The sequence below is a fragment of the Pteropus medius genome, unplaced genomic scaffold (genome assembly GCF_902729225.1).
Source record: "Pteropus medius unplaced genomic scaffold, Ma_sr-lr_union100, whole genome shotgun sequence".
In the NCBI taxonomy this organism is placed as follows: domain Eukaryota; kingdom Metazoa; phylum Chordata; class Mammalia; order Chiroptera; family Pteropodidae; genus Pteropus; species Pteropus medius.
The window spans coordinates 223,085-295,173 of record NW_024352839.1 but is presented as its reverse complement, the minus strand read 5'-3'; the positions used below and the strand labels follow the sequence as shown (position 1 = coordinate 295,173).

Below are 72,089 nucleotides of genomic sequence, written 5' to 3'. Positions count from 1 at the left end.
ATATATTCCTATAATCACAGGAGTATTTGTGTTGTAATTATTCTAAACTCACTCAGCATTTTGGAATAGTTTCAGTCTGTTCCATTATCTAGATTGATGTTCTCCATTTTTTTAAAAACTAGATTATGTATCTATTCTCATTTTGGCTTTACTTTAGAACCAAAAGATTAGGGACATATATCCTTTAAATTTACCTTTAGTCACATTTTCTAAAATTGAGTCTAATTTTTAAATTAACATAACAAAATTTATATATCTTTTTTCCCCAGCTTTATTGAACTATATTAGACAGTTAGTTTGCTCATATTTACATTGTACAATTTAATGAGTTTTTTTTTCAATTATAGTTGGCATACAATAATGTGTTAGTTTCCATTGTACAGCATAGTGATTAGAGATCTATATAACTCATGAAGTGGTCATCTCAGTAAATCAAGTACCCCTCTCCCCACTTACACACTTTTTACAACATTTTTGACTAGTTTCTTTATGCTACACTTTTTATCTCCATGATTATTTTGTATCTATCCCTTTGCCCTTTTCACCATCCTCCCAATAACCCTTCCCATCTAGTAGCCCTCAAAATATTCTCTGTATCTATGAGTTTGTTTCTAGTTTAGTTGTTGTTGTTTATTTTGTTCTTTAGATTCCACATATATGTGAAGTCATGTGGTATTTTTCTTTCTCTACTTACTTCATTCAGCACAATACCCTCTAGGTCCATCAAGGCAATATCTTTTTCCATCCCCTTCCTTTTAGTCTTGTGTGTCTTTCAATCTGAAGTGAGTCTCTTATAGACAGCATATGAAGGGGTCTTGTTTTCTTATCCATTCAATTCACTTTGGTGGGAGCACTTAATTCTTTTCCATTTGAGGTACTTGTTGATAAACTTGTAATTATTACCATTCTTTATTCCTATTTTTGATACATATTTTTTCTCCTTAAAGAAGTCTCTCCAGCATTTCCTGTAATACTGGCTTGGTGACGATATATTCCTTTAGCTTATTTTTGTCTGGGAAGCTCTTTATCTGTCCTTTGAGTCTAAATGATAGCTTTGCTAGATAGCATATTCTTGGTTGTAGATCCTGGGATTTCAACACTTTGAATATTTTGTGCCAAGCCCTTCTGTCCTGCATGGTTTCTTTTGAGAAATCGGCTGCCAGTCTTATGGGAGCTCCCTTATAGGAAACTAATTGCTTTTCTCTTGTTGCTTTTAAGACCCTCTCTTTGTATTTAATCTTTGGCATTTTAATTATGATGTGCCTTGGTGTGGGCCTCTTTGAGTTCGTTTTTTTGGGGGACTCTGAGCTCCTGCAGTTGTATGTCTATTTCCTTCAACAGGTTAGGGAAGTTTTCCATCATTATTTCTTCAAATATATTTTCAACTTCTTGTGTTCCCTCTTTAGGTACTCCTATGACATGGATGTTGTTATCCTTAATTTTATCCCATAGGCTCCTTTAAATTATAATTATATTCTTGGTTACTTTTTTTCTTGCCATTCTGGTTGAGTGTCCTTGGCTTCCCCATCCTCTATATCGGTTTCGATACTCTTCTTCCCCCATTCTGTTGATTCCCTCTAATAATGTGTTCTTCATTTCTGACCAGTTCCCTTTTAGAATTTCCATTTCCATTTTTATGTTATTTTTGTCTCTTTGTTAAAGTTCTCACTGAGTTCATCTACACTTCCCTTAATTTTATTGAGCATCTTTGTAACCAGTATTTTGAACTCTGCATCTGTGAGATTGCTTGACTCCATTTTTCCTTGATCTCTGTTCTGTTCTTTTATATGGTTTCTACTTCTTTGTCTTCCCATTTTGGCTGCATTTCTGTGCCTGTTTCTATGTACTAAGCAAAGCTCCTAAGTCTCCTGGTCTTATTCACGTGGCTTTGTGTAATAGGTGACCAGTAGCACAGTCCTGAGAGGGGTTCACCTGCAGGCCAAATTTAGCCCCAACCTGTGCCCCTCCAGAGCTGCCTGTTAAAATTCATCAAGCAATCCACAGGTGCTATGCTTATAGTTGCCTTAAGAAGTCACTCCAGAAACTGAGGACAGCTGCCACCAGAGGGAGTCTTGGCTCTGCTCAGCAGTGAGCACCTGATTCTCTGAGGCTATACCTGGATGTGGCTTGGGTGGGGCCTGAGTTGTGGGGAGGCCGAGTTTCAGGGAATACTCTGGGCGAAGTGACCTCTGTTATATAGTTTGATGATGTCTCTGCTATGGCAGCTCTGCGTCCTCACACTGGGAGGTGGGAGGGCTCAGCAGAGGAACAATGGATACCACCACCACTTCTGCCTGGTAGATAGTCTCACCTCCAGCCCTTGCTCCAGCAACTCAGTGTCCTCTAATAGTCTCTGGTGCCCCCTGAGCATTCGACCTGGTGCTGATGCTCAGAGTGAGCAGGTCTGTCACTGTGAAAGTCTGCTCGTGGACCCGGCCCCTTTAAGAGGCATCTGCAACTGCGAGCTGCCGCCGCCATAGCCTTTGTCCCACTCAGCCGCTGGGGACCGGGCAGCCTCATGTCTTCGCCTCCTCCTACCTTCTACTGTTGCAGGGTGATTTCTTATTTCTCTCCCTAGTTGTAGAGCTTCTGTTTCTCTAGATCCCAGGTGACTCTGCTTGCTGTTTGCTCCATGTTTCCATCTCAACTTTGATGTGATCGCAAGAGGAATAAACGAAGCTTCTATCATCTATGCTGTTTTGCTGGGTTCCGCTGTTCTCCATTTTTTCCTTTAACTTACACTGTTTATTATAGAGTTCCTAGTGTTCCCATGTACCCAGACTGATTCTATCGAATAACTGGTGATCCTAGCCTCCCAATATTCTCAAGTTCCTTTGCCTAACTTTACATAGCTCTTTTATTATGCTTCAAACCTGTTTTAATGCCTGGAGAAAAAGATATAGTTTTCTTGGAAATACAAATATAAAAGACAGGAGTGGAAAGTAGGCCCTGAGAAAGAACCTAGAGGAACAAAATAGATCATGTATTAGAGGGAAGGTTGAGTAATACTACAAATTCAAGTGAAGATTAAAAGAAAATATACCTCAGTATAGTGGTTGAAATGGGAGAAAAAAGATGGTCATGACTATACGTAAATGGCAGTGAGCATTGATAGAAGCATATGTGTAAATGGAGAAACAATTAGGTAGGTAGGTGATTAGGTATATATAATATCATTTTTCCATTTGCATCATTTAATAATCTAGCCTCGTGATTTTGTTTCAATCTGAAGAAAGTGATGAAGTAAAAAGGATATATTTTCAGGGATTTGAGAGAGATTAAAATCAGAGACAGGTGTTCAGAACTATTCTGTAAGCACAATAGTTCTTAAGTAATTTCCATAATTCCATATCTGCATAATATTTCCCTTTATACCCTATGGAACACCTTTTATTAGTAAGATGTTCCTTATTCTCTAGTGAGTGAAATAACCATTGTTCCTGCCCCTTAAGGGTTTTAACAGTAAGAAAATAAAATATTATATATGAATAAATAAATGACTGTATAATTCTAAAATCCAGAAAATTGCAGTGAGAGAATGAAGAATGAATTTAAATAGGGTGGTCTAGCTCAAACTTTCTAAGGAAGTAACTTTTCAACTGAGGCTTAGAGTATGCTATGCAACCGTGGAAAGAGCCAAGTTTAGAGAATTTCTAATAAACTGAATAGTCTGTGGAAATTTTTGAAAAGGTAAAGAGCTTGACTTTTATCAGATGCTCAGAGATGATAAATATTTAGTACATAATGAACATTGGGAGAAGAGGATTGAGAAGATGTTTGATAGGATTTTGATTCACATATGTCAAAGATATGGAAGATTTCATAAGCTGTGGTAAAAAGTTTAAATGTTATTCTAAGTGCAGTTAGAAGCCACTGAAAAATTCTAGATAGAATTCTTAAATTTTGTGCAACATCAAAATTGGCTGGTTGATTGCATTAAAAATAGGAAACCTAAGACCTATTGGTGTAAATTCTTATTTACTTGATGTGAGGTAGTACATTGATATCCAGTTTTTTAAATAGACTATTCAGGTGATTCTGATCTATGCTTGAATTTAGAAACTACTGACTTTACCTTTTTTTCCTAACGATCTCCCTCACCTTCTTAAGTGTTTATGCTCTTGACCTCTTTTGAAAATTGAAGGCCATGTATGCCATCTTCACTTCATACAGACGTTATTTTCAATTTCCCCCCCATTTCTACCATAGAAATTTTATTTCTCTCCAAAGAGAAAACAAACAAACAAACAAAAAACACCATGTGTTTACTTTCTGGTTATCTTTCAGACTTGGAGTTCAGATGTAAGACCAAAGAATTGTGTCTTCGAAAAGAAATCAATGAAGTAACATCATCTCAGTGGATGATAACAGAAAAAAGTCATAGCCTTTTGGGCTCCAATATCAGAGATAACTGGGAGTGCAAAGGCCAATTTGAGAGGCAAGAGATAAATCAAGAGAGATATTTGGGGCAAGCATTAAAGACTTATGAAAAAATGCCAACTTGCAGTCTGCAGACATCTCTTATTCTACATCAGCAAATTTATCCTGGAGAGAAACTCTGTAAATTCAAAGAATGTGGGAAAGGCTTTATTTATGGCTCATTACTTATGCAACAGCAAGGAATTATTATTGGTAAGAAACGCTATAAATGTAAAGACTGTGGGAAGGTCTTTAGTCATTTTTCCTATCTTACTGAACATAAGAGAATTCATACTGGTGAGAAGCACTATGAATGTAAGGAATGTGGAAAAGCTTTCATTCGTGGTTCACATCTTATTCAACATCAGAGAATTCATACAAATGAGAAACCCTTTGAATGTCAGGAATGTGGGAAGGCCTTTAGACAATCTGCACACCTTACCCGACATCAGAGAATTCATACTGGTGACAAACCTTATAAATGTAAGGAATGTGGGAAATCTTTTATTTGTGGCTCAGAACTCACTCGACATCAGAGAATTCACACTGGTGAAAAACCCTATGGTTGTAAAGAATGTGGGAAGGCCTTTAGACTGCGTTCACAACTTGGTCAACATCAGCGACTTCATACCGACGAGAAATCTTATCAATGTAGGGAATGTGGAATGGCCTTTATTCGTAGTTCACAACTTACTGAACACCAGAGAATTCATCCTGGTATGAAACATTATGAATGTAAAGAATGCGGGAAGGCTTTTATTTGTGGTTCTCAACTTTTTCAGCATCACCAAACTCATACTGGTGAGAAATCTTATGAATGTGCACAATGTGGGAGGGCCTTTCTTTGTGCCTCACAACTAACTCAACATCAGCGAATTCATACTGCCAAGAAACCCTGTAAATGCAAAGAATGTGGGAAGGCCTTTATCCGTGACTCAGAACTTACTCAACATCATAGTGTTCATACTGGTGAGAGACCCTATGAATGTAAAGAATGTGGGAAGGCTTTTAGACAGTCTTCACATCTTAATCAACATCAGAGAATTCATAATCTAACATAACGAATATAGGAAATCATTTACTTGCCATTCATTTGTCATAGAGCATCAGATTTCATGCTAGGGTAAAATATAATGGATGTGGAAATTTCTTTGACCTGATTCTCACTTTTCTCAGAAACAAATTTTAATGTTGAAAAAAATGGATAATAAATGTGGAGTTTCTATCATGACTTTCTATCAAACCTTGTTGACATTCTACAAATTTATATTAGAAAATGTGGTAAATGAGAAAAGCTACTATTTACAATTATGTGACATTAGGCAAATTATTTAACTTCTCTGTGCTTAAATTTACTAATTGGTAAACTGTTGATAGTATCTACATGTAATAAAGAGTCTGACTCCAGTTTTGATGTTTGACCACTAACTTTCTAAGCATCACTTTCCCTATTCACTTTGGCCCTACATCTGGAAAGCCTGATAAGAAAGCCTATGTGCACCTCCTCCTTTGGAGCCAGTGGAAAAATTAAACTTTGCACATTCCAGCCCACATTCAGTTCCACCTGCTGTCTACTATAAAAGCCAACCTATTCTGTTTGCTCAAGCTACTTCAGATCTGCTTGTGCAGGCCATGTACTGCCCAGGAGTCCCTTTTGTGAGGAATAAATTTTCAAAATCTATTGATGCATGGAGTATCATCAGCCTCAACATTCAATGTAAAATTAGTAAAGAAGTCAATCCCAATTCCGTGGAATGACCACAAAATAATTTGTATAGATGGGTGGACATTCTCTAGGCTTTTATCACCACTGTTTAAGATCTTTCTTCTCTTGCTCCTAGCTTACTAAATGGGTAAAACTACTTTAAATAATGTGGGAGATGGCTCTGCTTTTTGCTAGCAAGGTTGTGCTTTGAGTTGTGCTGTTCTGTGCTGCATTTGCTGAGTCCTGCAGAGCCTTTGTTATAAATTTTATCACCTAAGTCAGAAGGTTTGATAATTGGTATTTAGGAATGGGTTTATGTGGCCCTGGGTTGTGTTTTGGCCTGGATATATCCATGTGTGTCTTAGAATTATGTAGCTCAGTTCCAACATAAGCTATGACTGATGCTAGGCTCAGGGGAATGACTCTTAGCCTGTGACTCCTGATTGTGTGTCTCAACAAGACATTGATCCCTGCTCTATAGAAATGCTCAAGGGAAAGACTGATACCTTGTACAATATACATACCCATCAGCTGGTTGCTTGTGAAAGAGCAGTCATTTGAGAGTGAAAAAGCAGTCATGTGGTTTGCTGAGGTCTATACTCTTAAGAACAGATAGCTGACTGAGACCTTTAAATATTTCTTATGCTGCTATAGCCCATGCCTCTATTACAACAAAGATCCTGATCCTCACGGATATTTGAAAGAACATCTATTGTGGCACAGACACTTAACAGATCCTACTACTGAAGGAAGAACCATTTCATAGTTTCCAAGGTTGCCCTCTAACACTGCAGAACCTTCACCAGAAGACCTGGTGATGATAACACAGCAATCTGGGCTTCTTTAGTTATTTCATCCCAATAATACCCCCAAGGAGCTCCAGGTTTTTCTTGGACAAACTTACAGAGCATCCAGTCTCCTCGCCCAAACCCAGGGCCCTAAGGTGTAGGACCCACTGCCTCATTTCCTAACCTGAGTCAATGGCAACCTCTCTAGCCTCATAGGGATTTAGAGGGCCCTGGGACCCCTGCCACCACCCACAGACAATCAATCGTATACAACCATGGTGATCCATTGTTCACACAATGTGTAACCTTTTATGGCCTTTATTGATACCAGTTTCCAAATCATAGCGATCCCCAGACACTAAATTTAAAGGAGGAACTCACTGTATTCTTTAGGGGCATTACTGACATAAGAGTAAAGGCAAACAAGTCCACCTTACCTTGACCATTGGTACAATAACTGCCTAATTTTCCAGTGGTCACATTTCATATATCCACTTTGAGATTTCCATTATTGGAATAAATGCTCTAACCAGTCGTGTGGTCCATTAGAATAAAATTAAAACTTTGGCCTCATGAAATGGGAGCTTGCGGGTCTGCCCCAACCCATTAAAATTGTTGATATGGCTCAATGTAAATTAAAACAAGGCCTTTATAGATTGAGATCCAGTATATAAGATCTATTAAGAGAAGAGGTAATTATCCCCAGTGTCTCCATTTTACAGCTCAATTTGGCCTGTCTTAAACTTGGAAAGAACGGTACATTACAGTGGATTACCACAACCTAATGCCATGGTCCCACCCATTAAAATGAGGCCTATCATAATTGAAATGACCAAAAGCGTACAAGTTTTCAGTTATGAGTATGTGGGATCTAATTTACAGCATGGTGACTATAGTTAATAATACTGTATTGTATACTTCAAATTTGCTAAGAGAATTAATCTTAAGTGTTCTCATCACAGATAAACACAAAAAGGTAACTGAGGTGGTAGATGTGTTAATAAACCTGATTGTGGGAATCATTTCACAATATGTGTGTGTGTGTGTGTGTGTGTGTGTGTGTAAAGTCATTACATGTATACTTTAAATATATACAATTTTATTTTTCAATTATACCTTAATAAATTAGGGTAGGAGGAAATGACCAACACCATTCAAACTGCCACTGCTAAACACTTTGCTGCTATCAATTTAGCTAGTATGTTCTATTCAGTACCTAGTTCAACAGTCTCAGTTCACATTCAGCTTTGAAGGGATGCAATATTTTTACTTGGTTGCCCAAAGAGTACCTAAGTAGCCTGGCTATTGTATACAATCTCTTTTGACAAGATCTCAGTCAGATCCAGGTGTCCCTGTGTTCCCAGGGTATGGCAATACATTGAAGACAGTCTCAGATTAAGATACTCACTAGACACTGACAAAGGACATTAAAACATTTACCACTGCACTTACTGAGAGGGGATGGGCTATTGCCCCACATGAAGTTCAGAGGCCTGTTGCCTCAGTCAAATTCTTAGGCCTCATCTGGTCTGCCCAAGGGCAGCTCTATTCTTGATGTAGTTAAAAGGCAACTTCTAACTTTATCAGCCCCAACCACTCTCAAGCAAGCCCGAAACCTATTAGGTCTCTTTGGCTTCTGGAGGAAACATATTTCTGTCTACAAATATTGCTAAAGCATATTTATGTCGTCATCTGCAAACCACTGTGAATGGGAGCCCTTTACAACAGAAAGCCATAGAGTCGATCCAGATGACCATATAGCATTGCTTCCTTTACTGACTCCTGGAGACTCCTTCGTGGTGGAAGCTCTGGCAACCACCAGTTATGTTTCTTGGGAGTCTGTGGGCCACTCATGGTGGCTATAAGTTGCCAGTGAGTTTCCATTGCAAAAAGCTGCCTACTTCAGCCCCACATTACATGCCATTAGAGCTACAGCTGCTGACTGCATACTGGGCCCTTCTGGAAATGGAGGCTATCACAGGACCTGACCCTGTGACTCTCAATACCCAGCTGCTCAGTATGCCTTGGGTCATAGAAACAGTGCCCTGCAAGATTGGCATGGCCACTGAAATCTTGCTGAAACTGAGTAGCACCTACAGGATAGCATCAAACATGGGCTTTCTGGCATATCCTATCTGCAGGAGGAAGTGACCTTTCCTTAGTCCCTTGCCAGATGCCTCCATGCTGGAAGAGCTCATCCCTGTTGCAGACTCCTTGGTTTTCTGGGGAACCCCTTGGGATCAACTGAGTGAACAGCAAATGGGGTTCATGCGTTTTATGGTTGGTAGTACCACCATCTCACATGTTGGAGCTTGCTGGAGGACTATTTTTTATTCCTTAACCAAAACGTCCCTGATAAAGGATGGGACCTACGGGTCAGCTCTATTGGATGTACTCCAGGCAGACATCTTGGCGTTGGAGGATATCCTGGCTGACAATCCTGGACCGATAATCTGGCTATTTAATCCAGCCAATGGCAACAACAATTTCTCATTCAAGACGTACCTCTTTTGTGTAATAAAGAACTTTAGGTGATTACTTGCCTCTTAGGCATCATCAAATATACAAACTAAGGTCACACCAAAGCTCAGATTGCTTAGGTGCAATTTTATGCTCAAGCTAATAAACATGTATTTAGGAGACTCTGGCCTAAACTTCCTCAGATGACATTCCAGATCCCATTTGACTGGTCCAGTGGACCCATGAAATGTCAGAGCATAGAGGAGCTTCTGCCTGTAATGCTTTGGATGAATGCCAAAGGCTTTCCCTATGTTCTGTCATGGCTAATGTGGTGACAAGCCAATGTACTCTATGTGGGAAGATCTTTCATTAGAAATATAACTGGTGGAATGCCATCCCATAGCAGTCCTGCCCCTGTGGTCTCTAGCAAATAGATTTTATCATACCACTGTTCTCCTCTGCTGGTGCCACTCATAATGTCTTGACCATGGTGAACACCTACACCAGCCTTTTACATGATCCGCCCCAACTTTGACATACAAGTGCAGAACTCCTATACATGGCCTCATAAAACATTCTTCATTCCCTTAAGACTTCCGGACACTGTCCACCAAGGCACTCAAAATACACAACCTTGGCTTCTTAAAGATATTCAGTGTAACTCCCCTCAGCTTGAAGCTGCTAATCTTCTAAAACACTACACTGGCTTACTAAAACAAGCCTTATTGAAATTACAAAATCAGTGGGGCTTTCTAAATGAGTCTTCCTCCTGCCAGTGGCCTTCATTAAACTAAATTCCTGGCCTCTAGTGCCTTCTATCAAAATGCATTGATAACACATCGGTTGCCTTTTCTTGCCCTCTGGATGACACTTCAGAAATCAAGGTTTATGAAGATCATATTGAACTAGAAATCTCTCCCCTTTTCTATCCCTTTTGAGTCTTTACCCCATCCCAGTTTTGATGGATTTTTAATTATAATTCATTCACTATCAAATGTGCCTCTGGCAATCTGCTAGGGCTATTCAGGCGCCCTTCCCAGGGTTAGATTCCTAGAGTTAGCAAGTAACTCTCTTTTGAGTACACCTTTCATATGCAAGCGAATTGGTGTAGATCCTTAACCCCCAACTGCCATATTTATCAGGCTCTTATACTCCCTTATATTTCAGGCCAATTTTCCCCTGTTCTAATCACTCCAGGGCCAGGTATCAGACCAGGAGGGATAATACCTACATCTGAAGCCCACTGAAATGATTCAAACTAGCCAATCCTAAAATCCTGTCTAACTTGCCTTGCCCATTCCTTCCTGTGAAAACCACGATAAAGGCTATTTCCCCTCTCTCTCTGTGACTGAACTTAGTATTCTTTCTGTGTGGCATGTGCCTTTCCTCCACTGGGAACTATGAGTAACATAAACTATCTTTTGTTTCCTGATCTGTTGGTTTCATGATACCAAAATAAAACTAAGATTTACATTTTAAAACATGGTCTCATTCCAGAGCGTCCCCAACTCAGGAATGTGGGCTTCCACCAAACACAATGACCTGAAATTGGAACAGAATGTCCATGTTATGCCTTTGCTGGTCAGCAGCCCCAGGTGCTTCAGGCTACAGCACCCATATAGCGCAAATGTTATTGCTTGGCTTTGTAACTTTTCATTTCTTGGATATGTCTACTTTGGTTAATAACCTGTGCCTAGGATACTGTAGGCCATTGGGTAAACCCAAGCTGCAAAAAGTGACAGCCACTGGGCTGTATTTTGGTTTCACTCTTGCCCATACTAACTTGAGTTCTTTAACGCTACTTCCATAGCCAACCACTAGATAGCAATATAATTCCATTTCCACATCATTGGCAAAATATAGTTTAAAGCAAAACCTATTGGCTATTTTATTTTTATTTATTTATTTTTGGATTAAGATGACTGAATTTTTGCTTTTCTTTTCTTTTTTATCCCCATCCCCTCACCTTCCTCACCTTTGGTAACCATCAGCTTTTTCTCTATATGTATCTATTTCTATTTTATTTGTTTATTCTTTTGTTATGTTTTGTTTTAGATTCCATATGTAAGTGAAATAATACAGTATTTGTCTTTCTCTACCTGACTTATTTCATGTAGCATAATATCCTCTAGGTTCATCCATGTTGTCTCAAATGGCAAGATTTCACACACACACATATATATACAACACATCTTTATCCACTCATCTTTTGATGGACATCTAGGTTGCTTCCATATCTTAGCCATTACTAATAATGCAATGAACATAGAGGTGCATATAGCTTTTCAAATTAGTCTTTTTTTTATCTTTGGATAAATATCCAGAGGTGGAATTGCTGAGTTGTTTGACAGCTCAAGTTTTAATTTTTTAGGAATCTCCATACTGTTTAGATAGTGGCTGCACGAATCTACAGTCCCACCAACAGCATACCACGGTTCCCTTTTCTCCATATCCTAACAAGCACTTTTTATTTGTCGAATTATTGGTTATAGCTATTTTGACAGGAGTGAGGTGATATCTCATTGTGGTTTTAATTTGTATTTCTTTCATGATTAGTGATGTTGAGCATCTTTTCATGTCTATTGGCCATCTATATGTCCTCTGGTGAAGTGTCTATTCAGGTCCTCTGCCAATTTTTAAATTGGATTCACTGGGTTTCTTTGGTGTTAAGTTGTATGAGTTCCTTATATATTTTTGGATATTAACATATTGAATGTATCATTTGCGAATATATCAGTTTGTTGATGGTTTTCTTTGCTGTGCAAAAAATTTTTATTTTGAAGTAAACCTACTTGTTTATTTTTCTTTTGTTTCCATTGCCCAAGGAGACACATCCATAAAGATATTGCTAAGACCAATGTCAAAGAGTTTACTACCTGTGTTTTCTTCTAGAAGTTTTGTGGTTTTAGGTCTTACATTTAAATCTAATCCATTTTGAATTTTGTGTGTGTCTGTGTATGGTGTAAGAAAGTGGTCTAGTTTCATTTTTTGCATGTGTCTGTCCAGTTATCCCAACACCACTTATTGAAGGGACGATCTTTACCCCATTGGACGTTCTGCCTCCTTTGTCAGAGATTACTTGTCCACATAGCTGTGAGTTTATTTCTGGGCTCCGTATTCTGTTCCATTGAGCTATATGTGTCTGTTTTTATGCCAGTACCAAGATGTTTTGTCTTATAGTATAGTTTGATATTAATAGCACTATACCTCTGACTTTGTCCTTTCTCAGGATTGCTGTGGCTATTCAGGGTCTTTTCTGGTTCCATGTAAATTTTAGAATTATTTTCTAGTTCAGTGAAAATTACCATTGGTATTTTGATAGGGATTTCATTGAATCTGTAGATTGCTTTGAGTAGTATGGACATTTTAATGATGTTAATTATTCTTATCCATGAGCACAGTATATCCTTTCATTTTATTTGTATCTTCAATTTCTTTCTTCAATGTCTTATTATTTTCTGAGTATAGGTCTTTAACCTCCTAGGTTAAATTTATTTCTAGGTATTTTATTCTTTTTGATGCAATTGTAAATAGGATTGTTTTTTAAATTTCTTTTTCTGATAATTTGTTATTGGTATATAAAAAGGTAACCGACTTCTGAATATTAATTTTGTATCCTGCTACTTATTGAATTCATTTATTTGTTCTAATAGTTTTTAAGGTTCTCTATAGTATCATGTCATCTGCAAGTAATGACAGTTTTATATCTTCTTTTATAATTTGAATGCCCTTTATTTCTCTTTCTTGTCTGATTGCTGTGGCTAAGACTTCCAAGGCTATGTTGAATAAATCTGGTAAAAGTGGATATCTTTGTCTCATTCCTGATCTCAAGGAAAATGCTTTAAGCTTTTCACCAGAGTGTGATGTTACCTGTGGGTTTTTTTTATATGGCCTTTATTATGTTGAAGTTTGTTCCCTCTATTCCTACTTTCCCAAGAATTTTTATCATAAATGGATGCTGGATTTTGTCAAACGCCTTTTTCTGCATCTATTCATATGATCAAAAGATTTTTATCCTTCATTTTATTCAGGTGGTATATCATGTTAAATGATTTGCAGATATTAAACTAAACTTTCAACCCAGGAATAAATCTCACTTGATTATGGTATGTAATCTTTTTAATGTCTTGTTGAATTTGGTTTGCTAATATATTGTTGAGGATTTTTGCATCTATGTTCATCAGGGATAATGTCCTATAATTTTATTATTATTATTATTATTATTTTTTGTGATGTCTTTGTCGAGCTTTGGAATCGGGGTAATGGTGGCCTCATAAAATGAAATTGGGAGCCTTCCAGCTTCTTGAATTTTTTGGAATAGTTTGAGAAGGATAGGTGTTCATTCTTTGAATGTTTGGTAAAATTTACCTGTGAAGCCATGTGGTCCAGGACTTCTATTCGTGGGGAGTTTTTAGATTACAGATTCAATTTTATTAATATTAATTGGTCAGTTCATATTTTCTGTTTCTTCTTGACTCAATCTTGGAAGATTGTATGTTTCTATAAATTTATCCATTTCTTCCAAACTGGTTGAATTTGTTGGCATATAATTGCTCATAATATTTTCTTATAATCTATTGTATTTCTGTGGTGTCAGTTGTACTTTTCTTTCATTCCTGATTTTATCTATTTGGGTCCTTTTTTTTTTTCTTGACGAATCTAGTTAAAGCTTTATCAATTTTATCTTTTGAAAGAACCAATCCTTGGTTTAAATGATTTTTTTGTATTGTTTCTAGACTCTATTATTTATTTATTTATTCATTCATTTATTCATTTTTTATGGTAATACTGGTTAACAAAAACCAATGTTTCAGCTGTATACTTCAACAGTAAGGCATACATATGTTTACACCACGTGTTCATCTCCCATAACTTCTCTCTGTGACCACATATTTGACCCCATCTACTTCCTCATTCCCTCCTCCCCGCTACCTTCTGGTAACCACTAGTCTATTGTCCATGACCGTGAATCTCTGTTTGTCCTGTTCATTTGTTGCTTTTAGGTTTATATCCCACATATAAGTGATATCATGTGATTTTCAACTTTTTCTCTTTATTTCACTTAGCATGATTATCTCGCAGTCCGTCTATGTTGTTGCAAATGGCAGTATTTGATCTCTTTTTATGGCTGAGTAATATTCCATTGTATATATGTACCACAGCTTCTTTTGAAATTTCCACTCTGATCTTTATTATTTCCTTCCTTCTACCCAATTTGGGCTTTGTTTGCCCCTCTTTTTCTAGTTCCTTTAGATGTAAAATTAGATTGTTTATATGAGAAACTTCTTGTTTCTTGAGATAGGCTTATATTGCTCTGAATTTCTCTCTTAGGACTGCTTTCTCTGTGTCCCATAGATTTGGGGTCATTGTGTTTTCCTTTTCGATTTGTTTCAAGGTACCTCTTAATGTCTTCCTTGATCTCATTGTTAACCCATTCATTGTTTAGAAGCATGTTATTTAGGCTTTATGTGTTTGTGTATTTTTCAGGGTTTTTTTTTCTATGTAATTTCTAGTTTCATACCATTGTGGTTGGAGATTACATGTGATATGATTTCTGTCTTCTTAAATTTATTGAGATTTGTTCTGTGGCCTAACATGTGGTCTAGCCTGTAAAATGTTCCATGTGCATTTGAAAAAGATGTATATTCTGCTACTTTGGGGTGAAATGTTCTAAAAATGTCAATTAAATCCATGTGAGCTAATGTGTCATTTAAGGCTACTCTTTCCTTATTGATATTATTTATGGAAAATCTATCCCTTGGTGTCAGTAGGGTGTTAAAGTCCCCAACTATTTCTGTATTGCTGTCAATCTCTCCCTTTATGTTGGATAATATTTGCTTTATGTATTCAGGTGCTCTTATGTTGGGTGCATAAATGTTTATAAGGTTATATCCTCTTTTTGGAGTGATCCCTTTGTCACTATGTAATATCCCTCTTTCTCTCTTATTATAGCCCTTGCTTAACATTTATTTTGTTTGATATAAGTATTGCTACCTCAGGTTTTTTTTTTCGATTTGCATTTGCTTGAAATATCTTTTTCCATCCCTTCTTGCAGTCTGTGTGTGTGTGTCTTTCAATCTAAAGTGGGTCTGTTGTACAGCATATGTATGGGTTTTGTTTTTTCACCCATTCATCTACCTTATGTCTCATGATTGGAGAATTTAATCCATTTACATTTGAAGCGATTATTGATAGGTACATAGTTATTGCCATATTATTTTTTCATGTTTATGTTCTTTCCCCCCCCTTCTTCTTCGTAAAAAAAATCTCTTTAATAGTTCCTGTATTACTGGTTTGGTGTTGATGAACTCCTTTTGCTTTTTCTTGTTTAGAAAGCTCTTTATCTCTCCATATTAATTGATAGCCTTTCTGGGTGGAGTAATCTTGGTTGTAGTTTATTGCTTTTCGTTGCTTTGAATATTTCCTGCCAATTCCTTCTAGCCTGCAAAGTTTCTGTTGAGAAATTAGTTGACGATCTTTTGGGTGCTCTCTTATATGTAACAAACTGCCTTTCTGTTACTGCTTTTGAGATTCTCTCTTTGTCTTTGACCTTTGACATTTTAATTTTGATATCTTTTTGTGAGCCTCTTTGGGTTCATCTTGTTTGAGATTCTGCACTTTCTGGGCTTATATGTCTATTTTCTTCGCCAGGTTAGAAAAGTTTTCTGTCATTACTTCTTCAAATAGGGTTTCAATCCCTTGTTCTCTCTCTTCTCCTTTTGATATTGCTAGGATGCAAATGTTGTTATGCTTGATACTGTCCCAGAGGCGCCTTAAACTATCCTCATTAAGTTTTTTTTTTTTTTTTGCTGTTTCTATTGGGTATTTTCTGCTACATTGTCTTCTAAATCACTGATTTGATCCTCTTCTTCATCTGTTCTACTGTTGATTCCTTCTAATGTAGTCTTCATTTCAGTTATTGCATTCTTCATTTCTGCTTATTTTATGATTACTATGTCCTTTTTTATGCTTGTTGTCCCTTTGTTGACATTCTCACTAAGTTCCTTAAGCATCTTTGTAACCATTGTTTTATATCTGGTAGTAGATTGCTTTCTCCATTTTGTTTAGTTCTTTTTCCAGAGTTTTCGCCTGTTATTTCATTTGGGACATTTTGTTTATTTGTTTGTTTTGTTTTGTTTCCTCATTTTGGCTGCCTCTATGTGTTTATTTCTATGTATCAGGTAGATCTGCTATATTTCCCAGTCTTCGGGTGATGTTTTGTTATGGTTTGAAGTTGGCCACTGGTTGTGTTGGTTCTGGGGTCTCTTAGAAGAGGCTCCTGTGAAAGCCTAGGTCACCAGTGCCTGTGATTGGTCTGGGGCTATTTGGAAGGAGCTACAAAATGATCCACAGTTTGTTGCTGCCTAAGCTGGACCTGGAGGTATGTAGGAGAGTACATACTGCAAAAAGAGACCAGCAGTTATCAGTACCAGGCTTCAAGCAGCTCAGCAAAAGTTGCAGGCAATCTTGAGGACTGCTACAGCCTGCCAGCTATTCATAAGGTTCAGATGCTGAAATGTTTTGGGTGGTATCAGATTTGGGTGGGGTGGGGTCTCAGGGAGTCACCAGTGTGGGGCAAGTAGTATTCAACGGGTTAATGCAGTATCAGATTTGGTGCCAGTGCTGAGCCTAGGGCCATTCCACAAAAGTCTCAGAGTCAGCTGAGGCCAGCTGCCATTCTCTTGGGGCCCATAGACCCCTGAGAGTTATCCAAGAAAAACTGCAGTGTATGCCAAAATTGCCTGCCTGCCAGCCATGAAAAAGCCTCTGATGGTACGCAGGTTGGGTGGGGTGGCATCCTAGGGAGTCACCAGGGTGGAGTGAGTGGGGCTTACCAGGCCAATGAAAATTGGCCATGTTGGGGGTGGTAGTGCTCAACATGGGAAAAATGTGCTCAGATGGCCATTATCAATAAATCAACAAATAGCAAGTGTTAGAGAGGATGTAGAAAAAAGGGAACCCTCGTACACCATTCATGAGATTGCAAATTGGTACAGTCTCTATGGAAAACAATATGCATTCTCAAAAAATTAAAAATAGAGCTACCATATGACCCAACAATTCTACTTCTGAGTATTTATCCGAAGAAATGAAAAACATTAATTCAAAAAGATAGGCACCCCTGTGTTCATTGCAGCATTAGCCAAGATATTGAAGCAACCCAAGTACGCATCAGTAAATGACTGGATAAAGAAGTGGTACATATATAAAATGGAATATTACTTAGCCATAAAAAAAGAATGAAATCTTACCATTTGTGACAACATGGATAAACCTGGAAGGTATGCTAAATGAAATAAGTCAGACAGAGAAAGACAAATACTATATGATCTCACTTATGTGTGGAATCTAAAGATCAATATAAACAAACAAAACAGAAACAGACTTGCAGATGCAGGGAACAAGCTGGTGGTTGACAGATGGAAGAGGGATTGGGGGTAGGGTGAAAAAGATGAAGGAATTGAGAAGTAGAAATTGATAGTTACAAAATAGTCATGAGGATGTAAAGCATAGGGAATATAGACAATAATATGGTAATAATTATAAATAATTATGCCAGGTGGTTGCTTAAACGAGTCATGGGGATCACTTTGTAAATTATATAAATATCTAACCAATAAGCTGTACACATAAAACTAAAATAATATTGAATGTCTAATTGAAAAACAAAGTACATGCATAATTGTGTTTAGGTGTGTAAATTTTTTTGAGGAAAGGGTCATAGTGAATATGGTCTTAACAGATACATGATTCACCACTCCAAAAATTGAAAAATCTCTTGAATGTCAAATTTTATTCCACAGGTTCTATGTCTATATTCCTTTCTGCTGCATTCTGTTGCTGTTTCACTGTTTTATTTTTGTTTTGTTTTGTTTTGTTTTTGTGTGTAAGTGTCCTGATTTACTTTTCTGCTATATGCTTATTGCTAATTCAGGTCAGCTACTTAACTTTTATTTCAATGAGTACAAATTAAAATTTTGTAAAATCTAAGCAATTCCATTTTCTAGATCTGTGAATTTCTTAGATCTATTGAGGATGCTATTTAAACTTATTCTAAAATTTTGGTCTTCTTATTCCTCTAGCCATTTTTTTTGGAGACAGTCTTCCATTTATTCAGCTTGATTTCTTTGTAGTCTGCTAGAGTGGAGAAGAGGATTTGAAGCTGACCTTTTTTGTGACTTACGGGGAGAAGTAGGGTTGTTATGAGGCATCAGGTTAAGTCTACTGGTCAGTTAGTCCTATGGATGTGAGTGTTCCCCTTTCCTTCTAGAGCATTACCAGCAACTGGCCTATGAATCATAACCATATTCTCACACCTATTGCTTTCTCCTGAAGGCAAATAGTTATAGTCACTCTGGTCTCCAGAAGATGATGGGCAGGTTTAGTCCATTTGTTACTTTTGGCTTAGTACCCTTCCTCCACCCAAATAAACACCAGTTGTTTATTATATCTTCTTTCTTACTCCTTATTCTGACAAACTTTGTGCTTGAAACACCATTGGTGAGTCTCTCTCGCTCTTTGGATCAGTGCTTTTTTGTTTCGGCTTGTGGTTTTCTTAGGTAATAATTCGTCTTAACTACGTATGGTGTCAGATGGGTACTAGACTTAATGGCGGGATCACATAGTAAGGTATATAAATGTCTAATCACGATTTTATACATCTGAAACAAATATAATATTGTATGTCAACTATAATTGGAAAATAAGTAAATTTTTAAAAATTTTAAAAATTGTTTTTTCCTTTGTTTATTTGTATATGTAGTTTCACTATCTCTTATTTAAAAATCTCTTGGGTGTGGCTCCATAGTGTAGTGGTTAGCACATCTGCTTTACATGCAGAAGGTCCTGGGTTTGTGCCCCAGGTGGAACCACAGACCATACCCTGAGTGCACTAGGCCTCGGGTGCGCCAGGCCCCTGAGTGTGCTAGGGGTGCCAGGACTCGTGGCACCAGACCCTGGGTGCACCAGACCCCTGGGTGCATGCCGCGAGTGCATGGGAGGAGACTCTCAGTCTTCAGAGATCCAGTTCTTAAGGGGAGATGGTAATATCTGTAGGTCAGGTGTGGAAGTGGGCAGGAGTGGGGGGAGGGGAATTAAAGAGGGGGAAAAATAAATGAATAAGAATCTCTTTGTCTTACTGAACTGAAGTTCCACTTTAACATACATTAAAAGTCCATAAAATATCTGCATCTTTTTTTAATAGTGTTTTTCCCAGCTTTATCAAAGTATAATAGACAATTAGTTGCTCATATTTACCTTGTACAATTCAATGAGTTTTTTTTCAGTTATAGTTGGCATACAATAATATATTAGTTTCAGTTGTGCAGCATAGTGATTAGTTTCAGTTGTGCAGCATAGAGATCTATGTAACTCACGAAGTGGTCACCCCCACTAAATCAAGTACCCCTCTCCCCACTTACATATTTTTTACATTTTTGACTAGTTTCTTTATGCTGTGCTTTTTATTTCCATGACTATTTTGTATCCATTTGTACTTCTTAATCTCTTTGCCCTTTTTCACCATCCTCTCAATCATCCCTCCCATCTAGTAGTCCTCAAAATATTCTCTGTATTTATGAGTTTGTTTCTATTTTAGTTGTTGTCATTGTTATTTTGTTTTTTAGATTCCACGTATATGTGAAATCATGTGGTATTTGTCTTTCTCTACCTGACTTACTTCATTCAGCACAATACCCTCTAGGTACATCAAGGCAATATCTTTTTCTATCCCCTTGCTTTTAGTCTGTGTGTGTCTTTCAATCTGAAGTGAGTCTCTTGTAGACAGAATATGTAGGGGTCTTGTTTTCTTATTCTTTTATTTTTTTTAATTAAGTTTATTGGGGAACACTGGTTAATACAGTTATATAATTTTCAGGTGTACATTATATTTTAACATCTGTATATTCTATTTTGTGTTTACCACCCAAAGTCCAGTTTCCTTCAGCTACCATATATTTAATCCCCTTTACCCACTTCACCTTCCCCCTAAACCCTATATGTGACCCCCTTTACACTGGTTCACCTCCCCACCTTTCCCCACCCCACTATAGTCCTCTGATAACCACTAGCCTATAGTCCATGTCCATGAGTCTGTTTGTTTGTCCTGCTCATTTGTTGCTTTAAGGTTTATATCCCACATATAAGTGATATCATGTGATTTTCAACTTTTTCTGTCTGGCTTATTTTGTTTAGCATGATTATCTTGAGGTCCATCCATGTTGTCGCAAATGGCTGTATTTCATCTCTTCTTATGGCTGAGTAGTATCCCATTGTATATGTACCACAGCTTCTTTAGCCAATCATCGATCGTAGGACATTTCGGTTGCTTCCATGTCCTGGCCACTGTGAATAATGCTGCTGTAAATATTGGTGTGCAATTATCTTTTGGATATGAGTTTTCAAGTCTTTGGGGTAAATACCCAGCAGTGGGATTGCTGGATCATATGGTAGATCAATTCTTAGCTTTTTGAGGAACCTCCATACTGTTTTCCATAGTGGCTGTACCAATTCGCAGTCCCACAAGCAGTGCATGAGGGTTCCTTTTTCTCTGCATCTTCTCCAGCATTTGTTATTACTTGTCTTGTTGATTATAGCCATTCTAACAGGTGTGAGATAGTATCTCATTGTGGTTTTGATTTGCATTTTCTCTAATAGCTAGCAATGTTGAGCATCTTTTCATGTGTTTGTTGGCCATTTGTATGTCCCCTGGGGAGAAGTGTCTGTTCAGATTTTCTGCCCATTTATTGATCGGATCGTTTGCCTTTTTGTTGTTATTGAGTTGAAGGAGTTCTTTGTATATTTTGGATGATAGGACCTTATCGGAGGCGTTACTTGCAAATATATTTTCCCATTTTGATGGTTGTCTCTTTACTTTGTTGATGATTTCTTTTGCTGAGCAGAAGCTTTTTAGTTTGATGTAGTCCCATTCATTTATTTTAGCCTTTACTTCCCTTGCCTGTGAGGTCAAATTCATAAAATCCTCTTTAAGTCCAAGGTCCTTGAGTTTTGTTCCTATGTTTTCTTCTATGCATTTTATTGTTTCAGGTCTTATATTCAGGTCCTTAATCCATTTTGAATTAATTTTGGTGTGTGGTGATAGACAACAGTCTAGTTTCATTCTTTTGCAAGTGGCTTTCCAGTTTTCCTAGCACCATTTATTGAAGAGGCTTTCCTTTCTCCACTGTATGTTTTTGGCTTTTTTGTCAAAGATTATTTGCCCATATAAATATGGGTTTACTTCTGGACTCTCGATTCTGTTCCACTGGACCTTGTGTCCATTTTGCTGCCAATACCATGCCATTTTGATTACTGCCGCTTTGTAGTATAATTTGAAGTTGGGCAGAGTGATGCCTCCAGCCTCATTCTTTTTTCTCAGGTTGGCTTTGGAAATTTGAGGTCTTTTGTGCTTCCATACAAATCTGATGATTTTTTGTTCTATTTCTTTAAAAAATCCCAATGGGATTTTGATGAGAATTTCATTAAATCTGTATAATGCTTTAGGCAATAAGGTCATTTTAACTATGTTGATTCCGCCAATCTAAGAATACAGAATATCTTTCCATTTGCTGACTTTAGGCTTCATTTGTTCTTCTTTTTCTAGTTATTTTAAGATGAAGCGTTAGGTTGTTTACTTGGGCTCGTTCTTGTTTTTGGAGGTAGACCTGTACTGATATGAACTTTCCTCTTATGACCGCTTTTGCCATGTCCCAAAAGTTTTGATATGTTGTACCATTGTGATCACTCATTTCTATGTATCTCTTGATCTCCCTTTTTATTTCTTCTCTGACTCAGTTATTCTTCAGTAGCATGTTGTTTAATCTCCATGTATTTGTGGTTCTTCCTGCTTTCTTTTTGCAGTTGATCTCTAGTTTCAAAGCATTATGATCAGAGAATATGGTTGGTATGATTTCAACCCTCTTATATTTGTTGAGGCTATCTCTGTGTCCCAGTATGTGGTCGATTCTTGAGAATGTTCCATGTACTCTAGAGAAGAATGTGTAAGAATGGGATGGAAGGCTCTGTAAATGTCAATTATGTCTATTTAGTCTAATGTGTCATTTAAAGATGTTATTTCCTTATTGATTTTTTGTTTGGATTATCTGTCCATATCTAACAGTGGGGTATTTAGATCCCCTACTATGTTAGTGTTTTGGTCTGTTTCTCCCTTTAGTTCTGTTAGTAATTGCTTTACATATTTCAGGGCTCCCTGATTGGGAGCATAGATATTAATAAGTGTTATGTCTTCTTGGTGCATGATTCCCTTTATCATTATGAAGTGTCCTTCAGTTTCTTTCTTTACCTTTTTTATTTCGAAGTCCATTTTGTCTGATATTAGTACTGCTATTCCCACTTTTCTCTGAATGCCATTTGCTTGAAATTTCATTTTCCACCTTTTCATTTTGATTCTATATTTATGTTTGGAGCTGAGATGTGTTTCCTGGAGGCAGCATATGATTGGGTTTTGTTTTTCGATCCATTCTGCAACTCTGTGCCTTTTTATTGGTTAATTCAGTCCATTTACACTTAGGGTGATTGTTGAAATACGAAGTCTTCTTATAGCTATTTTATGTTTTGTTTTTTGGTAGCTTGATGTTTCCATTTTTTTCCTCGTCCTTATGTTTCTGTTTTCTTTATTTTAGTTGGCTTTTGTGGGTTTTGCCTCTGGTTCTTCTTGTTTTATGTTATATACTTCAGCTCTGAATCTTTGGTGTGTGGTTACCATTATGAATATGAAAAAGATAGTTATAAATATACAGTCATGCATTTTCTTCTGTGCATGCCTTATCTTCATTCCTCTTTGCGAATTTGGATCTTTGAATCTTCCCCTTTTTAGTCATTGTTGTCTCAATTTGTCCCTATGTATGCTGAACATTCAATACTATCTTGTTATAACAATTCACTTCTTATTATTTAAGCTATAATGCCCTGTTCTTAGTAAGTGTTGCACTCCTCTGCTTCTATTTGCCTGATAGTCACTTTACTCCTAATTATGTATTTTTGTTTTTGTTGTTGTTATTTTATTTTAGGTGAGCTGACCCCTTTCAGTATTCCTGTATTGCAGGTCTTGTAGTGGAGAATTCCAATTTTTGTATGTATGGAAAGGTCTTAATTTCTCCCTCATATCTAAAGGAGAGCTTAGCTGGATACATTATTCTAGGCTGGTATTTCCTTTCACTTAATAGTTTAAATATTTGATTCCATTCCTTTCTGGCTTGTAAGGTTTGTGCTGAGAAGTCCGATGATAATCTAATGGGTTTACCTTTATATGTTACCATTTTCTTCTCCCTGGCCGCCTTGAAAATTCTATCTTTGTTGTTGATTTTTGATAACTTTAATACGATGTATCTTGGTGTAGGCCCTTTTGGGTTGAGATAATTGGATGTTCTGTTGACTTCTTTAATTCCAAGCTCCAGCTCATTCCTTAAATTTGGGAAATTCTCATCCACTATTTGTCTGAAAATGCTTTCTAGTCCCTGCCTCTTTTCCTTGACTTTGGTAATTCCTCTTATTCTTATGTTTCCTCTCCTGGTGGTATTACCTAGTTCTTGTACTTCTCTTTCATTATTTTTCATTCTTCAGCTTCTTTCTTCCTTCTTCCTTCTGAAGCATATCGAGGTTTCTGTCTTTGATATCACTGATCCTTTCCCCCATTTGGTTAACTCTATTTCCTAAGCTTGCTACTTCATTTTTCAGCTCTTGCAATGTGTTCTTCATCTCCAGAAGTTCTATTTGGTTCTTTGTGAGGGTTTCAATCTCCTTGCTCTGCTCATCTAGTTGGTTTTTCAATTCCTGAAATTGTTGATATGATTTGTTTTCGATCTCATTGAGTTTTTTCAGAAGCACCATCCTAAATTCTCTGTCATTTAAGTTGCATATTTCTATGTCTGTAAGCTTATTTTCTGGAGATTTTTCTCTTTCTTTCTGAGATGCCTTGTCACCTTGGTTGTTCATGGTGCTTAATGAAGTATTTCTCCACCTGGGCATTAATGGAAGTGTATTATGCTGTTTTCCAGAAAGGTTTATTATATAAAGGTCTGTCTGTAGTCTGTTGCAAAGAAGACACTTTTCTTTTGGTTTCCAGTAGGCGGCTTCTAAGCCTCTTGGATCTCTGCTTTATATAATGCCTTAAAGTACCTGTGGTAGCTCTTATGTACAGCTCCCACGCTCAGACGTGCTGGTGTTCAGTTTGGGTGTTTTTTGTTGAGTTTTAGATGTTCAGCTTATTATGAAGTTTACAATGTATATTCATGTCTTTTTAGGCTGTTGAGTGTTCCCATCAGCTTATTGTTTCAAGGGGAGAGATCTGGGGACGTCTCTACCCCTATGTTTTCCATTGAAATGTGGCTCACAGCACTGGTCACCCACTAGGAATGGAAATGTAGCTTACCAGGCTGGCCGCTTTTGCTGAGATTGGAAAGGCCACTCACAATGATGGCCGCCCAGCTGTGAACACTTGGTCCTGAACACTCGGAGCTGAGCTTGGCAGCAAGCCAATAACAGTGCCTTAGGCAGTCTGCAGGTTGGGTGAGGTGGGGTCTCAGAGAAAGTGGCAGTCAGATTAATACAGCCTCAGTCTTGCTACAAATTTGGTAACTGTTGTGAGTTCCCACATAAGACCCAGGTCACAGCAAGACCAGCTACTGTGTGAGACTGGCTCACAAGTTCCCGACATCTCCCCAAGTTCGTGTTGGCAGCGGCGATCTGCCTGACCTTATCTCTGAAATGGGGCTCACAGGCTGGCTGCTGTTGCTGGGATTAGAAACGCTACTCACAACAGTGGCTGCCCTGCTATGAATCACTTCACTCTGAATCAGTCAGCTCAGGGCTTGGTAGCCAACCCTAAACAACTGTTCCCGGCGGTCTGCAGGTTAGGCGGAATGGCTGATTCCCTCAGACCAGAGTCTCCTAATGACTCTGTAGGAGGGGTCTGCACAATCAAGCTGGCGTGGTCTGTAGGGAGGCCGGACTAAGGCACAATGGTGGCTACCTTTCCAGCCCTCTTTCTGACTCCAGTTAATGAAGACTTTTTCAGAATAAATCCATGTGAGCCTCAGACCCACCACTGATATCCCGGGTGAGTGTCCGCAGGTCAGAAAACCTTTGCGCGGGTCCTTCAAAGGGACGTCTAGGGCCTCAGCCACCTTCCATCTCACCCAGATGGCCGGAATCCCCTCTAGTTTCTACTGTCAGAGTTATTGGAATCTCCTCTTCCTTGGGCTGGGACCCTGGGCTGGGACCCTGGGCTGGGGACCCCCCAAATGTGACCAAGGCACCTCTCTCCTTCAGGAGAGCCTCTGCAGCCTCACTCTCTTTCCTGGTGATCCTCCACCACCCACAGGTGCGGGTCCAGCCGGATTCGGGACTTTGCCCCTCCTTCCGGCTTCGATGTGGCTTCTTTATATTATCAGATTGGTGTTATGATCAGCTGGACTTCAGACGATTCTTCACGTTAATTATTTTATAATTTGGTTGTAATTTCAATGTGGTCCTGGGAGGAGATCAACTCTGCTTTTAACTAGTCTGCTATCTTTCTCCTCTTTTGGGACGTCTCTTGTTTTCTTATCCATTGAATTCTCTATCTTTTGGTTGGAGCACTTAATTCTTTTCCATTTGAGGTACTTGTTGATAAACTTGTTATTACTATTCTTTATTCCTGTTTTTGATACATGTTCTTTCTTCTTATAAAAGTCCCTCCAACATTTCCTGTAATACTGGCTTGGTGTTGATGAATTCCCTTAGCTTGTTTTTGTCTGGGAAGCTCTTTATCTGTCCTTTGACTCTAAATGATAGATTTTCTGGATAAAGTATTCTTGATTGTAGATCCTGGGTTTTCATCATATCGAATATTTTGTGCAAGTCCTTCTGTCCTGCATAGTTTCTTTTGAGAAATCAGCTGCCATCTTATGGGTGCTCCCTTGTAGGTAACTAACTGCTTTTCTCTTGCTGCTTTTCAGATTCTCTCTTTATAGTTAACCTTTGGAATTTTAATTATGATGTGCCTTGGCGTGTACCTCTTTGGGTTCATTTTTTGAGGGACTCTCTGAGCTTCCTGGGGTTGTATGTCTATTTCCTTCGCGAGGTTAGGGAATTAGTCCATCATTATTTCTTCAAATAATTTCACTTTCTTGTTCTCCCTCTTCAGGTATCCCTATGATACAGATGTTATCCTTAATTTTGTCCCATAGGCTCTTTAAATTATTCTTGGTTACATTTTTCTTGCCATTCTGGTTGAGTATCCTTGGCTTTCCCATCCTACATATTGATGTTTTCATCCTGTTCTTCCTCCACTCTGTTGATTCCCTCTAATATATTCTTCATCTCAGATAATGAGTTCTTCATTTCTGAGTGGTTCTCTTTTATAATTCACATTTCCATTTTTATGTTTTTTTAATCTCTTTGTTAAAGTTCTCACTGAGTTCATTACTCTTCCATTAATTTCACTGAGCTTCTTTATAACCAGTGTTTTGAACTCTGCATCTGTGAGATTATTTGATTCCATTTTTCCTTGATCTCTGTTCTGTTCTTTCATATGTTTTCTGCTTCTTTGTCTTCCTATTTTGGCTACCTTTCTGCATCTGTTTCTATGTACTAAGCAAAGCTCTTAAGTCTCCCAGTCTTGGAGTGGCTTTGTGTAGTAGGTGACCAGTGGCACAGTCTTGAGAGGGGTTCAGCTGCAGGCCAAGTTTAGCCCCAGCCTGTGCCCCTCCAGGGCCACCTGTTAAGATTCAGCAAGCAATCCACAGATGCTGTGCTTATAGTTGCCTCAAGAAACCACGCGCAGAAACCAAGGTCAGCTGCCACCAGTGTGAGTCTTAGTGCTGCTCAGCAAGTGGCACAAGATTTGCAAAGAACAACTGAATGTAGCTTGGGTGGGGCCGTGAGTTACAGGGGAGGTGGAGTTTCAGGGAACACTCCGGGCGAAGTGACCTCTGTTTTCTAGTTAGATGAATCTCAACTACAGAGGTGCTCTGTCTGCACACTGGGAGTGGGGAAGGCTCAACAGAAGAACAATGGATACCACCAGCACTTCTGCCTGGTAGAAAGTCTCCCCTCAGCCCTTGCTCAAACAACTCAGTGTCCCCCTGTAGGTCCCTGGTGCCCCCAGAGCAGCTCACCTGGTGCTGGTGCTCAGAGAAAGCAGGACCATCACTGGGAAAGTCTGCCAGCAGACACAGCCCCTTTAGAGGCGTCTGCAGCTGCCATCTGCTGCTACCACAGCCTTTGTCCCATTTAGCTGTTTGGGACTAGGCAGCCTCACGTCTTCACTCGCTCCTACTTCCTACTGTTGCAGGGTGATTTCTTCTTTCTCTCCCTAATTGTAGAGCTTCTGTTTCTCCAGACCCGCAGGTGACTCTGCTTGCTGTTTGCTCTGTGTTTCCTCTCAACTTTGATGTGGTTGCAAGAGGGAATAAGCTAAACTTCTATCATCTGTGCCACATTGCTCAGTTCTCCTCCTCTGCATCTCTTTATGAACCTTCTATTCTGTTCCATTTATATTCACCAGTATTACAATGTTTGAGTCTTTATAACACAACGTTATGTAATACAACATAATATCTGGTATCATTATTCCTCCACTGTTGCTCTTTTTCAAACATGCCTATGCTATTCTTGCTTGTTTATTTTTCCATAGGAACTTTAAATTTAATATGTCTAGTTCTAGAGAAAGAAAACTGTTGGCTTGTTAAGTGAGGTTCAAATAAAGTTTATAATGTATATTCATGTCTTTTTAGGCTGTTGAGTGTTCCCATCAAGAACAAGAGATTTTCCCATTGTTTAACTGTATTTCTCTATCATTTAGGAGTGTTTTACTATGTCCTTCATAAATTTTGCTAACTTCACATTAAGTTTTTGCTTTAAAAATAGATTCTTAATTTCAATATGAAACTATTATTTTCATATACGAAGGCTAGAAATTTCTGTATGTAATTTTATATACCACTACTAGACTGAATTATTTTTTTATGTGTGTGGTAGATTTTTACTTGATTTTCTTGAGTTTTCCTGAGATACAATAACATCCATAAATTATGTTTTTTAAACACTTTTTTCAAAATTTTGTCAAATTTCCTTCTGCGTCAGCTAATAGTAGGGTTGATGGTGAGCACTCTTTTTTTCCTGGCTTTAGCAGGAATGCCGCCAGGCTTTATTCCTTAAGTCCCTGGCTTTTTGACTGCAATATATCTGCATATCAATTCCTATTTTATGAATTTTTAAAAAAACAAGATTGGGTTTTGAATTTGTCACTTGCTTTTTGAGAATAGAATTATGTGATTCTCCCTCCCCCCAATTAGATCTAATATTAAAGCTAATCATCTTAACAGATTATCTAGTATTGAGCATTCTTTATTTCAAATAATTCCTATTGGGACACACTACAAAATAAGGGTCCTCCAAAATATCCATGTCCTGGTCCCCAGAATCTGTGAATATGTCTTATATGGTAAAGGGAACTTTGCAGATGTGATTAAGTCAAGGATCTTGAGATGAGGAAATTATTCTAGATTACCCGGGTGAGCCCAGTTTAAGCAAAATGGTTCTTATAAGAGTAAGAGGGAGGGAAGAGTCAGAGAAGATGTGATGATGGAAGCAAAGTGGTAGAGAGGTTTGAAGATGCTATGCTGCTAGCTTTGAAGATGGAGGAAAGGGCCATAAGACATGGAATGAAGGTAGCCACTAAAAGATGGAAAAAGCAAAGATAGATTCTCCCCTAGAGCTTCCAGAAAGAACACAGCCTTGCCAACACCTTGACTTTAGTACAGTGAGGCCTATTTTGGATATATCTATTATATTACATATTACAATACCTGAATCATCATTGAGATACTTTATTGGGAAGTACATTACTGGTTAGACTATTAAGAAATACATTAGAGGACCTGACAAAAAGCTTCAATGAACAAAGAAGATTGATCATCTTTGGATAGATGTAGCAGCTTGAAAGGTGCCAGGGATATATGGGGAGGAACTAAATTGTCTAGCTTCAGGGTGAGGGTTAGAGAGGCAGCTTTCTCTTATACAGAAGTGCTGGCAGAATCCATTGTTTCTTTGTTGAGCCCTCAGCCCTCCCAGTTGGCATACACAGAGAATCGCCATATCTGAGTCTCTATCAACTTGGCTAACACTCATCACCCCGCCCTGGTGATTCTGAGATCCTGCCCCACCCATCTTGCCAGCCCACCAAAGCTGCTTCCAGTGGCTTTTCCATACAAATGGCCTGTCTTGGCTCATGCTGTGGACTTTTCTAAAATCTCTCAAAGGTTCACAAAACCCAAAGAAGCAGCATCTTGTCTCAACGTTCCCTGTACCTCTTGCTGAGCAGCCCCAAGCCTGGCACTAGCAGCAGATGGCCTTGGTTCATGGCTTGGTCTCTCAAGGTACCTCTAACCCCAGCATGGATGGCAGCCATCTGCAGATTGCTTTGTGGCTCATGCCAGGTAGCCAGGCCAGGGCATATGCAGTGGCTGAACTTGGCCTGGGGCAAGGCCTCTCTCAGGTGGCTCTGGGACTAGCATGCTAGTGGTCAGTTTCCAACTGACCCAGAGCACCACCCAGCTGCTTCCGCAGGTGACACATCCAAAGAGTAGACTGTACAGGCACCATAGCCCGGCTAAAGTGAATTCTACTCCATAGGGTCAGCCCCTGCACAACAATTCCTCCACTATAGTCCCTAACCCATCCTCACAATCAGTCCGAGGGTCAGTCCTTCACACTGATGTGCAAATAGGAACCAAGGCCTAACTACAACAGGAGGGTACATACAACCCACACAAGGGACACACTTGGAGAACCCAACTCAGGTGACCAGGGAGAGTGTGCTACTGGGCCCCACAGGACACCTACTAAATAAGACCCCTCTGCTAAGACTGGGAGACATAGTAGCCTTACCTAATACATAGAAACAAATATAGGGATGCAGCCAAAATGGGAAGATAAAGAAACACATCCCAAATGAAAGAACAGAACAATGCACTAGAAAAAGTGGAGACAAGCAATCTACCAGACACAGAGTTCAATATAAGGATGCTCAATGATCTCAATGAGAACTTCAACGGGAGATAGGAAACATTAAAATGGAGATAGAAAACATAAAAAGAATCAGTCAGAAAAGAAGAATACAATAACTGGAATGAAGAATACATTAGAGGAAATCAACAGTAGATTAGATGAAGCAGAGGATCGAATCAGCAATTTAGAAGATAAGGTAGTAGAAAACACCCAATCAGAACAGAATAAAAAAACAAAATAAAAGAATTAAAACAAATGAGGATAGTTTAAAAGACCTCTGAAACAATGAGTGTGCCAACATTTGCATCATAGGGGTAGCAGAAGGAGAAGAGAAGAGCAAGGAGTTGAAAACCTATTTGAAGAAATAATGATGGAAAACTGCCCTAACCTGGAGAAGGAAATAGATGTACAAGCCCAGAAAACGTAGAGTTCCAAACAAGATGAACCCAAAAAGGCACACATCAAGACACATCAAAATTAAAAAGACAAAAAAGAGAAAATCTTAAAAGCAGCAAGAGAAAAGCAGTTAGTGACTTACAAGGGAATGCCCTTAAGATTGTCAGCTGATTTCTTAACAGAAACATTGCACGCCAAAAGGGATTAGCACAAAACATTCAAAGTGATAAAAAACAAGGACCTACAACCAAGATTATACAGCGAGGCTATCATTTAGAATTGAAGAACAGATAGAGAACTTCCCAGACAAGTAAAAGCTAAGAGTTCATCAACACCAAACCAGTATTACAGGAAATGTTAGATGGACTTTTTTAAAAAGAAGAAAATAAAAAATATAAATAATAAAATGGCAATAACTACATATCTATCAACAACTACTTTAAATGTAAATGGATTAAATACTCCAATCAGAAGATAGGGCAGTTGGATAGATAAGAAAACAAGACCCTTACATAAGCTGCTTACAAGAGACTCACTTCAGATTGAAAGACACACATAGACTGAAAGTAAAAAGATAAAGATATTTCATGAAAATGAAAATGAAAACAAAACAAAACACTTGGGTTAGAAAAACTTATACCAGATAAAATAGACTTAAAACAAAGGCTACAACAAGAGACAAAAAGGACTCAGTAGTCCCATATGTGGGTATGATGTGGAGAGCAGTTTGTAGTTGTAGAGAGCAGTCTGTAAGCTGACAAGATCCTTGCAAACTGCAAAGGCAACCATGGGTTACTTCACCTCCACAAATCCAACCAAGGGTTACTTTGCCTCTACAGATCCTCCACAAATTCCTCCTGAGAAGAAGATAGTACAAACATAGCCACAGATAGATAAATGAGCTGAAGGCCTTGAGAAAATGAAGTCCTGGAGAAATAGAAGAAATGGTGTTACTACGCTTTAGAGAAACTGCTTATGATTGCAGCAATTGTATGCTCCTGTATAAAAGCAGCTTGCAAAAAATTAACTGGGCCATTGTCCATCATCAGTGGGTAGCGGACCTCCTGATCCTTGCTTTCTGTCTTTCTTTTCTCATCTCCCACCGTTCCCACTCAGGTTTATTTTCCAGGGCCACACTGGACATGGCAGGATTTACCACTTGCTGGATGTGGCAGGGATTTATTGAAGAACCACAAAACACTACTTCGAAGGCACATAGGCATCCACATGTTTATTACAGCATTATTTACAATAGCCAATATATGGAGGCACCTAGGTGTCCATCAGCGAATGAATGAATAAAGAAGTGATGGTACATGTATACATGGAATATTACTTAGCCATAAAAAAAGAATGTAATCTTATCATATGCAAGAACACAGAAGGATCTAGAGGATATTTTGCTGAGTGCAGTAAGTCAGACAGAGCAAGACAAATGCCATATGATTTCACTTATATGTAGAATCTAAAGAACAAGATAAACAAAACCAATAAACTCATAGACGCAGAGAATATTTTGATGGTTGCCAGATGGGAAGAGGATTGGAAGGGATGAGTGAAAAAGGGGAAAGGATTAAGAAGTACAAATTGGTAGTTAACAAAATAGTCATGCAGATGTAAATTATAGCATAAAGAATATAATCAATAATATTGCAATAACTGTGTGGTGTCAGATGGGTACTAGATTTATTGGGGTTATCACTTATAAGTTATATAAATGTCATCGCTATGTTGTACACCTGAAACTACTATAATATTGTATGTCAATTATAATTGAAAAATAAAAGTTATTTAAAAAATAAAAAATAAATACATTTTGATTGATTGGGAAAAAAAGAATAACAGAGACCAATATCATTACTCATTTTAGGGATGCAAATCAAAACCACGATGAGGTACCACTTTACATGCACTAGGATGGCTACAATTTAAAAAAAGAATAACAAATGATGGTGAGGATGTGGAGAAATTGGAACCTTCGTGATAAAGTTGCTTTAGGAAACCACAGGGCAGTTCCTAAAAAAATTAAATATGTAATTATCATATAATCCAACATTTCCACTTCTATGTATACACCCAAGTGAAAGCAGGGACTTGAACAGATATTTGTATACCAATATTCACAGCAGCATTATTCACAATAATGAAGGTAGAAGCAACCCAATGTCCATTAATAGATGAATAAATGAAAGTGGTATACAAATACAATAGAATGTTATTTAGCCTTAAAAGGAAATTAAATTCTGACATGCTACAACATGGATGGACTCTGAGACATTATGCTAAGTGAAAAAGCCAGACACAAAAGGACAAATATTGTATGATGCCAGTATATGAGATACCTGGAATAGTCAAATTCACAGACAGAAAGTATAGTTTAATATTTAATAGATACAGAGTTTTGGTTAGAAATGATAAAAAATAATTAGAGATAGATAGTGGTGATGGTTGCAAAACAATGTGAATATACTTAATGCCACTCAATTGTATACGTAAAAATTATTAAAATGGTAAACTTTACATTATGTATATTTTACCACAATTTAAAAACTTTAAAATATGCAGTCTCCAAGAAATTCATTTCAGATATATATGTAGGCAAGTTGAAAGTAATAGAATGAAAAATGATATAGCATGTAAACATTAATCACAGGAAATTAGAAGTGGCTATATTAATGTAAAATAAGTTAATCCTCAGACCAAAGAAAATCACCAGAGTGAGGGAAATTATATAATGTTATGAAGGTCAATCCACAAACAAGATATAACAGTTTCTAAATGTAAATGCACCAAACAGGAGAGCGGTAAAATATGTGTAGCAAACATTGATAGAAATAAAAGGAGAAATAAACAAATCCACAATTATAATTGGAGTCTTCACTATCTCTCTCAACAATTGGTAGAACAACTAGACAGAAAATAAGCAAGGATACCAAAGAACTCAACATTGTCAATGAATATAATCTGTCATTATAGACCATTCCACTCAAAAATGTTAGAAAAGACTTTCTTTTCAAGCACTGACAAAACATACATAAAAACTGGCCACATCCTGGGCTTTAAACCTCAACAAATGTAAAAGAATTAAAGTAATACAGAGTGGATTCTTTGAATGTAATATAGATGACCCTTAAACAATGAGGGGGTTAAGGAGCATTGGCTCCTGTGCAATCAAAAATCTGCACATAACTACTGGTTGTGTTATGGTGCGAACGATTCTGAGACCCACGGAGCCAGTTGAGATTAATTATGAGCCTTTATTAGCCGGCCGGCGACTGACTCTCTACCACGCAGGGCTAGAGGAGATCAGCCCTGAGCTTTCAGTGGAGGCCGCTGATAAAGCTTAAGACCATATCCTGGTGGTCTCCTGAACAAGCAAGCAGATTACAGAAGTGGAAGTTGGCTGTTAGCATATCTTTGCCCAGAACAACATCCTTAATTAACAAGTAAATGGATTACAGAAGTAGACATTGGCCATCTTCATATCTTATACAATACACTTCCTAAACCACACACAAGCAAGTAGGACAACTTTTGGTATCTAAAGATATTTCTTCCCTGTAGCTCACTTAGCTAGTTGGCTCACTTGAAAATTTTCCACCCTTAACAGTTGGTCCTCTGAATATATAGATTCCCAACCACAGATCAAAAATACAGTTCCATGTTGCTCAAGGGTCAACTGTATAATTCATATTAGAAGCAGTAACAGAAAGCTAACAGGAAAATCTCAAAACACTTAACTAAACAACATACTTCTAAATAATCCATGGGTCAATAATGAAGATTCGAGTTAAAGTAAAAATACATTGAACTAAATGGAAATAAAAAGCAAAGTATCGAAATTTGTAGGAAGTAGTTAAAGCAGGTATGAGAGGGAAATTTATGGCACTGAGTGCATATATTATAAAATATAAAAATTCTCAAATTAATAATCTCGGCTCCATTATGGAACCTAAAGAAGAGCAAAATAATGCAAACTAAACAGAGCAAAGAAAAAAGATAAGAACAGAAACCAATACAATTGAAAAAAAAATAGAAAAATCAATGAAATAAAGAGCTGATTCTTTGAAAGGTCAACAAAATGGACAGCTTATAGAAAGACTGACAAAGAAAAACAGAAGATACAATTACCATTGTCCATATGAAACAGGGGTTATCACCATACAGACATCGAAAGGACAATAAAGGAACACTACAAATAACTATACACATAAATTTGATAACTTAGATGAAACGGACTACTTACTTGAATCACAAAACTACCACAAAAACAAAATATGAAAGATAATGTGCGTAGCCATATAACTATATAGGGAAATTAAAATCTTCCCAAAAGAGAAATCTGTAGGGTCAGATAATTTCACTAGAGAATTCTACCAAATGCTTAACAAAGAATACAATCTCTTCCAGAAAATAGAATGCTAGTATTACCTTGATACCAAAGACAAAAACTGTATAAAAGAAATATATAGCCCAATATACTTCATGAAGATAGACACAAAAATCCTTAAGAAAACACTAGTAAATAGAATTTAGCAATACATAAAAAGAATTTTACATGACTACGTGGTGTTTACTCCAGGGATTCAACACTGGTTCAATATTTGAAATTAACATAACATACCATTTCAACAAACTGAAAAAAACTCACAAAAATCACATCAACTGATGCAAAATTAACATTTCACAAAATTCATGATAAAAACTCAGAAAAATAGGAATAGAAACTTCAATTGATAAAAAGTATCTAAAAAAATTTACAGCAAATATTACACTTAATTGTGCAGTAGTGAATCCTTTCCCTGAGGATTAGGAAGCAAGGATTTCTTTTCTCACCACTCTTATTTAACCCAGTGCTTGAAGTTCCTGTGTTTGAAGGAAAGGCTCTAAAAGGCATTCAGATAGGAAATAAAACTGTCCTTATTTATAGATGATGTGATTGTCTATGCAGAAAATCTCAGCAAGGCATTAAAAAAATTCTAGAACCAGTGAGTTCAGAAAAGTCACAAGATAGAAGATAAACGTGCAAAAATCAGTTGTATTTCTATATACTAGCAATCGATATGTGAACACTGAAATTAAAAATACATGCTATTTAAAATCACTCAAAAATACATAGGTGTAAAACTCAAAACACATATAGGACTTGTATGTTGAAAACTATACAATACTGATGAAAGAAATAGATCTAAATATATAGACATACTATATTCATAGTAGACATAGTAAAGAGATAAGTTTTTTCCATATTGATACACAGGTTTAATGTAATTCCTATAAAAATCCCAGCAAGAATTTTTGTAGACATATTATTGTTGCTGTAACAAATGCCTTAAAACAACACAAATTTAATATCTTATAGTTCTATATGTTAGAAATCCAAAATGAGTCTTAGTGGGCTAAAAGCAAGTGTGAGCAGGGTTGCATTCCCTTCTGGAGGCTCAAGGGGGCTGGCCTTCTTATTCTTCCTTATCCTTCTCCTCATTCTCCTCCTCCTTATTATTATTACTGCTATTATTGCCATTTTCAGCTTCTAGAGGCTGCCTGCCTGCATTCTTTGGCTCATGGCCCTCTGTATCCATTTTCGAAGCAGGCAACAATGGGTAGAATCCTCACAATGAACACATCATTTTGATTTCTTCTACCTCCCTCTTCTATTTTAAAGGCCTTAGTTATTATATCATGCCTACTTGAATACTCTAATCCAGAATAGTTATATTTAAGGACAGATGGTTAGCAATCTTGATTTCATTTGCAAACTTAATTCCTCTTGCCATGTAACAGAGATTCATAGGTTCCAGGGATTAGGATGTTAGATATTTTTGTAGGGCCTCTACTTTGTCTACCATAGTAAATATAAATCAGATTATTCTAAAATTTAAATGGAAAGACATAGAAACTGGAATAGGTAAAGTAATTTTGAAAAAGAATAAAGTGGGAGGAATTGCTCTTCCCAATTTCAAGACTTATACAGATACATAACAAAGACTGTGGTATCGACAGAAACTGACCAATGGAACGTAAGAAAGAACTCAGGACAAGATTCAAATACGCATGCCCAAAGGTGCCAAAAAAAAAAAATTCAATAGAGAAAAGAAAGCCTTTTCAACAAACAATGCTGGGGCAATTGGGCATTCATAGGCAAAACAAAACAAAACAAAAATCTACCTAAGTCATGTGCTTTATAATTCAAACAACATATCAATCACAACATAAGATCATGATCATGTAACACAAATGTACTAAAAATAGATTACAGACTTAAATGTTAAAGCATAAAACTATAAAAACATTTAGAAAAAAAAGAAAAAAAAATGTGGGGAGTTAAAGCCAGGCAAAAAGATCTTAGAGTTGACACCAAAAACATGATTCATAAAAGGGAAATTTGATAAATTGGACCTTATTGAAATGAAAATCTTTTACTACTCTGTGAAAGACCTTACAAGGATGAAAATACAAGTTACGTGAGGGAAAATCTTTGCAATTCACATATCTAAGTACTAATATCTAAAATATATAAAGAACTCTCAAAATTCTACAGTAACTGCCCCCACATAATCCAATTAGAAAATAGACAAAATATATAAACAAAAATCACAAAAGTGGCTGTATGATGGCCAATAAGCACACAAAAAGTTACTTGCCCCAAGCAAGTTCAAAATCCAACAGAGCAAATTCCATTCTTTTTCATGGCAGGAAAGTAATCCCTGCAGCTTGAGACTCTGACTAGGTTGCATCTCAGCTCTCAAGGTCCACAGCTCCTCAGGTCTCTGCCTCTGTGACCTGAGTCATTCTTATTTTTTCTTGAAGGGCAGCACATGTTTGCAATCAAGTATCTCTATTAGCCCATTTTCTCTGTCCTTTTCAGGCCACACTAGCAGCATTTCTGCTCATCTAACATTCAAAGACTTTGTGGGTCTCCCGTGTTTGTCACAGGAATCCACAATTAGACAAGAGGGCCCTTTAGAAATCATTCTTGGATAAGCCCATCTCTAGTGTTTCTCCTGAAATGGTTACACACCTAATGCTTCAGAAAAAGGTTGTAGCCACACCCTCTGACTAGAACAGGCTATCCCCACAGTGAATCTCCTAATTTTAGCATTCTCTACAGTTGGATAGTCTGAGAATATCCCAAATGATCAAGGTTTGGTTCCTTTTTAAGTTTCTTCCTCAATATTTCTCCTTTCTCTCATATTTTACTATAAGCAGCAAGAAGATACCAGGCCCCACCTTCAACATTTTCTTTGGAGACTCCTCAGTCAACTATCCAAGTTCCTCACTTACAAGTTTGCTTTTCTGTGTAGATGTGGCTGTGAACAAAAATCAACTCCATTTTTGTGTCTGGATTTCATGCTGTGACTGTTAATCAATCTTACTGTCCTTAGTGAGCATACCAAAGCCTTCTAATTGGTGACTGTGTTCTCTAAATGTACACAATGTAGCCATAAATATTTTTGTTAGTAACAGCTGGACTAGCATGGCAACCAAGGTAAATATCAAATTGGTGATAGTATCAATTATAAACAATTATCTATCACAAGACCACCAGGAGGTATGGCCTCTGGAACGTACTGCATTCTTTCCCCTTCTTTTGTCAATTACTTGTACCTGATTTATACTATTAAAAAAATATAACAGGAGTCTGTTAGCAGAGAGTGCTGGGTTGTCTGTCTGCTTTAACCCTACCTCCCTGTAATTATTTACCATATAATAAATTCCGTTATATTCTATAGAGTTGCTTGCATTGTCCTTTGATCTTACCTTCTCGTTATAGTGGCTATTACACCTTTGCCCCCCATCAGACAATTTTCACATAATTGTAGGACCAGATTCAGCCAAATTTTCTGCCACTGTGTAACAAGCATCGTCCTTCTTCCAGTTTCCGATCAGTTTCCTAATTTCCTTCTGAGTTCTCACCAGAAGTGCCCTTAATTAATATTTCTACCAACATTCTGCTTATGATGATATATATGTTCTTTAAGAAAATAGAAGCTTTCTTTATCTTACTTCTCTCATCTTGAGACTGCATCAAAGGCACCTTTACCATTTATAAATCTAACAGTCTGTTTAAGGCAATCTAGGCAATTACTATCATGTGGGTTAAACTCCAGACTCTACCCATTATTCAAAACCAAAGGCACTTCTACATCTATAGGTATTTGTTTCAGCAAACCCCATTACCTGGTATCAAAATATGAACTAACTTTCTGTGGCTGTCATAATAGATAACTACAAATTTAGTGGTTAAATTGATAAACTGTGGTATATTTATATTAAAAACCAGCGGTATATATTTTAAAAAGTTGTATATATTTATAAAATTAATTTTGATATACTCAATTTTAAATGAAACGTTAAAAATTAAAAAACAAAAATCAAAGAAAACTTCATATCTGTCACTTTGAATTTTTACAGGAACACTTCAAGTAGGTACCTTTTTATGGCCAAACTTTTGCAGAATGTCTTTTCATTAGCTCCTTTCCTCCTCAGCCAACTGAGATAAAATTTTACATATATATATTTATTATTACATATTTATATATTTTTATATAAAATTATATATTATATAATATATAATTATATTATATATAATATAAAATTTATATATGATATAATTTTATATTATAATATATATATATTTTTATTTCCAGGGGTTTGTATGAAGAGAGCTTAGTATAGGATTTGAGAAATAATGGAAATATAAAATGTAAAAATAGGTTTAGGATATTTCTTGTCTGCCTTAGGATGACAAAAGTCTGGGACTGGCATACTTGAGTTTTTAAAATTTTTGTCACAATGAAGATAGTAGCAATGTGTCTCTTCTAATAACACCCCATCCTCTCAACTCCTGTAAATGACATATTTTGGTGGGTATAGCATCTATGATAGGAGAGTAGAAATTAAGGAGATCTTAGGAAATAGCTAAGAGCATAAATCTGTAGAGATGTCCAATGACTAGTACAAATATTTTTATGACTTGTATATAGGACTTCCTATATTGGCAATTCTCTTAGGTAAGAAAACAGCCTAGTCTGTGAGTCCATAATAGTACTTTTAAGTTTAGTCATTTACATACTGTCCAATAGTACACCATACCATCTAGTACCTCATACACAAGACTTACAAAACAGAAATATTATGTCCTACATACAAGAATGAAGTGGCATATGCATACAATGTTCTACTGCAAACAAAACATGGCTATCTCATGATATAATCAGTAAATCAGGTAGAAAAACAGTATATGTAGGGATGCCAGATAATTTATATTTTGTGACAGATATGGAAATGCCTAGGAGAGCAGAAACGAGCAAGAGTAGAATATCGAAGAGAATGTGACTCACACATTCCCAATATATTTGGTAGGCTGGGGCTAGAACAAACAGATGTAGTTAGACCATGCTTTCCCCGCCCCCGCCCGCTGTACTATATACCCAGGAAAAAAGGCAGGCTCGTATTCTTGGTCATGAGTATAATTCTTTTGTTAGTCACCACTGTTAACATATAGTAGTATTTACTCCTCTATAAATAGATTTATTCAAATGAAATCATTCTAGGTTCTCATAGTTCTGAATATAGAATCTGTAACCTAATCTACTTGTTATTTTACTGATATATATATTCTACCTAAACTCATTAAAAACCTCTAAGCATAGTGTGGAGAGCCGGTTGTAAACTGACAAGGTCCTTGCAACCTGCGAGGCCAACCAAAGGTTGCCTCACCTCCACAAATCCTCCTAAGAATGGGGAAGTAGGAATTGATTGGAGAACAATGCAGGTGTTGAAATGCAAATGATATAGCAGGCTATGAAGGGTGGGGGTAATCTACGGAAATGCAAATGATTATAGTAGGATGTGGAGGTTGGGTGGGGATAATCTCATTTTAGCCAGCAAATGTATGATCTTGTATAAAAGCAACTTGCAAAAATAAAATCGCTCTCTAGTGGATAGTGGGCCTCCCAATCCCAGCTTTCTGTCTTCTTTCTTTTCTCAATCTCCCACTGTTCCCACTCAGGTTTATTTTCCAGAGCCGCGCTGGATGTGGCAGGATTTACCACTTGCTGGACGCGGCAAATAGTAATTACTAGTTAAGGCTAAATTTCACAAAGTTTTGTCAAATCATAAAAGATATTATCTTTTATGTTACGTCCCTTTCAAGTCTAAATTTTTATCATGTCTGATTTTCTTCATCACCCATTGTTCTTTTTTGCTCTGAAATGATCTGCAAGACCAGGACAAGCATGTTTGCATTTACTGCCCACTGGTAATTGCTGCCCCTTTCTATAGGCCAGAGGGCTTGTTAAAAAAAATTTTTTTTGGCTTAAAAGAACATAGATTTATTCTGCAATCAAGTCATTGGCAGGGTGACACTCTCTGAAGGCTCTGAGGCAGAAACCATCCCACGTCCTAGCTTCTGGTTCAAGGTGCTCCTTGGCTTGTGGCTTCTTCTCTGCCTCCCTTACAAGGACACCTGTCATTGGATTTAGGGCCCACCAAGATAATTCATGATGATCTCAAGATCCTGACCTACATCTTCAAACACATTTTTCCCAAATAGGCCACATTCATAGGTTCTGGGGATTAGGGTGTGGATGTAATTTTTTGAGGTGGGGGCACCACTCAATCTACTACAGCAGAGCTGGTAGTATCCCTGGATTGATCTGCTTAGTAGAGAGGCCTAGGTGCTTCCCCAGCAGCTCTACAATTGGCCTCTTTCAAAGAAACCTGCCCAGTCATGGGCCTCATATCCAGGACACCCATCATCTGGTCTGTCCACTGAGTCCATGGTGATAAGCCATCCTAGGTTTGCCAGGCTGCCCTGAATATCTTCTCTCACCCTGGTGGGTCCTTGGCCCCCAGATCGCCAAGGGTCCATGTCATGCTGGATGTTGGCCCAGGGCCTTGTTAAACATTTTTTAATGTCAGAAACTTGAACTACCAACCATTTTCCTGCTTACTTAGATCTGGTTTACAGTTCTGTTCATTTGGGGGGAAAAAACACCCCAGCTTATTTTAATTTCTACTAAATTTTATCACACACAATAAGTGTATGTAGGAAAAATGGGTTAAAATTAACCTCCTCCAAAAGGGCATTTAGTAACACTGTTTAAGTTGCTGCTGTGCTTACTTTCAAAGAAAACATGATACAGATGTTATTGTCTCAGCAGATTTCCAATTCCCAAACATCAAAACCTCTCCAATGATTTTTCATTTGGGATTTCCAGAGACTCACATTTTCTGTGAAATAAATCAAGCTATAAAAGACTTACTTTACATAGGTTCATTACACTATATATATATGCTTACTTGTATATATTTTTATAATTGTGTCTATTGTGACTACTATGCTTCCAAATTTTACTCAACAATGTCCCCTCTTACTGATGCTGAAAGTGTATGCTATGGCTAAAAGTACCCTACCCCATAACCATGACAATTGTAAAATTCCCTCCAATATGACTTCTGTTTTTTTGTAAAGTTTAAGCCACAGCTAAAGGTCTTTCTACATTTGACATTCATATATTCATGACTAACAACATTCTCACAATTATAATATCATAAGGATTTCTTTTTAGTAGGAATTCTCCACTTGAATGATTGCTAAAGACCTTTCTCCTTGGATTACAATCAGAGCTGTTACTCTCCAAAGCAATCATGTTAAGAAATGTCTAAGAGAAGTTTGGCAGTTTTTATCATAGTTGAAAAAGCTTACATACACCCTTAGGGTGGAGTAAAAATCAACAAAAATACACATACAAAGAAATATACAAGAATATTTATAGCAGTATCTTTATTACATCAAAAAACCATAAAAAATACAAATATCCATTAAGAGGATAAATAGTGGTATATTTTTTAAATGGAATTGTATACAACCTGAATATGAAAACACTACTGTCACATGCAATAATGTATAGATCTTAAGAATGCTGAGTGAAATAAGACACAAAAGAATTCATGATGTATGATGAGAACATATAAATTTAAAGACATGCAAAAAATACTTCACAATGTTATAAGCCAAAGAAGCGTTAATCTTTAGGGAAGTAACAGCTACTTTTTATTCCACTGAGTACAATGAGAAATATAGTTCATATTTTCTTTCTCTTATGGAGAACTGCTTATAACTATTTTTCATCTTGCCTATACATATATAAGTTTTTAAAAAATAAAATGAGTCAGCAGAACTTGAAAAGTTTAAAAATTAGATTCATTGCTGATAGAGTTCAGTAACAATGACCATGCCCTTTTTATACTAATAAAAAGTAGACAAACAGTTATGATGTATGGTACTTTAAATTAATAACAATTACATTTTTGATTAAAATTACATTAGCATGCTCTAAAAAAAAAAAACTACAGTTTTATAATATGCTGGAAAGACTTCACAGAGTTATTACACTTCCATGTTTTCTCCCTTGTGAGTTCTCTGATGGACAATTAGGTTTCTTTTATAACTGAAGGACTTACCACACTCATTACAAATGTAGGGTTTCTCCCCTGTGTGAGTTCTCTGATGTACAATGAGATTTGTCTTCTGACGGAAGCACTTGCCACATTCATTACATTTGTATGGTTTCTCTCCTGTATGAGTTCTTTGATGATGAATGAGATATGACTTCCTGCTAAAGGCTTTTCCACACTGAGGACATTCATAGGATTTTTGGCCTGTATGTATTTTCTGATGCACAGTGAGGGTTGCTTTCTGGCGAAAGGACTTCCCACATTCATTACAAATGTAGGGTTTTTCCCCTGTATGAATTCTCTGATGTAGGTTGAGATTTGTCTTCTGACTGAAGGATTTTCCACATTCATTACATTCATATGGTTTCTCTCCGGTGTGAGTTCTGTGATGATCAATGAGGTATGACTTCATTCTAAAGGCTTTTCCACAGTGAGGACATTCATAAGATTTTTCCCCTGTATGTGTTCTCTGATGTGCTACGAGGGTTGTCTTCTGGCGGAAGGATTTTCCACATTCATTACAAATATAGGGTTTCTCCTCATTATGAGTTTTCTCATGAAGAGCAAGGGTTGTCTTCTGGGAAAAGGATTTCCCACATTCATTACAAATATAGGGCTTTTCCCCTGTATGAGTTCTTTGATGTACAGTAAGGTTTGCCTTCTGGTGAAAGGACTTCCCACATTCTATACAAATATAAGGTTTCTCTCCTGTATGAATTCTCTGATGTAGAGAAAGTGTTGTCTTCTGGCGGAAAGACTTCCCACAGTCGTTACACTCATATGGTTTCTCTCCTGTATGAGTTCTCTGATGACGAATGAGGTGTGATTTCAATCTGAAGGCATTCCTACATTGTGGACATTCGTATGATTTCTCCCCTGTATGTGTTCTCTGATGATCAGTGAGGGCTGTCTTTAAGCGAAAGGATTTACCACATTCATTACAAACAAAGGGTTTCTCTCCTGTGTGAGTTCTCTGATGATCAATGAGATATGACTTCCTTCTAAATGAATTTCCACACTGATGACATTGGTAAGGTTTTTCCTCTGTGTGGATTCCCTGATGCAGAATCAGTACTGACTTCCTGCAAAAGGACTTCCCACATTCAGTGCATGTATGTTTTTTTTCAATATTGTTTGCTCTTCTTTTATTATATTCGGATGGATTTTCCTTTCTGTAAGCTCTATGACGTGTAATTAAGCCTCCTTTTTTAAGAAATGATTTCTCGCAGTCATTATAACCAAGTGACTGTGCTGGAGTTTCCATCTTATGATACTGCACAAGTACTTCATTATGAATGGCAGCGCTGCCATACTGATTTTGGGATTTGACTCCATGGTGAGCTGTCTCTGGTTTAGTATTGAGAAGTGATTTCTCATATCTATTATACTCACTAAGTCTCTTTCTTGTAGAACTTAGATTACTAATTAGTTCTGAAACATTTTTAAAAATCTTTCCATGAGTAGCATACTCAGGAATAAAATTTTTTGAATTTATAGGGCTTCTGCTTAAAGTAAATGTCTTTTCATATGCATTTCTGTTCTCCTTAGTCAGTTTTCTGTGGTTAATGAATACAATTGATCTAGAATACTTATCTTGGTGTTCCTTGAATTTCACTAAAAAGTCTTCAGCTTTCCAGGTTTCTTCTAGAAAAGAATATAGTTAATAACAATTTGTGAATCTTTGCACATTTGCAACAACAAAAAAATTGTACTAGGGTCTATTATATGAAGCAAAAAAAACCCAAGAAAAATTACTCCATGCCTGAAAAAAAGACACAGAAGCTAAATAAAAACTCCTTCAGGGTAGAAAAGAATGAAAAAATAAACTGAACACTAATAACTTTTCCAGTTTGAATGAGAACTTCATAAAGAAAGCTGATTGGATATAAGAAGTAGTGGGAGAAGACAAAGAATGATGGAGGAGTGATTGATACTTGGATAGGTGGATTCGAGCGCAATGAAGTGAACCTCTCAAGGGCATTAACTTTTAAGGAGAATGGATTAGATTAGTATAAAAGCTTATTCAGGGAAAATATTAGAGGAAGGATAACTTTTGTAGGACACAGATCAGAGCCTATGCTTTTATACATCATCCCTAGATAGCAAGGTAAAACACTTCGAGTTTTCGCTACTCCTATCCTTGTAGCCATCAGTGACTAATCTTTAAAAGCATCAATTTCCTAGTGTTTAGAAAAACAATCCTACAGTCTATGTCTAATCCTTCATTTAGCTGGAAATCATTTTCCCTTGTGAAGAACTAAAAAAAAAAAAAAAACAATAGGAAATTTAAAACAGACAAAGGGTATATTCACCTGTGTATTCAGACTGCTGTTACTATCAATTCTTTCAGAATTGTTCATTTAAAAAAACTCATGACCATCAATTATAACTATTCCTCGTTTCAGTCACTGACTTTATTTTTTCAGGTTTAAACAAAGACTGTTCAAGTCTTTCCTAAATACAGTAACATTCCCTAACTTCAGTTCAGATCATTCATTCTAGTTCTAAATCACTCATTAACTTTATCCTTCATTTCTCTTTTAAGTTTAGAGGTATAATTTATTTTGTTACTGTAATCATCTACATCTAGTAGAATAATTTTAAATTTAGGCTCAAAAATCTTTTTCTGCCTTGAATACATTACCACCAATACCAATACACAAGGAATTTCTCCTGTAAACAAAATTTTATATCCCCTAGATTCACTTTTTACATTTAAACAAGTTTTCAAGGTTGTCCCCATATCTGACAAATCTCATCCATAAAAGTTTACATAACACTGTGCATGACAGGTAAGTACTGTTTGGTAGAGTCAAAACATTTTGATCAGAATTTACAGAGCCATGGTCTGAACAGGTGTATCTGAAAGAAATTTACAAGCACATGCTTTCTGAATGCGGGAAAAAGATATCTCCCCTGTACAGCTCCACAAACCATTCATGAAGCAACTACTGAATACCTAACATGTTATATACTACAGCAAAGAATATCGAAACAGAGGATCTTATCTTTGAGGGAAAGAATCCTTAAGCATAAACCATGTACAATCAGATATGAAATTATATAATCATATCCAAGCACTGTGTGTGTTATAGTTTGTAAGTAGCATGGGAATGCAGAAAAAAATGGTAGATATGATGTGGAGTAGTTAAGAAATAGTTCATGGAGAAGAAATCTCAACACTGTGGAAGGGAACGCAACACAAAGAAAAGTACAGACAAGATGACAAAACCTACATGTATGAAAAGAAGTTAGAACACTGAATCAAGTGGAAATTGGCAAGAGTTTTCTCCAAGAAAGAGAAATAAAGTTGAAAAGACCAGATTAAAGTTTATTATGTTAGTCCTTAAATGAAAAGTAATTTGTTTTGAAGAGTAATTTTAGTTTCATAAAACAAATAACAGATAACAAGTGATATATCTTGTCAGAAAAATAACAATATAAATTTAAAGTTAGAACCAAAATTATAGCAAAGCCAAATGGTAATTCAGTAGTCAAGACATGAAATAAGAGAGTTGTTATTTTGTATGATGTCAATGACAAATGAAAATATGGGAGGGAGTTAATATATTTCATAGGCTGATAACTTTACTATGAATTGTGAAGAGATTCTCATTAATGATGACAGACACAGAAAAATGAAGTGTATATCAGGTGAGAAAAATAATATAGAAATAGATAATGCAAAAGAATTAAAGAGCTGGAAAATTTAGTGATTTTCTTTTCTGACATACTGTCATATAATAGGTGAGACATCAGAGTACAGAACTCCTAAAGGCGTAGAACGAAGGTGGAAGAAATGTGCAGAGTATGTCCATTTAGAGGTATCAACATAAAACACGAAGCTTAAGTCCTGAGAATGGATGAGATTATTATAATTCAAAGGTTTATCCCTTGAGAAATCAAATAAGACTGAGAGTCTAGTAAGCAATATACGTTAAAAAAAATTTGTGTGACTATTATATGCTAGGTATTGTTCCAGGAAATATGGCCACAGTAGTGAAGAAAATAGACCAAGTTGGAAATAATCACTCAAAAAGTCAGGATAAGAATGAGTTAATGTTTTACCCAAATCAGGACTGATTTAAGAAATGATGGTCAGCCATATAAAATGAACCATCAAATTTAATGGAAGTAAATGCTAACTGTAAAATTATCAGTCTGGGCCAAAGCAAGAAAGTTTTAAAATAGCTAGATTTATAGTAAGAATGGCAACTTAGTACAAAAAACAAATATGAGGTAATAAAAGAAGGAAAATGGAAAGCAAATAAGAGACACATTAACCGAAATTTTTCTTTTCTAAAGATAGATTTAAGAAAGCACCCCCCCCCCAAATCTATATAATGGTAAGGAGATAATTCTGAGAAAGCTAGAAATAAACAAATTTTAAAAAATCTAAAAAAACCATAGGCCTATAGTACACTTTAATTATGTCAACAATGGTAACTATCTTTCATAACATTATGCAAATTAGGAAAGAATATTTACAGGGAAAGTGATATTTGAAAGTTTGCTTTAAGTCTGCAGGCACAATGGTTATTTCAAAGGTTAGGAGCCTTTGAAATAAGTAGTAAAAAGATACTCTCCAAATGTTTCAAAGGTGCCAGCCAGCACCTGACCACTATAAAATTTACTTTCCATTAGATTTCATCAGCCTGAGAGTCAGAAACTCACCTAAGCAGGTATGACCTGTAAATGATGTCCATGGCTCTTCTCCTCGTTCCAACTTGAGGATCACATCAGGCTTGGTCATGCGACACCCTGATTAAAGAAGATGTGGATTAAGTTGCTTAGGCTTAAATACATTTGAAAAATCAGTAAGGTGCATTTTCAGTACTACAAATTAATATACACCTTTGTATAACAATAAACTTAACACCCCGCACCAGGTAAGTGAAGACGCAATCATCCTTTCTACTAACCAAAAAGGATTCCTCACCTCTTATCCCCGAAATTCAAAATGACACATAGTTTAGGCATTTTGAAAGGAAATACATGCTACTGAAAGTTTCAGAGACGTTTTCTTACCCACAGAAACGAGGTGGCAATAGTTTTCCAACATCACATCCATGTACAGAGTCTTCTGAGCAGGATCCAGGTGCTGCCACTCCTCTCGAGTAAAGTCCACAGTCACATCTTTGAATGAAACTGATCCCTGCAATGGAAAGGAACTGTATTCAGAACGGGTTGACTAGATATTGGGACTAGTTTTGATCCCATTCTTTGTGGCACTCATATGAATACTTGTAATGAAAGCCTATCATTTTCCTTGTTTTGTGATTTACATTGTGAGGGATACGAAAATCAAAGGACAAGTACCTGCTGGCAGATTCATTCTAAACTCATTCTAAAAATATTTACTATGAAGTCACTTTGTACCCCCAAACTGCATTCTTTTCCTGGCATGCCAAGATAGAAAACACTATCCCTGCTCACAAGAAGTTAAAGCCTCAAAGCATGTAACACATATCTTCAAGAAAGACACAAACTTAGAAGAAAGTGTTACAGTTACTAAAACAGAAGTATGTGTGAGATGCAGTGTATTGCAAGGTCAGAACAATTTTTTCTGGCTTCACTGGGGAGGTTAATTTTTTCTCCCTTCGAGATTAATGTGTTATGCAAGAAAACCATGGTTTTAAAATGCATGGAGTGACTTTCAATATCCAGTAAAGCACAGTGAATTGGTCAGGAAAATAAACCCTCAGATAATAATTATAAAATGTGAACATAATATATAATAAATAAATAACAGATGGCGCTGAAAAGCAACCAGATCAATCAAATATTCTGAAAGGACAGCAACTACAAAGGCTAAAAACTATTAGGTTTTTGGCTTTTTTTTACGTCAAGGTACCTGAAACCTCACAGCTCTTAAGGCAGAAAACCACAGCATACATCCTCAAAGGTGGAAGAGAACAGAATTTAGGATGGCAGATGAGCTGCAGATTTAGGGATAAATTCTGGAAGTGAGAGAACTATAGAACAGATAAGACCTAAAATCTGAGTACAAACTCTGCCAGAACTCCAGGTTGATAGTCAAATTAAGCAATTGGAGAGATCACAGAGAACTGAGCAAAAAGCAGACAGAAGATACTAAAAAGAGTTTTGAACAACAGAAGTGCACCTAGTGAGATTCTGAGATTTCTTCATTTAACAGCATTCCACAATCTGCTAATAGCTCAAGCAGATTCAGGTGTCAGAAGGTGGGGCTGACAAAGCAGCAGGAAGTATAAGGGAAAAAAACGTTAGGGAAAAAAGAGAACTGGAGAAAGTAAACCCCCAAATCTATGTATAAACACTCACTAATTCCTTGCCTTTGAGCTAACGTACATGAAAACAAAGAGAACCTACCTCCCCTCAGGGTGCAGAGTAAAAAGCAGCAGCTAGAAGCTTAAGAACTAAGCTGATCTATCAGCTGCTTCACACTTGAGGGAGAAGGGGGTGGGAGGCAGTAGGGCAGAGTATGAAGCTTGATTCCAACCAATTGCCTGTGAGAACAAAAACCAATAAACCTCAGCAACAGACATAACAGAATTCATATTACTATAACATATTATTCACAATGTCAGGTTTCTAGCAAAAATTACCGGACATACAAAGAAAGCAAAACAAAACAAAACAAAAATGAGAGGGGAAATATGACCCCTATTGAGAAAAAGTCAGTCACAGAAACTAATTCCTAGTGAACACTGATGCTGGATTTTACCAAAAAAAGGCTTTAGAGCATATGTTCTAAAGGTGTTTAAAGAAGCAATAGAATGATGTCAGAAGCATGGCAGCATGAGGTATCTCCCCAGAAATCTTCCCTTGAAATAACAATGAGCTGAACATCTACGATTCAAATAACACCCAATATGCACACAAGCACATCTGAGAAGTCTGCGCATCAGAGCATCCAAAGGTGAGTAAAGCCACGTGTCTGGGAGGTGGATTAGGACAGAGGAATAAAGTAACTGTGATAGGAGCTGGAGCTCTCTGCAGGACAAGGGGGAGGGGAGGTTTCGTGGCCAGTTCTTGGCTCTTTGAAGATCCAGACAGTCCTGAAGGATCAGCACATTCCACACAGTGGTGCCTAGTGATCAGGGCAGAGACTGAGTGTGGCTGGGTGACAGCTGTGTCTTAGCAACTGCCATTGCCAGTGGGAAGGCGAGTCACAGAGCCTGGTCACGTCTGGTCATGCCCCTCTTCCCCGTATCCTCCCAGAGCTAGCACCTAGCCCCAGGGGAATTTAAATAATCAGTACTGAAACACACACTACAGTGATATCTAGGCAAGACAACTGAAACCTGGGGGATAGCATTATGGGAAGAGAAACAGCTACAAACACTACCTCATTTCCCAATCAACCTCACCCCCATTCAGTCAGGCTGATATGGAAGGAAGCTAAGGGGACCTTGCATCTGACCTTGGGGCAGTAATGGGGCTTCAGGGACTTTTCAGAGGATTGAAGCCCCATCACCCACTGTATCCTCCAATGAGGGTGGATCCCTGGGACTGACGTGACCTGGTTGCAGAGGAGGCACACAGCCCACCAGAGAGGAAGGGTCATTTTTAATCTCAAAGCAGAGGTCCAAGAAGCTTGGATTCCACCAACTCGAAATCAAAAGAAAACCCCCTTTTTATCAACCTCCTAAAGAGACAACACTTTATTATGAATTTTCTTGGGGAAAAAAGAAAAAAAGGCAGAGTACACTTCCAAAATACCCAGGCGGAAAAAAGGTCCATCAAACACCATGAACAACCAATGTAACAAGGCAGCACAGAAAGAGAAAAATTTCCAGAAAATAAGCTTCAAGACAAAGAAATATGCAATTAAAATGACAAAGAATTTGAGCCTGCACTTCAGAAAAAACTCAACAAGATGAAAGAAAATTCTGATTGACAGTTCAATGAACTCAGAAACAAAACAAAAAACAAGAATACCTTACCACAGAGAATAAAGCCCTAAAAAAGAACCCAACAGAACTTCTGGAGATGAGGTACTCATTAAAAAAGATGAAGAATAAAATAGCAAGCTTAGGAGATAAAGCTGACCAGATGGAGAAAAAAATTAGTGATATGAAAAACAGAACTCTGGAAATGACACAGAAGGATGAATAGAAAGACTTGAGAATGAAAAAAAAAAAAAATGAAAGAACTCTACAGAAGGATTATCTGACATCATCAGAAAAAGCAAAGGAAGAAAATGAGTATACCAGGAGAGGGAGTAGGGAACAGAGAACATATTCAGACAAATAGTCGATGAGAATTTCCCAAACCTATCAAAGAACTGAATCTTTGAACACAGGAAGCAAAAAGCAAACCCAATTATCTCAACCAAAAGAGGCCTTCTCCAAGACACATTATATTAAAACTGTCAAAAATTAATGACAAATTGTTCTCAAGGCAGCCACGGAAAAGAAGATAATAACTTATAAAGGAAAATCCGCTAGACTATCGGACTTCTTAGCACAAACATTACAAGCAAGGATGGGGTGGAACCAAATATTCAAACTACTGGTGAGAGAAATTACCAGCCAAGAATAATATAGTCAGCAAGAATAAGAGATATAAAGGAGAAAAAAAGACCTTTCCAGACATACAAAAAGCTGAGGAAATTTTCCACCACAAGGCCTGCTGAAGGGGTCACTGTACCTGAAACAAAAGGACAAAAAATTACATAACTATTAGTAAGATAACTAAAAGGCAGACAGAAGCAGGAAAGTGCAACCCTTATTAAGAACAGAGTATTATAAGCTTAAATATTACATAATGGTAAAAGGAAAAAAGAAAAACCAATTGAAAACAAGAAAATAAGAAATAAATGTATAGCATATATAGGAATAACTTGAGGCAACAAAAACAGAAAAGGGGAGGGAATAAAGATCCAAATTTGCAAAAGAGAATGGAGATAAGGCACACACAGAAAAATGGACCACTGTATATATATATATATATATATATATATATATATATATATATATATATATATATATATATATATATATATATACATATATCTATTCTTTACATAAACTCAGTGGTAACCACACACCAAAAATCCAGAACTGAAACACATATCATAAAACGAGGGAACAGAGCGAAAAATCATAGAACAAAATCAAATTAAAATGACAGAAACAGAGGGATAAAGAAACAATGAACTAAAAACCTTCCCTCTAAGATCAGGAACAAGGCAAGGCTCCCCACTATCGCCACTGTTATTCAATATAACATTGGAGGTCCTAACAAATGCAATTAGACAAGAGAAAGATATAAAAGGCATCCAAATAGGAAACAAAGATGTCAAACTGTCACTATTTGCAGATGACATGATTCTCTATATAGAAAACCCTAAAGACTCCAAAAGAACACTACTAGAAACAATTAGCAAATACAGTAAAGTTTCTGGATACAAAATCAACGTTCGAAAATCCATAGCATTCCTATACTCTAATAATGAAGTGTCAGAAAAAGAAGTGGAAAAAATAATTCTTTTTGCAATTGCAACAAAAATAATAAAATACCTAGGAATAAATCTAACAAAACAAGTAAAGGACCTATCTAATGAAAACTGTAAGACCCTATTAAAAGAAATCACAGAAGATACAAAGAAATGGAAAGATATTCTGTATTCTTGAATTGGAAGAATCAACATAGTTAAAATGACCATATTATCTAAAGCAGACTTAATGCAATTCCCATCAAAATCCCATCAGCATTTTTTAAAGAAATAGAACAAAAAAATCATCAGATTTGTATAGAAGCACAAAAGACCCAAATTGCCATTCTGAGGAAAAAAAAAACGAGGCTGAAGGCATCATTCTACCCAACTTCAAATTATACTACAAAGCGACAGTAATCCAAATGGCATGGTATTGGCAGCAAAATGGACAGAAGGACCAGTGGAACAGAATCGAGAGTCCAGAAGTAAACCCATATTTATATGGGCAAATAATTTTTGACAAAGAAGCCAAAAACATACAGTGGAGAAAGGAAAGCCTCTTCAATAAATGGTGCTAGGAAAACTGGAAAGCCACATGCAAAAGAATGAAACTAGACTGTTGTCTATCACCACACGCCAAAATTAACTCAAAATGGATTAAGGACTTGAATATAAAACCTGACACAATAAAATGCATAGAAGAAAACATAGGAAATAAACTCAAGGACCTTGGACTTAAAGAGGATTTTATGAATTTGACCTCAAAAGCAAGGGAAGTAAAAGCTAAAATAAATGAATGGGACTACATCAAACTAAAAAGCTTCTGCACAGCAAAAGAAACCATCAACAAGGTAGAGACAACCATCAGAATGGGAAAATATATTTGCAAGCAACACCTCCGATAAGGTCCTATCATCCAAAATATACAAAGAACTCCTTCAACTCAATAACAAAAAACAATCCAATCAAAAAATGGGCAGAGGATCTGAACAGACTCCTCTCCCTAGAGGACATACAAATGAGCAACAAATATTTGAAAAGATGCTCAACATCACTAGCTATTAGGGAAATGCAAGTCAAAACCACAATGAGATACCATCTCACACCTGCTAGAATAGGTGTATAATCAACAGGACAAGTAATAACAAATGCTGGAGAGGATGCGGAATAAAGGAACCTTCATACACTGCTGGTGGGACTGCAAATTGGTATAGCCACTATGGAAAACAGTATGGAGGTTCTTGAAAAAACTAAGAATTGATCTACCATATGATCCAGCAATTCCACTGCTGGGTATTTACCCCAAAGATTTGAAAACCCATATCCAAAAGATAATTGCACACCAATATTCATAGCAGCATTATTCACAGTGGCCAGGACATGGAAGCAACCGAAGTGTCCTATGATAGATGATTGGCTAAAGAAGCTGTGGTACACATATACAATGTGATACTACTCAGCCATAAGAAGAGATGAAATATAGCCATTTGCAACAACATGGATGGACCTCAAGATAATCAAGCTAAACAAAATAAGCCAGACAGAAAAAGTTGAAAATCACATGATATCACTTATATGTAGGATATAAACCTAAAAGCACAAATGAGCAGGACAAACAAACAGAAACTCATGGACATGGACTATAGGCGGGTGGTTATCAGAGGGGGAGGGTGAAGTGGGTAAAGGAGCTAAAATATATGGTAGCTGAAGGAAACTGGACATTGGGTGGTAAACACAATAGAATATACAGATGTCAAATGATGATGTATACCTGAAAATTATATAATTAACCAATGTTACCCCAATAAACTTAAAAAGAAACAATGGAGACACTGAGCGACCAGAAAACAAAAGATAAAATGGCTATAGAAAACTCCCATGTTTCAATAATCACCCTAAATGTAAATGGAATGAACCCACCAATAAAACGGCTTAAAGTAGCAGACTGTATCAAAAAACAAAACCCAACAATATGCTGCCTTCAAGAGACTTTTCTTAGCTATAAGGACAGAGACTCAAAGTGAAAGGGTCGAAAATGATACTCCAATAAAATGGCACCCAGAGAAAAGCGAATGTAGCTGTACTTGTATCTGACAAAATAGACTTCAAGATAAAAAAGGTAATGAGAGACATGACCTTTCATAATTATAAAGGGAACCATACATCAAGAAGACCTAAACTTATCAATTTATGCTCCTAATTAGGGAGCATCAAAATATGTAAAGCAACTACTAACAGAACTAAAGGGAGAAACTGACAAAAACACATTTTAGTAGGGGACCTAATTGGGAGCATAAATTGATACGTTTACCCCATTGTCAGCTATGGATAGATGATCTAACTAGAAAACCAGTAAGGAAATATCATTCTTAAATGATACATTAGACCAACTGGACGTAATCGACATTTACAGAGTCTTTCATCCCGAAACAGCAGGTTATATACTTTTCTCTAAAGCACATGGAATCTTCTCAAGGATAGACTATATGTTGGAAACAAAGCTAGCCTCAACAAATTTAAAAAGAATGAAATCTTACCAAGCATATTCTCTGATCATAATGCTTTGAACCTGGAGATCAACCGTAAAAAGAAAGCGGGAAAAACTACGAATACATGGAAATTAAACAACATGCTACTGAAGAATAACTGGGTCATAAAAAAATAAAAGGAGAGATCAAGGGATACATAGAAACAAACAAAAATGAAAGTACAACATATCAAAACTTTTGAGACACAGCAAAAGCAATAATAAGAGGAAAGTTCATATAATTACAGGCCTATCTCAAAAAACAAGAATAACCCCAAATAAAAAACTGAACATTACATCTAAAAAACTAGAAAAAGAATAAATGAAGCCCAAAGCCAGCAGAAGGAACTAATCAAAATTACTGCAGATTTAAATGACATGGAGAACAAAAAGACAATAGAAAAATTAATGCAACAAAGAGCTAGTTTTCTGAGATTAATAAAATTGACAAACCCCTGGCTAGACTGACTAAAGAAAAAGAGAAACAAATAAATAAAATCAGAAATGAAAGAGGAAAAGTCATGACAGATACCACCGAAATACAAAGGATTATTCAAGAATACTATGAAAAATTATACGACACCAAATTGAATACTCTGGAAAAAATGGACAAGTTCTTAGAAACATACAACCTTCCTAGACTGAATCATGAAGAACTGGAAAATGTAGACTGATCAACAGTATGGAAATTGAAACAGTCACCAAAAATTTCCCAAAAAGTAGAAGTCCAGAACCAGATGCCTTCAAAAGTGAATTTTACCAAACATTCAAGGAAGATTTAATACCTATTATTCTTAAACTTTTCCAAAAATTTTTTAAAAAGGCAATACTTCCTAACTAATTTATGAGGCCAATGTTATTCTGATACTAAAACCCGGTAGAGATAACAAAAAAAGAAAACATGAAAAAGAAAAAAAGAAAACTACAGACCAATATCTCTCATGAACACAGATATAAAAATCCTAAATAAAATACCACTAAATTAAATACAACAACACGTTAACAAAAATTATACACCATGATCAAGTAGGCGTCAATCTTGTAGCACAGGGATAGTTTAACATATGCAAATCGATTAATATGATACACCATATAAATAAAATAAAGAAAAAAATCATATGATCATATCAATAAATGCAGAAAAAGCATTTGACAAGATATATTATCCATTTATGATTAAAAGACTTAATAAAATGGGTAGAGAAGAAAAGTACCTCAACATAATAAAGGCCATATATGACAAACTGTCAGGTAACATCATACTTAATGGTGAAAAACTAAAACCTTCCCTTTAAGATCAGGAACAAGACAATGGTCTCTGCAATCACCTCTGCTGTTTGATATCATATTGGAAGTCCTAGTTAGAGCAATCAGGCAAGAGAAAGAAATAATAGGCATCCGAATTGGTAATGAAGTCAAACTGTTGCTTTTTGCAGATGACGTGATTCTCTATATGGAAACCCGCCACCCCCCAAAAAAAGAAAGAAAGAAAGAAAGCTCTTAAGACTTCACTAAAAAACTATTAGAAATAATAAACACAGTAAAGTTTCAGGATATAAAACCAATATTCAAAAATCCACAGCGTTCCTATATTCTAACAATGAATTTTCAGAAAAAGAAATGAGAAAAACAATTCCTTTTGCAATTGCAACAAAAAGAATAAAATACCTAGGAATAAACCTAAGGAAGAATGTGAAGGACCTATACACTGAAAACTGTAATATATTATTAAAAGAAATTAAAGAAGACACAAAGAAATGGAAAGATTTGGGTTCTTATATTGGAAGAATCAATATAGTTAAAATGACCTTATTACCTAAAGCATTATACAGGTTTAATGCAATCTCCATAATATTCCAATGCCATTTTTATTTTTAAAGAAACAGAACAAAAAATCGTGAACAGGCAAAGCAATCCTGAGAAAAAAGGATGAGGCTGGAGGTATCATTCTGCCTGACTTCAAATTATACTATAAAGTGACAACAATCAAAACAGCATGGTATTGGCAGAAAAACAGACACACAGAACAGTGAAGGAGAACTGTGAGTCCAGAAGTAAACCTTCACTAATAATTATTGACAAAGGAGCCAAAAACATACAATGTAGTAAGGAAAGCCTCTTCAATAAATGGTGCTGGGAAAACTGGAAAGCCACCTGCAAAAGAATGAAACTAGACTGCTATGTATCACCATATACCAAAATTAACTCGAAATGGATCAAAGATCTAAATACAAGACCTGAAACAACAAAATGCATAGAAGAAAACATAGAAACAAAACTCAAGGATCTTGGACTTAAAGAGGATTTTATAAATTTGACCTCAAAAGCAAGGGAAGTAAAAGCTAAAGTAAATAAATGCGACTACATCAAACTAAAAAGCTTCTGCTCAGCAAAAGAAATCAACGAGGCAAAAGACAACCAACTGAATGAGAGAAGATATTTGCAAACAACACCTCTGATAAGGGCCTCATATCCAAAATACATAAAGAACTCATACAACTCAACAAAACCAAACAATCCAATCAAAAAATGGGCAGAAGACCAGAACAGACATTTCTCTCAAGAAGACATACAAATGGCCAACAGACATATGAAAAGATGTTCAAGTTCACCTCCCTGTCTCCCCTTTCCCTCTTGTAACTATTAGGGAAATGCAAATCAAATGAGGTACCACCTCACACCTGTCAGAATGGCTACCATCAAGAAGACAAATAATAACAAGTGTTGGAAAGGTTCTGGGCAAAATGGAACCCTCATACACTGCTGGTAAGAATGTACATTGGTACAGCCAGCATGGAAAACAGTATGGAGGTTCCTCAAAAAACTAAGAATTGATCTACCATATGATCCAGCAATCCTTCTTTGGGTATTTACCTAAAAAACCTGAAAATATTTATCTGCAAAGATATATGCACCCTGTTTTTCACAGTAGCATTATTCAGTGTCCAGGTAATGGAAGCAATCGAAGTGGCCTATGAAAGAAGACTGGATAAAGATGTGGTGTGTGTGTATATGTACATATATACACACACAATGGAGTATTACTCAACCATATGAAAAGATGAAATACATTTGCAACAACATGGATCTTGAGATAATCATGCTAAACAAAATAAGCAGGCAGAAAAAGTTGAAAACCACAGATTTTACTCATATGTGGGAAATAAAACTGAAAGCAACAAACATGACAAACATACTTATGGGCACAGACAGTGGATTAGTAGTTACAAGAGGGAAAGGGGAGACAGGGAGGTAGATACGGGTCAAAGGGGTCAAATATTTGGTGATGGAAGGAAATCTAACTTTGGGTGGTGAACACAAAGTATAACAAATATGAGATATTGTTGAATTGTACACTTGAAACTTGTTTGATTTTATTAATCAATGTCCCTCAATAATTTTAATTAAAAAAAAAAATAACTAATAGAAAACCTGGCATGGAATACCAGAATTTAAACTATAAAAAAGCACCAAATGAAAATTCTAGGGGTGAAAAGTACAATAACTGATGTAAAAAATTCACAATATAGTCTCAATAGCAGACTGGAAATAGAAAAAAGAAGAATCAGCAACCTTGTAAATAGACCTATAGAAATTAAGCAATCTGAATAGGAAGAATAAAAAATAAGAAAAAATGAATGGAAACACAGAGATCTGTGGGTCAATTTCAACGTAATCAAATACAAATATAATTGGTGTCGCAAAAAGAAAAAAAAAGTCTGAAAAAATTTTAAGGCAATAATGACCTAACATATTCAAAGTTATTAAAAACTTTAACTTACATACCAAATTTAATGAACCTCAAAAGGATAAAAAAGAAAACATACCTCAGAAAATTCTAATCAAACTGCTGAAAGTCTAAGATGATATCAACCAAAAAATAATTATTCAGAGAAATTATCTATTAAAAAGGAAGTTAGCATAAAGTAATTTTCAGATAAAATATGAAAGAATTCATCACTAGCAGTACTGAACCATCAAAAATGGTAAAGAGAGTTCTTCAGGTTAAAAGTAAAAATGTCACCCAATGATAACTAAGCTCTTTAGGAAGAAAAAAAAAGGATGAGAACAGGTATATATAAAAGACTGTGTCTGTAAATATAAGAAAATATCTGTAACACAAGAGCTCCAGGCTGGAACTTGCACCTGGGTTTTGGATATTCTGCAAAAAACCCCAAGGCGTACCAAAGGGGTGAGACATGCCATTTATTACTCACAAGGCAGAGGAGCTCCGATAGCAGTTAGTTGAAGCTGCAAGAAAACAGCACCTGACCAAGAGCGAGCAGAGTTTTTATACACACAAACAGAGGGAAGGGTTATCTCATTACGGGAGTAGCCACCTTCTCAGGCAGATTGGAGTAAGATGTGCTGCTTAGTTACAGGAGCAGATAACGTCCATGGGAACAACAGAAAACATCCCTGGGAGCAAACACTGCTCTTTGTTTACTGCCTTCCTTATGGCTGCTGACTGGGCAGCCATATGTCTTCTGAGTACGTGGAGGGGCTATGGTCTGAATTAACCCAACAATATCCATTTCTTGCCTTCTTTAATAGACATGACTGTTTCAAGCATGCACTGGTAGACATTTTCTGCTGTTTTAGCATGAAATCAGCCATAATAATATATATTCAGAATGAATGAGCAAAGTTGTGTTTCAATAAAACTTCATGTATGGAAACTAAAATTTGAATTTCATAAAACTTCCACAGATAAGAAATATTCTGCTTTTGCATATTTTCACACATTTAAACTACGAAAACCATCCCTAATGTACAGTTTTTACAAAATTAGGCAGCAGTTTGGATTTGGCCTGTGGGCTGTAGGCCATTGGTTTAAAGTAAGCATTCTAAAACCAGTTACTACAAACATAAATATCTCATATATGGAAAAACAAACAAACAAACCAAAACATGGTGAGGTCAGTAAATAAGACTTAAATGTGGCAAGATCGATGTAATTTACCTTAAGTAATTCAGTATGACTTCTAAGCTAAAGAAGCATGTTGCAATCCCTAAAACAACCACAAAATAATACAAATAGAGATAACTAAAATGTCAATAGAGAAATGAATATATATTATTAAAATGTATTTGACATAAAATACAGCAGGAGTTTGAAGAGATATACAAAAATATGTTAGGAGGAACCTTAAATGCACATTACTAAGTCTAAGAGGCCAACATGAAAACGCTAGATACTTTATGATTCCAACTATATGACATTGTAGAAGAGGCAAAATTATGGAGACAGTAAAAAGATCAGAAGTTGCCAGATATTAGAGGAGAGGAAGGGATGATTTGGTAGAGAACAGAAGATGTTTAGGGCAGTGAAACTATTCTGTATAATACTATAACAGTGAATACACGTCAATATACATTTCTCAAAATCCACGGAGCACACAAGACCAAGAATGAACCCTAATATAAACTACGAACTTTGGGTGGTAATGATGTGTAAGGTACATTCCTTGACTGTAACAAATGCACCACTTTGGTGCAAGATATTGACAATGGAGAAGACTATGCATGTGTAAGGGTAGGAGGTAAATGGGAACTCTCTGTACTTTCTACTCAATTTTGCTGTGAACTTAAAATTGCCCTATAATATATAGTTAAATGGATTTTAAAAACCCACAACAGGTTAAGCAATCAGAAATAAATAGCAAAATGGCAGCCCTAAATTCAACTATCCCTTTAATGTATTAAATGCAAATGGACTAAACACTCCAATAAAAAAGGCCAAGATTATTAGGATGTATAAAAAAGCAACACTCAAATATGTCCTGTCTACAAGAGACATGTTTAAATACCATACACACAAATACCCTAAAGGAAAAAAGACAGAAAAAACATAAACACCACACGTGGGAAAGCTGATATGGTTATAGTAAAAGCAAAAAATAGATCTCAAGTTGAAGAGTATTATTCCTACAGACAATGGAATATTTCATAACAATTAAAGAGAAAATACATCAAAAAAGTATAACAATTACAAATGTATATGTACTTAAATAACAGTTTCGAAACACATGAAGCAAAACTTAACAAAAGTAAAATGAGATAAAAAGCGTCCTAAGTCATGGTTGATGTTGTTTGCCAGTAACCGAAAGAAGTAGACCAAAGGTGGGGAAAATCTGTAAAGATTTTAATCTTTACAAAGATTATAAAGATTTATAATCTAAAGAATGCTGACAACCACCTAACTCACTTGATATTTATAGAACACCACTTGCAATTTCACAATGCATATTTTTTCCACGAGCAAATAGACTATGCACCAAGACAGAACATAATCAAACTTCAATAGATTGAAGACAAATCATACTATGTTCTCTGACCACAAAAGAACTAAATTAGGTATCAGTAGAAACAATGTATCCAGACAAGCCCCAAATGCTTGCAAATTAAATAATGAAACCTGAAGCCAAATTCTTGAAAGTACCAATAAAATTAAAGAACCTCTAGTTAAGTGGATTAAACACTAATATGGCCACTGTCAGATCCTATATATACTAAATAAGTAACCAGGGAAGATTATAAACAAATAAAAAGCAATAAATCAGATAATGCAGATGAAAAGACAAATGTTTTCCCTTAAAAAACATGTACTCAAAGAAAAAAAATCATGAAAAACCTAAACTATTAAAGATATCGATTTTGCCATTTAAAAAGTTCCCACGAAGATTTTTCTAGGCCCAGAAGTCTTCAAAGTAAATTCTATCAAACATTTAAGAGTTAATGAGAATATTACACAAACTCCTTTTAAAAAATAGAATACTTTCCAATTTTACAAAGAGAATTTTACATTGTTACCAAAACCAGAAGACACTGAGAGCATATTACAGACTAGTACCCTAGATGAATACCGAACAAAAACGTTAACAGAACATTAGCAAATTGAGTAAGGTGATATATAAGATGCATAACACATTCTGACCAAGTGGTGCTTATCCCTGGAATGCATAGTTGGTATAACATCTGAAAACCAATAATGTAACCACCATAATATGAGAATAAAGTAGGAAAACTATATATGATCTTTTCAAATGAAAAAAAAATTAGATAAAATTTAATATCTACTTATATTTGCTCTCACCAATTCTATTCAACACTATAGACAATGCATAAAGAATGATAAAGAAATATGAGACACATAGACTGGAAAGGAAGAAGGCAAACTGTATTTACAGATAATGTGATCAGATATGTAGAAACGACTAAGGAATCTATAAAAAAAGTACTAGAAACAATAAATGAATTGAGCAAGGTCACAGGATACTAATATCAAAATACAAGAAAAATTCTGTTTTTATATACAAATAAAAAACAACTGAAAATGAAATTATTAAAGTATAAAATTAAAAATAAATCTGTAAGACCTGTGCACTGAAAACTACAAAAAGCATCTGAGGGGAAATTTTAAAAACCTAAATTAATGTGGAGATACACCAAGTCCATGAGTTAGAAGACTTACTGCTGTCAACTTACCAATTATCTCCAACCAATCTATAGTCTTCAAAAACACAATAACAATTCAACAAGGTTGTTTTACAGAGATCAATATGTTGATTCTAAAATTCACATGGAAAAGTAAAACATAGCATATCTAAAACAAGTTTAAAAAAGTAGAAATGGAAGATTCATATAACTTGATTTCAGGACTTAATATGACGGTGTTAACACTGGTGAGAGGATAAATATATAAACCAATAAAATGTACTACATAAGTACACTTACATACATGTGGTCAAATGATTGTCAACAAAAGGCTCCAGGATCACTCAGTAGAGAAAGGATGTGTTTTCACAGATGATCCTGGAAAAACTGATTATCCATTAAAAAAACACAAAACTTCAACCCGACCTTATAGCATGCAAAAGAATTACATTGAAATGGATTATTCACTTAAAAGGAAAAACCTAAAGCCACAATTCTTATTTGATAAATAAAGAATAAAATATGCACAACAGTGGAGTATGCAAAGACTTCTGAGATAGGACACAGAAAGCATGGATGATAAAATTTAAAAACCCAATATAGTAGATTTTGTCAAAATTAAAAATGTCATTAAGGAAATTAAAAATCAAGTCAAACACTAGGAAAAGATATTCATAGTACTTTTATCTAACAAAAGACTCATTTCTAGAAAATATAAAGAACTCTTACAACACTAGAATAAAAAAACAATCCAATCAAAAGTTGGCAAAAGGTCTGATGGACTATGTTCACACCTTTGGCTGATATCTCAATTAGGCATGCATGGGCCAGAACCCAAGCATCCCGGTTAAACATAAAAGAAAGCAAGGATTCAAGTTGCCACCATCAGTAAGTCTGAAGTTCGAGGTTTGGGTCGAGCCAACTTAACTGTCTAATAAAACGGGTCGAGCCAACTTAACTGTTTAATAAAACAAAACAAACAGATCAATATTCTCTCACTTCCATGTCAATGGAAATAAACTACTATAAGAAGTTCTCTCCGACCAAAAACAACCCCCAAACGGTAAAATGCAAAATATATATTAAGCATGGTTTCAAGCACTGGTCAACTGACAGCATGGAATGGTAATCCCTCCAAGAAGGGACACAAAGTTTCCAGGTCACAGCACAGGGAGAGGGAACACAATCAACCCAGCAGTCTCCCTGATTTTAAGAAAGAGATCAGAGTTTGGAGAGTCCAAAACAGCTAGAATTGCCAGGCAAAATACTGAAGAGGAAGGAGTATGAGAGAGGGGGAGGGGGAGACACACAGAGAGGCGGGTGGAGGGAGAGGAGGAGGAGAGAGGGGGGAGAGAGAGAGAGACAGAGACAGAGAGAGCAAGCTGGATCTGGTCCATGGGCTACGGGTTGGTGACTTTAGTAATGAGACTAAATTAGTCCTAGAGCAAATGCTACTCTACACTAAAAAAAGCTTTAAAGCAAGCCTCAAGAGGGCCAAAATGATCTGAAGTAACTAACCCTTTAAAGGACTATAACAAAATACAGCATCCGGCAATTTAAAATTCAAGTAAAAAATTTCCAGGCATGCAAAGCATCAGGAAAAGAGATTCCATATTCAAGAGGGGGGGAAAAAAACCCAACCCAAAATAACAGAGGTAATGGATTTAATAAATAAGGATGTTAAAACAAGTATTGTCAATATGCTCCATAAGCTCAAGAATGTAGAGGAAAAGATGACCGTGATGAGAGAAACTGAAGATAACAAACAGGATCAAATAGGCTTTCTAGTAAAAACATATGATGTGAAAAATATAATAGATGTAAGTAAAAGCAGATTAGACAGTGAATAAGGAAAGAGCAGTGAACTTGAAGAGAAAGCAACATAAGCTATCCAAAACACTTTGGCAATTGGCTGCATTCCAATAAAACTTTATTTATAAAACCAGGAGGCATGCCTGATTTAGCCTTCAGGCAATAGTTTGCCAACCCTTGGCCTAGGGCAACCACTAAAAAAATAGAGGTATTTCTAATAAGTGAATAACAGAGAAAAAAACAGAATCATGAAACAATTTCTCAATTTAAAAGAAAACAAAAGAAGAGAAAAAAAAGAAACAATAAAAATTTAAAATTTAAAACAATTGGGAAGAATAGAAAAATTGCATGGTGGTATATTTAAACCAAAATTATTAATAATTACATTACATAAAAATGGACTGAAACTAATGAAAAGGTAGAGTGTCAGACTGGAGAATAAAGTAAGACTAAACTATATACTGTCTGTAAAAGACTCACTATAAATATAAAACATAAGTATGTTAAAAAGAATGGAAAACAGGAATACTATGTAAATACTAATCATAAGAAAGCTTGAATGGCTATAATAATATTAAACAAATTATTTCAGAACAAAGAATATTATCAGTGATTAAGTGAGGCATTTCATAATGATAGAGGGGCGTCAATGCATGAGAGCATGCAACAATCCTAAATGTAAATCCGCCTAAAAACAGAACTTCAAAATACATTAAGTAGAAACTGATAGAACTAAAAAGGAAAAACAGAGAAAGCCACAATTATAATTGAAGATTTCAACTTTCCTCACTCAGTCACTGCTATAACAGATTGAAAATCAATAAAGACATAGAAGACTTTACATTCACAATCAACCAAACTGACCTGGTTATTTAGAGAACATGGCACTCAAGAACACCAGGATATACATTCTTTACAAGTGCACATAAAACATTCATCAACTTAAACTATAATTTGTGCTACAAAAGTCTCCATAAATTTAAGAAGGCTGAAATCATACAGAGTACGTTCTCTGACTGCACAGAATTAAACTACACATCAATGACAGAAAGCTATCTGGAAAATTTCCAAATATTTGGAAATTAAACATACTACTTCTAAACAACCAATGGGTCAAAAAAGAACTCACAAAGGAAATTAGAAAATATATTCAACTGAATGAAACTGAAAATGCAACATGCCAAGGTTTGTTGAAGGCTACTCAAACAGTGCTTAGAGGGATATTTATAGCATAAAATGTTCCTACTAGAAAAAAAAAGAAAGTCTCCTGTCAATGATATAAGCATCTCTCTACAAAACTAGAATGAGTCAATTAAACCCAAAGTGATGAAAAAGAAAGGCGTTAAAAAAGATAACAGTAGAAGTGAAGAAACAGGAAACAGAAAAACAATGGAGAAAATAAATGAAATCCAAAGTTGGTACTTTGAAAAGATCAATAAAATTGATAAACCTGGAGCCAACTGACCAAGAGAAAAAGAGAAAGAAATTACCCATAATAGGAAGGGCACTGCTAAAGATTGTACAAACATCATATTTTCAACAATTTTATGCCGATAAATTTTACAACTGAGATAAAATGGACAAAATTTCTTGAAAGACACAAACTACAAAGGCTCACTTCAGAAAATAAATTGATAACCTGAATAGCCCTGTCTTTTTTTTTTTTAAGCCCTAAGTCTTATTAAGGAACATGAACTGTCAATTAAACACCTTCCCACAAAGAAGTCTCAAGGATCAAGTGGCTTCCCTGGTAAATTCTAACAGTTGAAGAACAAACAATATCAATTCTACACAAATTCTTTCAGAAAATAAGAGGAGAGAATGCGTCTCAACTCATTTTACAAGATAGCACTACCCTGATACCAAAACTAGACAAAGATGTTACAAGAAAAACGACAGACCAGATTCTTTATGAACCACAGACAAAAGATTCTTAACAATGTATTAGCAAATACATCAAGCAATATATATATATACATACATAGACACACACACACACACACACACACACACACATAAATATACTGACCAAGTGGGGTTTATCTTAGGGCTACTAAGTTGGTTTAACACTTCAAAGTCAATCAGTATAATTCACCTTGTTAATAAAAAAAAAGACAGAGAGAAGAGCCATACAATGGAGAAAAAACTTTTCACAAAATTCAACACCCACTCGTGATAAAAAATATCAGCAAACTAGAACTTCTTTAACCTTATTAATCTGATAAAGAGCATCTATGTAAAACCTTTAGCTAACATCATACTTAAACACTGAAAGACTGAATGCTTTACCACTAAGTCAGGAAGAAGCCAAAAATGTCTGTTCTCACCACTTCTATTCAACGTTGTACTGAAGGTTCTAGACAGTGTAATAAAGCAAGACAGAAATGAAAGGAGCTTGGATGGAAAAGAGTCATTATTCATATATGACATCATTGTCTATGTAGAAAATCCTTAAGAATATTCAAAACAATTACTAGAATAAGTTAGTTGAGAAAGACTGCAGGCCAATATACAAAAATCAATTGCATTTTCATGTACTAGCCATAAACAAGGGGAACTTGAAATAAAAATGAATACCATTTACAATACCATAAAAAAATACCTAGTGATTAATACATATAACAAAACATTTGCAAGACTGGAACACTGAAAACAACACAACATTCCTGAGAGAATTTTAAAGATTTACATAAAAGGAGATGTGCGTCATAGTTATGAAATGCAACACTATATTATCATTAATAAATTGTCAATGAGCATTTTAATATTGTTCTCTCCCCTAAGGGACTGCATTTATACATTCCTCTAATGTGCTTTGAGTCTGATGATATAAAAACTTTAAGATAAGAGTTATTGTTTAATGTTATTGGTATAGTTTCTGTTTGGGATGATGAAAAAGTTCTGGAAATAGTAGTGTTGCTTACACAACAATGTGAATGTACTTAATGGCACTGAATTGTACCCTTAAAAAGGGTTAAAATGGTAAATATTTTATGTTATGTCTATTTTACCACAATTTTTTTTTAAAAAGTTAAGCCTAAAAGCGTAAGATACACAAAGATCCATAACTGAGCACTGTGGTGAGCATTTAAAGGACTGGAAAAGGAGCAAAGGTGTTAAATGGGAAGATGAGTGACTGCCATGAAAGAGGCACCCAAATAAAGATGACATCAATGGGGATGAGGGAACTGTGATACAAAGAATAAGACTCACCACTACGGTTTTAACACTCGGAATGGCAATTTAGGATTAAAATTATTTGAACATTGTTAGAATATAATAATAGTGGTGGATTGTGAATAGGAACAGGAGACTTCAAAGAGAAGAGAACCAATATAGAAGTTCTGAAAGAAAACACCAAGAGAAATATTTTTGAAAACAAGAGCAAAATATTTCAAGAGTTATACTCTTGGTTCAGTAGGGTGATAAAAGCAAATATGTTTACCTCTGCCTCTAAACTTAAAAATTAGAAGAAATTCTAAAATAGGAATAAATCTATAACGCCATTAGTATACCAGAGTGTGTTATTGGCAGGCCACAGATTTTTAGGAGTTGTTAGCAGCTAGGAGCAAAATCGAAGAACAGACTGGAGAAATACATGAGTCTCAGTTTTTGTGGAATCTGTCAAGCACAGCTCTAGTCTTAAAGCCTCAAGACAGGACTCCTTGTCACTTACTAATAGCAATCTATCAATTCCATCTCCATCTTGACTGTTTTTATCTATGAAGTTTGTGCAGTAATATATTCTCATTTAACTTGAGAAAATGCATTTTTGTCCCAGCACTGCTTCTGGAAGAAGACTGAGAAACATGTTAAATGACATACCAATTTAATGTATGAACACTGGTTAAAATTACAAGCAGCACTTGTGGAAGGTAAAGGCTTATCTAGTCAATATGGGAAGAAATGAGGACCACTTCCCTGAAGGAAAAGATAGACAAAAAGATTTAATACAAGTAAGGCAAATGCTCAAACATCCTTGGGGGGTGTGGTGGGTAGACTATTCAGAAAGTAGAGAGAAACTATCACCTCACCTGAGCCATAGTTTTGAGTTCTGCAAGGGATGGTCAGTTTTCCTTTGGGATCCTCTTTGGAAAGGGGTGGTTCCTAAGAAGGGAAAGCCAAGATGAAAAGATGCCACATACCACTACACGCACTATGCCTTACAGCTCTCTTATGACTCAAGTAAAATTGCCTCCATTTCCCTTGCTTTGGTCCTTGTCTACTCTGCACATCCCACATATATACAGCGGGAGAGGATCAGACAAATCTTATTTTATCCCCAGAGGCAGAGACACGGGCTCTTGGGGCAATGGGTTAAATTTTGGGAAAGCTCCCCTTTTCTGTTAGCACCATCTTTTCTTACCTAAGCAGCCTACTGATATTAACGACTTCCAAGCCGCTCTCCATTAAGGTTCTACCATTTACACTGTCACCAGCGCTACATGAGAATACCTGTCACCCCTTATGAATACGATTGATACGAACTTCTTGATGCCTGCCTATCTAATAGGTATAGTTTTTATTTTTATTTTTCTTATTGTGAGAGAAGATAAGCTTATTTCCTAATTTTAAAAAACTTCTTTAGTTTCTTGTCTGTGAACGATATCTTATTATTCTTTTGCTTTTCTATCAGGTTATTTTTATTTTCTAGATTGACATTAGATCTTTGTAAAAGGAAAGAAATTAATCCTTTATTTACTTAAAATAATTTTTTATACTTTCTCATTTGACTTTTTCCCACAAAAATGACAAAAAAAAGAAAAGATTATGGGCCATCTGGTTTAGTATCAGCAGGTATTTGATAGCCTGTATTTCCTCCACTCACCAAACTGCCATCTTAATCATACACTTTATTTCCTTTATGTATTTGACTAGATCTGGATTTTATATTTAGTTCCACTGATGTGTTCATTTAATTGCCAAGATCACACCCTGCAGTTATTACAGTTTTAAAATGCATTTCAGTATCACGTAGGGCTACCTCCCCCTTCATTATTTTTCTCTTTCAGAATTTCTGGCTTGTTTGTTTTCTCCTAAGAATTTCAGAAAATTCAAATATTCTACTGAAATTTTAATGGAATTGCATGAAACGTTAAGGAGTTTTGACACTTTATCATGTTGTGTCTTCTCATCCATTTATTCAAGTCCTAATTTCTGAGTCCCTTAGAAACATAAAAAATTTTTTTAACACATCATATCTTATGTTTTTGATGGCCACTGGCCACTTCCCATAGTTTTCTGATACATTATCTACACATCTGTGCACACGCACGCACACATATATAAATATATGAAGTCTATTACCTTCTTATGATTTTTTTCCAGCAAACCTCTGAGTTTTTAACAGGACAGTAACTCACACCCTGATGCCACTGGGAACCGAAGTGATAAGAGGATGTGTGTGAAAACTGTAAATGTATCCAGGATTTGGGAGGGCAAAGTAACTTAGTTGGCTAATTCTCACCTGAGCTCTAAATGGGGAATCCATGGATGGAGCCTACCTGAGTTGACTTGGATCCTCCTGTCCAAGAGGACTGGAGAGACTACACTCACTAGAGCAGGGCCACAGCATGCCCAGAGGAAGCACTGGGGAGGCAGCTGGATAAGTGGCTATGCCTATGAGAAGAAAAGTGTACCTGGAAGTTCCCAGTGGGTTCTCTTACAAAGGAAGAGATAACTTACACTAAATTATAATTGGAGCAGTCATGTTAGCCTCTTCCTATTCCTGACTTTTGACTTCCTTTTTCAGCTCCCGATCCATTCTAGCTGGAGACTACCCACCTAGAGGGAGTAAAGAGGAGACAAAATAGAGGTTGAGGAATTACAGAAGAAATTGATCATGTACTCTTTCCCACAGCAGGCTTCCATCAAGGAAGAAGAATTTTCTGCTTTTAAAACAAGTTTGAGGTACTGATTTCTACAATGAATATTTTACTTAGTTAAATGACTATTATGAGACTGATCTTGTGTTTAAATGCCCAACAGATTTTTTTATTACCTTCAAAATGACTGAAAGAATTATTAAATCTGCCCAGGAATTCATCCAGCAGCAGGAAAAAAAAAAATTCACCCAAATAGAAATTTTGAGAGTGGCACTTATGGGTCCTACTGATTTCAACATTTTGGTCATTAGTCGATATGGGGTTTCCCACTATAATATCCTACCACCCGAAAATTATTTTAATTTTACTTCATCCTCTCCATTTAAAAAATCTCTACTTATTTTGTCTAGTTACCATAGAGTCAAATTCTACAGGCACATAAAATAACCAATATTCAGATAATCTAAACACTACATACTTAATTAGTCATGCATCCAATTCCTCAAGCGCTCCATTTCAATTACACAATGAACCACGTTCACAGTCGCCACGGACTGAGCACACAGAATACTTCAGAAATTAGATATATGTACACTTATATCACTCAAGACACAACCACTATCCTACAGGCACTCGTGTCACACATAATCTCACAGAGCCCATGACATACTTCTACACGAAGTAGAAAAATTTCACTCACAAACCCCTTATGGTTGCCTCTCCAAAGTCGCATACAGTCTCAAACACAAATCAACTCTCACCTAGTTAAAAAATTAGACACATGCTGAGACCCTATCACTTTCACAACCAAGCGGTGCCACAACATCACATGGAGTAACACGTGCCCAAACACACCCAAGGACAGGCACAAAAAGCTACAGAAACTGAACCTCCATGTGTGCCAGGCCGCGCTCTGAGAGCCGGGGTTTCCTCACGGGGGCGGGGAGAAAAAATAATTCCTGCCCACGTCGAGGTCACAGTTCCCTCCTCGGGCTTCCAGTCCCCTCCTCGGATCTCTCCAGCTTGGATCCCCGTTTCCCTCCTGGGCTCGCGCCAGCCCGGGCTCCCTATTCCCTCCTCTGCGTTCCCGGCCTTGGCTCCCGCGTCCTTCCTTTGCCTAGCTTCTCCCTTCCCTCATCGCTTTCTCTCGACGCCGGACTCTCACTTTCCTCCCCGGTCCTAGGTTCCCTCTTCCTTCCTCGCTTCCCCCAGCCCAGGTTCTCGCCTCCCTCCTCGGCACTGCCCCCAGGCCCCGCCATCACCCGCCTCCTACTCGCCTTTAGCACCCGCCAGCCTCACCTCCGACCACTAGCCAGCCGTCTGCGCCTGCGTACTCCCGCGCCAGCGGTACCTCCCGAGTGTCTCCGCGGCTCGGTCTTCGCCACCGCGGCCTCCGCGGGGGGCCTTCTGCACATCCGGGCTTTCCGGCTTTGAACTACATTTCCCACCGCCCCCAGGCAGCTTTGGGAAAGAACTTACATCGCAGCTCTTTTCTGATTCTCCTCATTTAGTTCTCAAATTCGTCCTGCTCCGATTGGTAACCAGAGTCTGGGCGCGCTGGCGCTCGCAGTGTGGACGCTGGAGCTCAGGGTTTGAGCGTGTGTAAGCGTTTGCGGCTGTGACGAGGCGGGGTTTTTGCGCGGTGATGGGGCGGTGATGGGGCCGTGACGGGTGCGTGATTGTGTTTGAGTGTTCCTGCTCCGATGCCGAACTTTTTAAATGACGTTGGTTGGCTGTGATGTGGAGTGTGTGGCGCCGTGCCTTTTGAGACAGCGCATCAGAAGACAGTGCCCTTGTTACCCAGTGCGATGCAAGAGGCTTT

The 72,089-nt window shown here is 36.6% G+C and overlaps 2 protein-coding genes across 12 annotated transcripts in view; one reads left to right on the top strand and one right to left on the bottom strand.

Moving 5' to 3' along the window:
* Nucleotides 1-5,826, top strand: part of LOC120592464 (zinc finger protein 850-like) — a 36,524-nt gene extending 30,698 nt beyond the window's left edge. For all 11 annotated transcript variants that reach the window (XM_039850162.1, XM_039850158.1, XM_039850165.1 and 8 more), the window contains one exon: nucleotides 4,288-5,826. In XM_039850162.1, the coding sequence (XP_039706096.1) occupies nucleotides 4,288-5,480 (1,193 nt within the window). In that variant the 3' untranslated portion in view covers nucleotides 5,481-5,826. The remainder of the gene's footprint in view (nucleotides 1-4,287) is intronic.
* Nucleotides 5,827-42,741: 36,915 nt separating this feature from the next.
* On the bottom strand, nucleotides 42,742-71,689 carry ZNF567 (zinc finger protein 567). The gene is made up of 6 exons (XM_039850141.1): nucleotides 71,567-71,689; nucleotides 70,128-70,226; nucleotides 68,477-68,549; nucleotides 48,271-48,397; nucleotides 47,917-48,003; nucleotides 42,742-44,886 (listed from the first exon to the last, which is right to left on the bottom strand). The coding sequence occupies exons 3-6, from the start codon at nucleotides 68,483-68,485 to the stop codon at nucleotides 43,175-43,177; spliced, it is 1,935 nt and encodes a 644-aa protein (XP_039706075.1). The 5' UTR covers nucleotides 68,486-68,549; nucleotides 70,128-70,226; nucleotides 71,567-71,689; the 3' UTR covers nucleotides 42,742-43,174.
* Between the last annotated feature and the right edge of the window lie 400 nt (nucleotides 71,690-72,089).

Coding starts and splice junctions, on each gene's coding strand:
- ZNF567 (XM_039850141.1), bottom strand. Junction 48,004..48,270: donor TTGCCACCTCGTTTCTGTGG/GTAAGAAAACGT, acceptor TTCTTTAATCAG/GGTGTCGCATGACCAAGCCT. Junction 44,887..47,916: donor TACAGGTCATACCTGCTTAG/GTGAGTTTCTGA, acceptor ATTCTTTTCTAG/AAGAAACCTGGAAAGCTGAA.